Source organism: Lynx canadensis, chromosome A1, assembly GCF_007474595.2.
Source record: "Lynx canadensis isolate LIC74 chromosome A1, mLynCan4.pri.v2, whole genome shotgun sequence".
Classification (NCBI taxonomy): Eukaryota; Metazoa; Chordata; class Mammalia; order Carnivora; family Felidae; genus Lynx; species Lynx canadensis.
Genome location: NC_044303.2, coordinates 110,831,975 through 110,902,604, shown reverse-complemented (window position 1 = coordinate 110,902,604; position 70,630 = coordinate 110,831,975). Strand labels below are relative to the sequence as shown.

The 70,630-nt window shown below is 44.4% G+C and overlaps 2 protein-coding genes, 1 long non-coding RNA gene and 1 other non-coding gene across 4 annotated transcripts; 2 read left to right on the top strand and 2 right to left on the bottom strand.

Moving 5' to 3' along the window:
- Positions 1-14,755: 14,755 nt before the first annotated feature.
- Positions 14,756-42,555, top strand: VDAC1 (voltage dependent anion channel 1). Its single transcript, XM_030318126.2, has 9 exons — positions 14,756-14,844; positions 25,309-25,381; positions 25,876-25,925; positions 27,080-27,232; positions 27,317-27,369; positions 34,672-34,899; positions 38,625-38,775; positions 40,649-40,706; positions 41,632-42,555. The coding sequence occupies exons 2-9, from the start codon at positions 25,315-25,317 to the stop codon at positions 41,721-41,723; spliced, it is 852 nt and encodes a 283-aa protein (XP_030173986.1). The 5' UTR covers positions 14,756-14,844; positions 25,309-25,314; the 3' UTR covers positions 41,724-42,555.
- Positions 32,201-32,303, bottom strand: LOC115526528. The gene has a single exon (XR_003972620.1). It is a non-coding gene; the product is annotated as a U6 spliceosomal RNA (small nuclear RNA).
- On the bottom strand, positions 42,091-46,208 carry LOC116738018. The gene is made up of 2 exons (XR_004343514.1): positions 45,970-46,208; positions 42,091-43,062 (listed from the first exon to the last, which is right to left on the bottom strand). It is a non-coding gene; the product is annotated as an uncharacterized LOC116738018 (long non-coding RNA).
- Positions 46,209-46,681: 473 nt separating this feature from the next.
- CA1H5orf15 (chromosome A1 C5orf15 homolog) lies at positions 46,682-60,736 on the top strand. The gene is made up of 3 exons (XM_030318114.2): positions 46,682-46,878; positions 57,772-58,298; positions 59,237-60,736. The coding sequence occupies exons 1-3, from the start codon at positions 46,740-46,742 to the stop codon at positions 59,366-59,368; spliced, it is 798 nt and encodes a 265-aa protein (XP_030173974.1). The 5' UTR covers positions 46,682-46,739; the 3' UTR covers positions 59,369-60,736.
- The last annotated feature ends 9,894 nt before the right edge of the window (positions 60,737-70,630 follow it).

The following is a 70,630-nucleotide window of genomic DNA, read 5'->3' as shown; positions in this document are numbered from 1 at the left end:
AAATGCTGATTCATAGACAAATCACCCAGGAATGTGATGAAATAGAGTCCTGAGTATATTACTTACCTATTAGTACATAATAATAAACTATCCCTAAAGGTTGTGGCTTAAAACAACCTTTATGATGTTGCATATTTTCTATTGGTCAGGGTTCAAGAGTGATTCATCTGTGTTATTGAGTTCAGAGTCTCTCATGAAGTAGCAGTAAAGTGTTGGCTAGGGCAGGGGTGCCTGGGTGGCTCAGTTGGTTGTGTTGGACTCTTGATTTCATCTCAGGTCTTGATCCCAGGGTCATGGGATCAAGCCCCATGTCGGGCTCTGTGCTGAGCATGAAGCCTGCTGCAGATTTTCTCTCCCTCTGCCCCTCTGCTTCTCTCTCCCATTTGCATGCGTGCTGTCTCTCTCTAAAATAAAATAAAATAAAATAAAATAAAATAAAATAAAATAAAATAAAATAAAATATTGGCTAGGGCTGTAGTCATCTGAAGGCATGGCTGGGCTGGAGGAACGCCCCCTCCAAGGTGGTTCCTCACGTGGCTGGCAAATGAGTGCTGGCTGTTAGGGTTACCAGTTGTCTCCATTTACGCAGGACTAGACTAGGAGTTTGCCTGATTTGTGAGACTTGGCTGTGAAAAGTGGGACTGTCTGAGACAAATGGGAACAATTGTTGATGGGAGGACTCCCAATGTGGGCCTCTTACAGGGCTGTTCTAGTGGCCTGTCCTGTGACATGGCCGTCAGCTTCTCTCAGAGCCAGTAATCTTAGAGAGAACAAGGTAGAAGCTCCAGTGTCTTTTCAGACCTGCCTTGGAGGCCACACAGCATCACTTCTGCTGTGTTTTGTCATTAGAAGCAAGTCCCTGAAAACTCTGGTCCACATTGGAGGAGAGGGGGATTAGGATCCACCTTTTTAAAGGCAGGATTGTGAAGGGATAGGTGGACATATTGGAAACCCTCCACAATGGCCTACACCTGAGATCCTGGTGGGGCAAAGGGAGCAGGGCCTGGGAATCCGTACTTTATCAAGATTTCCTGATGACCCCTGGTGTGCCCATCACTGGCTTGCCTGGCCTCAAAGTCCCTTCCCACCATGAGATGGTGGTCATCTCATCTATTTCCGTAGACACTCACAGGAGGCAAGAGGAGGGAGGGTGACTCCAGGCCAGCAGAACCGGTGAACTGAGCATGATTCCTTAAGCTTTATTAGATTGTATGGATGTCCCATACTGTGGTGTAAATGAACAACAACCGGGAACCATTTAGAAAATCCTCACTGCACTGCATCATTGAACTGTGTTACAAACGATCATCCCCAAACCATATAGCAAAATGGGGGAAGATATGCTACTACACACACACACACACACACACACACTTGAGGAATGGCTGAAATGCTGTAGCAATACATGGACAAGGTCTGGAGATGCATTTATTATACAAAAAAGAACACAACTACAGTTATGGCAGGTGGGTCGGGACTGGACAGTGAATAATTTAAAGAAATGCATATTACTGTCTATTCTGTTGTCTTTTCAATAAAAGAGGGTCATTCCTCCCTCAGACCTTAGCTCACCTGTCACCTTTTTTGAGACCTTTCCAAATTTCTTGGCTAAAGCTGGTCTTCTCTGTACTGTTTTTTAAATTTATTTATTTATTTTGAGAGAGAGAGAGAGAGAGAGAGAGAGAGAGAGGGCTTGAAAGTGGGGGAGGGGCAAAGAGAGAGGAGAGAGAGAATCCCAAGCAGGTTCCTCTGTCAGTACAGAGCCAACGTGGGGCTCGATCTGATGAACTGTGAGATCATGACCTGAGCTGAAATCAAGAGTGGAACACAACCGACTGAGCCACGACTGAGCCACTCAGGCACTCCTGGTCTCCTCTGAATTATTTGGTATTTTTGTGCTTTGTTTGTGCCCATATAGCCCTTGTCACATTTGCAAATCTGTTTCTCCCTGCAGCTTGAGAGCTCCTTGAAGAGAGGAAGGGACTGTCTGCTTTTGTCCCCCATGGTCTCTCTAGGGCCTGCACAGTGCCTTGGATATGCTTGCTGCCCAGGAATTGTTAATTGAGGCCTGAGTGAGGTGAGATATGAAGGAAGGAGGAGAGAGATGCTGCAGGTGAAGGAGGCAAGGGGACATCTTGCAGCTGGTTGGGGGTGGGGAGGCTGGGATCAGCCTTGTTCAGTGGGCTCTGATCCAGGGATGTCTAAGTCTTCATGGGCCAGCACTTGAACATCTGATTACATCAGTGTTTCTCAGCCTTGGCACTGTTGATGTTTTGGGCTAGATATTTCTTTGTTGTGGGGGGTTGTCTTGTGTAAGATGTGTAGCACCATCCCAGGCCTCTGTCCAGTAGAGGCCAATACCACATCCTCCCCTGTTGTGACAATTAAAAATATCTCCGAAGGCTGCCAAATGCACCCTAGGGATTGCCCATGGAGTTGTGTCAGAAAACCTGTCCAGCATCCTAGTGGGCCTGAAATCTTTGCATGAAGATGAGCTGGGGATGTAAAAGAGGGACGCTAATGCCTGTCTTAGGTGGGAACTGCTCTCTGGAGAATTTGATTCAGAACCGGCTGGGTGACAGGCACAGCCTGTGCTGCCACCTATTGGTGGGTTGTTGGGAGTGCACCCACGACAACACAAACTTGCCTGGCAGGTGGGGGCAGTGGGGCTGGCCATCAAGGGACTCTCCTTAAGAATGGGCCAGGGAAGGGGCGCCTGGGTGGCTCAGTCGGTTGAGCGTCCGACTTCGGCTCAGGTCACGATCTCGCAGTGTGTGAGTTCGAGCCCCGCGTCGGGCTCTGTGCTGACTGCTCGGGGCCTGGGGCCTGTTTCGGATTCTGTGTCTCCCTCTCTCTCTGACCTTCCCCCGTTCATGCTCTGTCTCTCTCTGTCTCAAAAATAAATAAATGTTAAAAAAAAAAAATTAAAAAAAAAAAAAAAAAAAAAAGAATGGGCCAGGGAAGCCCCCAATAAGGCCAGCCAGGGTGTGCAGCAACCAGAATAGCCAGTGGGAACAGGACATTTTCCTATCATTTTGGTCAAATGTTTCATGATGTACTTGTCAAAAAAAAAAAAAAAAAATCAAGCCAACGTATTCTTTCTTTCTTCCTTTTTCCTTGAAGACACTATGATCCCTCCTCCTTTGAAATTCTCTGATTTGGGCCTGGCCCTCAAGGGTTTCAGTCAGGGCAGGGACACTTTGAGATGGAGTCATGCCCAGCTTCTTGCTCCTCAATCACTTCCCTTGGCCAGACTGCTGGTCATCCTAGAGATAGCCCATTCCCACAGGCTGCCCTTGTGGGGGTAGGAGGGACTGGGGGTGGGGATTAGGGGGGAGGGGTTTGTTGGGGGGAAGGCAGGAGTTTGGCATCTCCAATGGCCAAACCCAAACTTACCATCTTCTGCTACACCTGCCCCTTTCCTGTGCTCCCAGCTCAATAGGGACAGTACTAGCCCTAGTTACACAGCGAGAAACACCCCCTCCATCACTGACTCCTACAGGTTCTACTTCCACTATCAGTTTACTTCACCCACTCTCCTGCCTCCCCACTGTTGTTCTCGTCATTGTCTGAGCCCCGCTCATCCCAGTGCAGTGGCTCAGCTGGACTGTTGTAATGCATCTAGTGTTGTCTGAGGTCACACTTGTGGCTGCATTTAGCTGGAAGCTTGGCCACGGCTGGGATGTTCTAAATGGCTACACTCACATATCTGGTACCTGGGCCTGAGGGTGGGTGTGGGAAAGCAGGCCAGTCTCCCTCTCCTGCAGGGTAGTTGAACTTCTTATTTGGGGGACTGGGGCTACAAAAGACAGAGAAGGGAAGCTGCTTGACCTCTGAAGTCTGGGCCTGGAACTTGCATAGTGTTCCTTCTACAACATCTTGTTGGTCACAGCAGAGCCCGAAGGCCAGACAAGTTCTAATTTTTTTTTTTTTAAGTTTATTTATTTATTTTGAGAGAGACAGAGACAGAGTGAGCTGGGGAGGGGCAGAGGGAGAGAAGGAGAATGCTAAGCAGGCTCCACACTGTCAGTGCAGAGCCCCATGCTGGGCTTGAACCCACGAAATTGTGAGATCATGACCTAAGCTGAAACCAAGAGTTGGGTGTTTAACCGACTGAGCCACTTAGGTGCCCCCAAGTTTTAATTTTTAAATTATTATTATTTTTTATGGGGGGGGGAAGAGTACAAGCAGGGAGAGGGGCAGAGGGAGAGAGAGAGAGAATCTCAAGCAGGCTCCATGCTCAGCATAGAGCCAGATGTGGGGCTTGATCCCATGATCCTGGGATTGTGATCTGAGCCAAAATCAAGAGTTGGATGCTCAACGAACTGAGTCACCCAGGTGCCCCCAGCCAAGTTTAAAAAGGAGGAGAAGACTCTAGCTCTTGATGAGAGAAGTGGTTGGGAGGAATTGGCCACCATCTTTTCAGACAACCTACCAAGCCCACCTCCCTCAGGTCAGGTCAGCCTCTCCATTGAAGATTCACTTTCTCACTTCATTCATTTCTGTTTAAAAGTCACCTCCTTGGAGAGGCCTTCCCGGACTGTCCTGTGTGGACCCTCTCCCCATTGGTTTCTGTCCCTACACTGCCTTAATTTTCTACAGGACACTTTCCAGCACTTGACATTATAGTTCATCTTTATTGACTTTTAGTCTTGCCCACTTGACAATGAGCCCCAAGAGGGGAGGGATTGTGTCTGTTGAGTTCAGTTCTGAGCCCTCAACATCTAGAAGAATACCTGGCTCATTGTAGGAACTCAATACATGTTTGTCAGATGAATGAATGTTTCTTTTTATCTTTTTTTTTAATTTTTAAAAAAGTTTTTTAATATTTATTTTTGAGAGAGAGACAGAGACAGAGTACAAGTGGGGGAGGAGCAGAGAGGGAGGGAGACACAGAATCTGAAACAGGCTCCAGGCTCTGAGCTGTCAGCACAGAGCCTGATATGAGGCTGAAACTCACCTACAGCAAGATCATGACCTGAGCTGAAGTCAGACCCTTAATTGACTAAGCTGCCCACATGCCCCTGAATGAATGTTTCTAAGAAACTTTCTTCCATAGGAGTTACCAAAGTTCATCGTTGTGTGTTTATTTGTATAGAGATTTGAGCAAAGTCTGTCTTTTCCACAAAGAAAGGAACAGTGTATGTTTATATCCACCATTAGGTTAAATTGCCAGTTCTGGGGGCAGTGTCTGGAAACTAGCAACCTGCCATGAGGCTTGGCTGAATGAATGAACCCTGAGTGGAGGGGTAGGATTCAGGGCAAAAAGTGAAGTATCTTCCCATGGAGTCATTCCTCTTTACAGCACATGGACCCTGGATCTTGAAGAAGAAAATAAAAATGTTCTGACTTGGGGCGCCTGGGTGGCTTGGTGGTTAAGCATCTGACTTCAGCTCAGGTCATGACCTCGCGGTTCATGGGTTCAAGCCCTGCGACGAGCTCTGTACAGGCAGATTCTGTGTCTCCCTCTCTCTCTGCCCCCCCCCCCCCCATTCTCTGTCTCTCTCTCTGTCTCTCAAAAACAAACATTAAAAAATGTTCCGACTTGAGGGGCTCCTGGGTGGCTCAGTCCGTTAAGGGTCTGACTTCAGCTTGGGTCATGATCTCACGGCTTGTGGGTTTGAGCCCTGTGTCAGGCTCGGTGGTAACAGCTCAGAGCCTGGAGCCTGCTTCAGATTCTGTGTCTCCCTCTTTCTGTGCACCTCCCCTGCTCATGCTCTGTCTCTCTCTCTCAAAAATAAATAAACATTAAAAAAAAAAAAACATTAAAAAAAATGTTCTGACTTGATATTCTTTAACTCCCTCAGGGTGTTGGTGTTCAGAGCAGCCACACCTTGAATTTCTTTCTGTGAGGTTATGGAAGGTCACAGCATCTCTCTGATCCTTCTGTTCCAGGACCACTAGCGGTGCTTGGGAAAAATGCAGATGCTGGCCGCACCACAAAAATATTAATGGAGAACCCTGAGTGGGGGAGGCCCCACCACCTGCACGTACCAGCAGCCCTCCAGGTGATTCTCATGTGTACCGTGTTTTCAGAAATACTGCTTTCCATTTCTGTTTTCGATGTTTGGGCTTTTTGGGGAGCTGGGTTTTCTTGTAGACCACTTGTGTCTCTTGAGTCCTTGGTAGCTTTATTTATTTATTTCCCTCAGAAGGCTTTGTGAACAAGCAGTCTGTTCCCTAATCCCTGGAAAATGAGGCATGTTTGCTTACTTTTTGAGGAGGCTGATGCTTAGGGTCATGGAGAGGTCATATGGTCCAATCCCCTGTGGTTGGGCAGGATCATGCTTAAACCACAAGAAGCAGAAAGGAAGCTGAAAACTGGGTCTCTCCTTCTGTAGATTTACTCTGTGTGCTTAGAGAGAGAAGGGGTGGGGTCCTTGATGTGGGGAGGTCCTTGGCACAGTTAATGGGAAGCCAGCATTTCCCCAGGGGTGAGGAGGAACTGGGGAGAGAAAGGGAGGGATAAAGGGCCTAATCTTCTTATGTAAGAGTCATGAAGAACTTGTTTTGTAATCCCAGGGCAGCAGGGCTTCTAAGTTTAGATTTGAACCTGAAACTTCCAAACTTCGAGAGGCATCTGGGCTGCTGCTCCCTTGGACTGTGTTGGCCCTGGCCAGAAGGGCTGTCTCTGGCCCCATGGTCTCCACCTGGGCAGCTGGGGGAGATGGTGGGCATTAGAGGAAGGAGACACCTAACTAGTTTTAGGAAAGCTGTGGCATTTCCAGAGAATACCCTGATGGTCAGCCCAACCCCCACAATGTCTCCTCCAGCAAAGCCTTTAGTAGGCGGTGGGGTGGGGGTGGGGCATGAGAGGCTGGGGTGGGGACAATGGCAGGGGCACTTGGGGTCAGTAGCCCACCTGGTTTGTTGCCTGCCTACCTACCGGTCACTGCCCACATCATCAGGGAAGTCCCCCCCAGCAGCCCGGACACAGGGGGAAGCGCTGCTGGTGGGGCCAGGGAGGAAACAACTATTGTCCTGGAGCACCTGGAGGACGCCTTTGGGAATAAGAGCAGTAGGCAGTGTGGTCTCAGTTGGGGCAGATGCCTGGTCTGATAGCAGACCTAAGTCAGCCAGGAGAAACCAGGAGAAAGAAGCCAGTCCTCCTCCTTTAGAGTATATCTGTTTGTACGTGTTTGTGAGTGGGGTGGGGGGTGGCTTAAGGGACAAGCAACATGAGAGGGAGCACAGTCCCCCAAACCATCCCCACTGACACCAGTTGCAAGTTTCAGGGTTTCCAAGGTCACCTTTACATGTAACGATTTACTAGAAAGACTCATAGAACTCACCGAGGACCATTGTACTCACAACTACGGTTATGGAATATTGCCAAGCAGGAAAGTTCACTCGAGCTTTGGTGACCAGAAATTTATTGGGGGCTCCGTGGTCAACTGTCCACCGAGCTGACATCAGTTTCCAGTCCCTCTGGAGGTCCAGCTGATACTGTGTGACTCAAAGCCCCCACCCTAAATCACATTGTTACTTTATCTAGTAGCTGGTCCACACCCTAAATCACATTGTTACTTTATCCTGTGTGGCCAGCCCTCACCCTATCTGGCATGACGTTACAAGGGCTCAGAGATTATTTTCCAGAGGCTAAGGACAAGTTCCAGATCTCTCTTTGGATGAGGTGTGGTTCAATTATTTTTTCTTTCTTTTTTTTTTTTTTTACGTTTATTTATTTATTTTGAGAAAGAGAGATAAAGCACAAGTAGGGGAGGGGCAGGGAGAAAGGGAGAGAGAGAATCCCAAGCAGGGATCCAGGGCTCTAACCCATGAACTGTGAGATCATAACCTGCTTAACTGCCTGAGCCACCCAGGCACCCCTGGTTAAATTCTTTATTACAAAGGCAGACTAAACAGCCCCCAGCCCACACCAAGGCTGTCATCCCATTCTTCCTGGATGACTGACATCTCACAGGCACGATTCCTAGCTATCTGGACAGTAGGACTGAGAATAGCTGTCCCCGAAGTGTGCCCCCTGCATAGAGGTGAGAGTAAGCCACTTCAAGTCAGTTACCTCCTTTACGCTGTGTGCCACTCACCATCTATTTAGAAATTTGTTTACTCCCCATTTACTGAACACCTGCTACGTGAACAGCATTCTAAGGAGGGAGACACAGAATAAAGAGCAAACCCATGGTTAAATAATTTTAAAGTGTGCTCATGCTATAAAATAAACAAAGGACTGATCTCAGAATACAGACAGAGAGGAGAAAAGAATCTGCTTTTTAACTGCAAAGCAGGAAAAGGCAGCTTTGAGAAGGTCCCGTGTTAGCTGAGAATGAGAAAGGAACCAGCTGTGGGAAAAGCCAGCAGAAGGAGCATGTCTGGTGCAGGGCAGTGGGCCTCAGCTGCCAGCTGATGCCCCCACACAGATTGTGAAAGGCACCTGGAAGCAGAAACATAGTTGCTTCCTTGTGGCTGACAACAGTGTTGTCAGGACCCAGGGCTTCATGAGCTGTGTGGAGACAGGACCTCAGTCCCACACATCCCCTTGGCCTGTGCTGGTGCAGTGTGTAGGCCACATGACTCAACATGGCAGCCTTGGACAGACAACATCTGGAAGCAACACCCCTGGGCAGTCCTACCAGGTTGGTACCAGGTACAGGCCATTTTAATTCCATCTGACTTCGTCCACATTTCAAATAATATTTTGCCTGTTAGCAGAGGCCGTGGTGCAGAAATTGGGAAATTCTTCATCAAGTCCCAGATCCTTGAGCAGTGTGTGCGAGTTAAGGGCAAGAGGCATTTCTATTTCTGTCTTCAGGGCAAACTGCATGCATCCATTTACTGGTGGGCTCCAGAAAATGGGTTCCCTGTTCCTTGCAATAAAAGGGGATCCTACGTGATTTTTCTCCTGGCTTTCTTCATCTTTTGCGGGACCCAGTATACGCTGAGCACTGGGGAAACTCTTGCCTTCTTTTAGCTTAGCAGTCTCTGGTAGGATTCCAGCCCAAGTCAATTGTACTTAGCACCGTGAAACCCACCTACCCATACCCACACCCATGTGCACATGAGCACACATTGATGTCCCTTTCAGGGGTCTTTATAAGTACCAGAGTTGGACCTGGATTGAGGCCCAGGTTTGCCATACAATAATAGTAGATTCGGATTCCAAATCACAGGTAGTTTTGTATGGCAGGCAGGGTTCCCTGCCTGTTTTCATGATTGAGTTCAATTTGTTTACCACAGTGCTTAAAAGTCGGAACTTGGTGCCTGGGTGGCTCAGTCAGTTGAGCATCTGACTTCAGCTCAGGTCATGGTCTCGCAGTTGCTGAATTCGAGCCCCACATGGGACTCGCTGCTGTCAGTCTGTCAGCCTGTCAGCACGGAGCCTGCTGCAACTCTTCTGTCCCCATCTCTCTGCCCCTTCCCCCATATGTGCTCTTTCAAAAATACAAACATTTAAAAAGAAAACTATTTAAAAAAGATGGAACTCAGAGAAAATTAAAAAAAAAACAACAAAAAACAAACACCCACTGCTTAGAAACTTGCCATTTATTGTGGACTGCATGCTTGTGTCTTCCCCCAAATTCAAATGTTGAAATCGTACCCCGCCCCCCTCCAACAGGATGGTGTTAGGGGGCAGGGCCTTTGGGAGGTCATTAGGGTTAGATGGGGCCTCCATGTTGTGAATAATGCCCTTATAAAAGGAGGTGGGGTCTCCCTGCCTCTCCCTCTCTCTCTTTCCTCCTTCAAAGGAAGGCCACGTGAGGACATAGCCCGGAGGCGGGGCTCTCAGCAAGAGCCCAACCATGCTGGCACCCTGGTCTCAGACTTGTAGCCTCCAGATGGTGAGAAACTAATGCCTGTTGTTTAAGCCCCCCAGTCTGTGGTTTTCTGTTACAGCATTCTGAGCTAAGACACCTTTCTAACAAGTCATTTATAGTATCGTCTCCTGCAGGTTTGTGCACTAGTTTCCTCAGGTATTATAAAAACCATAGACTTAGTGGCTTAAAACAATTTAGATTTATTATTTTACAGTTCGGGAGGTCAGAAGTCCAAAATTAGTCTCACTGGGCAAAAGTTCAGGTGTCAGCAAGGACTGGTTCCTTCTAGAAGTTTTTGAGGGGAGAGTCTGTTTCCTTGTCTTTTTCAGCTTCTGGAGGCTTCTTGTATCACCGTAGCTCATGGCCCATTCTGCCGCCTTCAAAGTCAGGAGTGAAGCATCTTCCAATCTTTCTCTCCAGTCTCTGCTTCTGTTGTTATATCACCTTCTCTTGCTCTGAGTCTCTTGCCTTCCTTCATAACACCCTTGGGCCCACCTGGACAGTCTAGGTTAATGTCTCCATTTCAAGACCCTTGACATAATCACATCTGTTAAGTTCCTTCTGACAAGCAAGGTAACATATTTATAGGTTCAGGTGATTAGGATGTGGACATCTTTGGGGGGGGTCATTATTCTGATAATGAAATTCTGATAATGAAAAACAGTCTACCACTGTTTATCTCTACAGTTTTTTTTTTTCTTAATGTTTACTAATTTTTGAGAGAGAGAGAGGAAGTACCAGCTGGGGAGGGGTAGAGAGAGAGGGAGACACAGAATCTGAAGCAGGCTCTGGGCTCTGAGCTGTCAGCGCAGAGCCCAATGTAGGGCTCAAACCCACAAACCGTGAGATCATGACCTGAACTGAAGTGGGATGCTTAACTGACTGAGCCACCCAGGTGCCCCTCTACATTTTTAAAAAAATGTTTATTTATTTCTGAGAGAGTGCATTTGGGGGAGAGGCAGAGGGATCTGAAATGGGCTCTGTGATGACAGCAGCAAGCAGTCCGACGTGGGGCTCAAACCCATGAACCTCAAGATCACGACCTGCATTACCCAGGCTCTCCTGTCTCTGCAGTTTTTAATGTTGTGGTTGCAGTAATAGTAATACATGATTGCCTTCAATTAGCATTGTAACAGAAATATTTCCCCACAGGAAGTCTTTGTAACCTTCTTTCCTCAAGGCTGTGAATGATCCGTAGAGGGTATAAGCTTCAATTTGCTCAAGCTAGAAACCAGGCTGTATTCCATTCTGGGCTGCAACACATCTTTCTGAAGCTAGTATTCCCAATACTTGGGATTGCTTTAACATAGGTTCCCAGGAACAGATCAAAGGAGTGGGTTTATGATTCTTATTCCATATTGTCTAATTGCTTTCCAGGATTGTATCAGTTTATACTACCTCTCCTAATCAACCTCATTTGGCCTATTTTTAAAAAAAATTTTAATTTTATTTATTTTGAGAGAGAGAGAGAGAGAGAGAGAGCGCCAGGGAGGGGCAGAGAGAGACAGGGAGAGAGAGAGAATCCCAAGCAGGCTCTGCACTGTCAGCACTGAGTCTGATGCAGGGCTTGAACTCACGAACTGGGAGATCATGACCTGAGCTGAAATCAAGAGTTGGACACTTAACCAATTGAGCCACAAGGCACCCTGTTTTTTTTTTTTGTTTGTTTGTTTATTTATTTATTTTGAGAACAAGTGTGCAAGTGGGGGAGAGGCAGAGAGAGGAGAGAATCCCAAGCAGGCCCCTCGCTGACAGTGCGGAGTCTCATGAGGGTCTTGAACCCACGAGCCATGAGATCATGACCTGAGCCAAAACCAAGAGTTGGACGTTCAACCAATTAAGTCACCCAGGTGTCCTCTCATTTGGCTTTCTTATTTATTTATGAATTTACTTATTTATTTTTTTAATGCTTATTTTTGAGAAAAAGAGAGAGCAAGCGTGAGCGAGCAGAGGAGGGTCAGAGAAAGAAGGAGACACGGAATTCGAAGCAGGTTCCAGGCTCTGAGCTGTCAACACAGAGCCTGATGTGGGGCTCAAACCCACAAACTGTGAGATCATGACTTGAACCGAAGTCCACTTAACTGACTGAGCCACCCAGGCGTCCTCCCCTCATTTGACTTTCTTAAGAAAAAGTTATCTCATTTTATAGTAAAGGTGTTATATCTCATTACAGAATATGCGGGAAATACAGAAAGGGGCAAAGGAAAAAAAAAACACTCATAGTTCCATACAATGATTTTTTTAAAGTTTATTTATTTATTGTTAGTAATCTGTATACCCAACACAGGGCTTGAACTCACAACCCTGAGATCAAGTCACATAGTCCCATAAATTGAAACATAACTTTCACTAATGCTTAATAAATTTCTTTCCAATATTTCTCTCTCTGTGTACGTATATATAATTTTTAAAAACCATGGATATTATGTTGGAACATCTTGGAACTGTTTTAGATCTAGGTCACCTTATGTTTCTGGATATGCAGGAGAAAAAAATTTTTATTGGGATGTTCTCAGAATCTAGTCTATGTCTGTCTTTTGTGGGCTGGCTTCATTCTTAGGGCAGGTCTGCCTTTCAAAAGGCCCAGGAAGTCTGACCCGGGTCTTTGGTCCATCCCTATGAGTGCAGTGCTTTGATTGATCCAAGAAAGTCCCTGGAGTGGAGTCAGCTCCATCAAAGCTTATGGACTGACAGGAGGAGGGGAAAGTGGTTATTACCCCCAAAGAAAAACTGTTAGACCTGACCTGGGTGTATTTGTTCATAATTGCAAGAGAGGACCTGATTAGCCAATCAGTCTTGGGTCAGGTGCCCACCCCCAGCCCAAAGCCCTGGAAGACAGAGTGGAGGTGGGGCTGGGGGTGGGGGTGCCAAGCCTGGCATAACAGGCTGCCTTGTACAGCTCTTCTGTTGGGGCTATGGTGGGGAAGGCCTGATTCCATGTCCCACCAGATTCCTTCACTGTTTCCTGAGTGCTTACTCCTTTTGCCCCCCATTTTAGACTTGCCACAACTCTCTGAAGTTGCAGCTGAGCGGTTAGGTCTGTTGCCCAGAGTCACACAGCCAGTGACTCAAATGGCACTCAGGTGATTAATCTGAAAGCAGCCGGGAGGGGAGCCCCAGAAGGGGGCTGGGGGTTGAGGGTCCTGAAAGGGGGTTTGGCAAGGAGGTGCTGGAGGGGAGGGAGCACCTTGGACATTTGGGCCAAGCATCACATCTGGACTTCACTGACCCAGGGCAAGACTCCTAGCTCATGTGCGGTTTCTGGAGCCCCATCTTCCCGCAGAGCCATCTGGCCCTGCCTCCCTGAGGATCTGCCCTCCCAAACTCTGCTTTACCGCACTCATGGATGACTCACTGGCTTTCCTTGCCCCACCCTCTCCCGGAGTGTGCTGAGGCCTTTGTGTGCAAGAGTGGGAATGACCAGGTTGGAAAGCTCCGAGTTCCCAGTTGGCCATGGAGCAGCTCAGGGGGCCGGGGGAGAGTTCTAGCATCCGTCCTCCACGCTAAATGAGCTCAAGGGGTTTAGCTGTGCCTGCTCACGTTGCCAGTTAGACTAGGGACCTCTACAGAGCCCAGTGCGTCTTGTCTGCAACCCCCCCCCCCCCCCCCCCGCCCAAGCTCCCCTCTTCCTCAACATCCCGCCCCCACTGGAACAGGTGCCCTTTCCTATTTAAGCTGCCATCTCTTTCCAGCAGCCTGTCCTGACTGCCTCTGCCCACGCCCCAGTTGCCTACTCCTTGAATTTGTGCTACGTCTGATTGGGAGCGAGTGTCCCGATTTTGTAGCCCTGCGCCTCCTCCACGGGGCCCCTAGATGCCTCACGTCTGTTGGCTGCGGCGAAAGAGGTGCAGAAGCTTCATCCAGCCACGAATTGTTTAATACCTGGGGACACTCAGTGGTAATTCTTGGTGAAGGAAACCACCCACTTAAGGCCTAACGCGGAGACGACACACGCTTTCACCGAGCTCCGCGGGGAGGCAGGCCCCAGGTTCCCCCAGGGGCCCTCCACTGGCCGGAACCTGCGTAACGTCTGCGCGCTGTCAGACCCAGCAGGGGACATTCTGGCAAAACGCAATTTACTTTTTTCACTTCTCAAATGCTCCGAAAATGGCTACTAGCTGCTTCGCTGCAGGGGAAAACTGCTAATGTGGAGCGCAAACTCCGCGCACAGGGGAGTTTTCCCAGGGCTGCGCCCACGACGGCCGCAAGGTTCCGGCGAGCCTGGAGAGGCGCGAGGAAGTGTCGGGGGCGCGGGAAACACTGGGTTGGGAGCCCAGGGCCGGGAGCGGGGCGGGGGTGGGGTGGGGTGGGGGGGGTGGCGACAGTCGTGGCTGCTCCTCCGTATCCGCGGCGCCTCCAGCGCCCAGTCCCTCCCACCTTCCGCTCCAGGGACCGCCCCCGGGGGCTCGGAGCCCGATTTAACAACCCGCGCGGGCTTTGCCGAGGTGGGGGTTCCGGGGATCAACTAGTCGAACCGGGCTAGGTCCTGGTCCGGCACCGCACGCCACATCATCACTTGGGGGTGGGCCGTTGTCTCTCAGCCCCGAGAACCGGTTGGGGGCCCAGGATCCCGTGCGTCTTCCATTAGCGCAGGAGGCCCCGGGCCACGGCTAAGAGAACCGGAAGCCCCCCTCCCCCCCCAACGCGGGCTTCAACCTGGCGCGTTTCCAGCCAAAACTGGCTCCCGTGGGCGGCTGGCACGCGTGTCCCCGCGCACGCACACATCTTGTACACGTCAGCCCCACGCCTCCTCGGCCCCGTGTCCGGGCGCACGCAGCACCCACGCGTGCCCGCACACGCCCGCGGGCACACGCGTCCGCGGTGGGCACTGAGGTCGCAGGAAGGTAATGGTTCTGGCCGGGAGCTGGTTGGGGACCCGGGCCCAGGCCTGGGCGGTGTCCGGGGCGGGCCCAGGGGCGGAGCTCGCCAGGCCAGGCGCGCAGGGTCGGGGCGGGTCCGCGCCGCCGCCGTCCGCGCTGTCCCGCCCTCGGCCCCGCCGCTGCTCTCCGTTCCTCGCGCTGCAGCCCCCGCGGTAGCAGCCGCCGAGCCCGCCGCCACCGCCCCCGAGGTAGGCGCTGCGGACATGGGCCCGCGATCTGCCGGCGCCTGGGGTCGCGGGCCCTGCCCTGGGGAGCTGAGCAGGAGGTGGGGGGAGGAGCGGTCGTGGGCGAGGGGTTGAGGACCGGGCCCCAGGGGCCGAGCGGGAGCTCCCCGCGCAGAGCAGGCCGCACAGGCTGGCGGCAAGCGGGCCGGGGCGCGGGAGCGGGAGGCCGGACATCCGGGGGCGCCTGCGGCTGGGACTCGATCCTTCGGGGACCTGCGGGCGGAAGGGCACGGGCCGCCGCGTGAAGGCCTGGCCGGCTGCAGGTCTAGGTGACCTTTCCCGGCGGCGCCCTCTGGCCCTCGATCCCGCCAGCGCGGGTCGGGCGGGGAACCGCCTGCCCCCACACTCACCGGGCTGGGCGCACGGATCTGTGCGGGCCACGCTGTCGCCGCCGGCATGAGTTCCTGTGACGACCGCGGTCCCTCGCTCCCAGCCCCACACGCCCTGTCCGGCCTGTCTGGTCCACGCCCGGAGAAGCTGGCGCCCGGCGCTGTTCCGCGCGTGCCAGCTCCCTACCGGGCGGAACGAGAAGCTGAGAGTCGACTTAGGCCGCAGGAGCCTGTGCAGTAGGCTCGGCCTTGGGAAAGGACGCCCTGCAGGGAGCGGATGTGGCCTCCTTGGCCTTAGGAGAGATCCTGGTTCGGTTGCTCATTCATTCACCGAGTGCGTCTGTGCCTTCACGAAACTGGTTGGAGCCCTTGGATTTCAGGGCTGCAATCCTAGTGACTTGCCCAAGGTCACACAGCCGGGGCGATACGAAGCCTAAGTTTTCTCATCTGTACAGTAGGAGCAATTGTAGCTCTCCTTGTAGCGGCCATTCATCTTTGGGAAGAATGATATGAGTTGATTAACGCCAAACCTTCAGTAGAAACCTTGACACTTGAGGCTTTTGGGGAGGATTTAGCCCATCCTCTGTAGACCATTCTACTCCACTTGGTGTTCTGGAAAACGTTTAATAAATACAGCCCCTGTTATTTTAAACGTTATTACTAAACACTTGTGTGCCAGGCATTGAGTAACTTCCATGATCATTAATGAAAAATTCTTTAAGTTTATGGACAAGGTCAGGTTGAAGTAGGAAGTGCATGCAGACCTGAGGGAAGGTTTCACCTGAGGTCTCCATCACCCTGACCAGCCTTACCTCCGCAGAGGAGGTAGAGAATGGGCCCCTACTTTGCCTAATGTGCTGTTGGCAAGGCCAGGGCAGGCTGCCCAGGGCTTGCCTTGTTTCTCCACCCCAGCTCTGGAATGAGTTCTACAGGGTTAGGCTTAAGCCCTTTGCAGCTTTGTTTTCATTGCCTGGGGTGGTGCCATTTGGCACACAGTAGGTACTTGAGAAGGGTCTGTGGGGGTAAATGTGCTCTTCCTTTTTATCTAAGAGTCAACTTACCCTTACTGATAGGAGGATAGTTGTGGTTTTTGTTTTTTTGTTTTTTGTTTTTTGTTTTTTTACCATTGCAGCATATGTCTTCTAGTAGTTGCTCATTACGTATTTGTGAAGTTATTGAATGGGCGTATGTAGTGGCTGCAGCCCCGGACCATATTCTCTTGATCTTGGACATCCTTTCTGAGGGACACACACATCTATCTCACTCACTTCCAGAAAATAGTCTTGCTTAGCAGAGGGTCACGTCTGTTTAAAGAGCTCCTGCGGAAAGTACAGCCCTAGAGCGCTGAGACGCAAAACTGTTTCCCAATTTGACATAACTGCTTTAAACGTGCTATCTTCATTCTGTGACTTTCCAGGTCCTGTGGGAAAGTTGTAGAACTGGTGTTTCTGGGCCTGCAGGGGAGGGCGACCAGGGTGAATGGGATTCTCCTAAGTGCTTTTCCCTTCTCTGATGGTGGGTGGTGGGTGGGTCGATAACTTCTGCTGGAGTTGTTCTGAATAAAATGCTTGACCTTGGGGAGGGGGGTACTGCTCTCAGTTGATTGCTTAGTTTTATTTCTATATTTTTATTCTGTTGGGTAGAGGCAAGGGCTGTCTGTAGACACAAACACAGGGGCTCCGGGAGACCATATAGTGAGGAGTTGCCTGTGGGCTGCCGGTCCTGCTGGACCCTGGGCAGATGTGGACAGTAACCTTCAAGCTGGTGGTAATGAGGGACATTGACCCCCCCCCCCCCATCTTTACTGATGAGATGCTCCCAAGGCACTGCAGTTCACTTTGCCCTTGATGGAATTTTAATGGTCTGACATCGTTGGTGGTGGTGACTGGGGGAGATGTGTGTGTGTGTGTGTGTGTGTGTGTGAGAGAGAGAGAGAGAGCCAGCCCAAACCTGCAGACAGCCCCTCAGGGAACTCAGAGAGTCTGTGGCCTTGGGCTCCTCACAGACTCCTCTGGTATCCACTGAGGAAAAGTGAGCAATGGGGTCCTCTGCTGGGCCTGGGCACAATCCTCCATTTTACTGCTTGCTGTCAGGGAGGTGAGGGTGAGTGGGCTTCTAAGCCCTTTATCCAGAACTGTCCTGGAAACAGTCCTGGGGAGCAGATTGAGCTCACAACACAGCTCTGACAAGAGCCACAGGATTGAGTACAGGTCAACTCACTGTCTTGTTCCTCAGTGTCTCCTTTATAAAAGTGTGACCATCATCATCATCATCGTCACAGTCAGTCTTCATTGAGGGCCTGCTCAGCACCCTTCTGCGGGGGCTTAACGTATGTGTGACGTTGAATCTACCATCCTGCAAACCCTGGGAGAGAGGCACTCTTGTTCATGGGTCGGGAGGCTGGAGCCCAGAGTTGGGATTCGGGACCTGGTCTGGCTAGTTCTAGTGCTGGTGATTCCACACTGAAGTTGCCACGGCAAGGGGCCATTGCCACCAGCTAATAGATGTGGACGCATTTGAAAGGTCGAATTTGCTGTTCAGAGGGGAACTGTTCTCCTTTCACGCTGAGCAGAGTGAACGTGTGTATGGCTGTGTGTAGGCTGCCTGGCAGTGGATTGTAATCAGTGGAGTCACTCCTCCTTGTTGCAAGGACAGTGACACTGGGTGTCTATCAGGAGAAAGGTCAGTTTTTACTGGGATGAGGTAGGAGACATTCTTCCAGGACTTACCTGGACAATATTCAGCTCAAGAGTACCTCATGTGGTCAGGGAGGACTCTGGACCTTGTGGTTGAGGGTGGCCTTTTGATAACCTGCACAGCAGCGGTAATTATACTAAGAAATCTATAAAATGTAAACCTGTAATAAAATCCTCTCTCTGGTCATTGTGTACTTACCACGTACCAGTCACTGTATTAAGTATTTCATATTAGCAGTCCTCACGGTGATGCTGAGACAGATACTCTTTCCCCATATTTGAGCTGAAGAAACGTGAGATGCATATACATTGTGACTTGCCCTGGGTCCCATATCTGGAGAGTCGTGGAGTGGTATTGGAACTCAGGGCTGCTTGACTCTCAAATCTACTTGCCCAAGCACTGTCTATTTAAACCCCACTGGGTCAAGCCAGGCAGCGAGTTTCCAGGAAATGTGAGGTGTCTGAGGTCAGACAGGAGCCCTGGGTGCACCTGGGACCCAGACCTTGCCATGCTGCCTGCCAGCCCAGGCTTTTCTTCCCTTGATGGGTGGGTGGGCCTGCAGGCTGCCCCCAAGTCAGTTACATTCCCTTGCGGCTTCTTATGGAAGGCTGTGCTGGTGGTGGCCTAGCTCCCAGAGTGTTTTAAAATAGAAGCAATGCCTAGGAAGCCGGGCTCCCCGGTGTGAGCCTCTCGTGGAGTAGGAGGGGAGGGCAGCTGTACTGGGAGCACAGACTTGCTTCAGAGCACAGGTCACCGGCTTTGCCAGCATCCGGTAGACATAACCAGGGGCTGCCTTTTCCGTGAGATAGGGATAGGGGTGTGAGGAGGCTTCGGATGGTGTTGGCTTGATATATTGGTTTTCAGAGCTGGGCTAACCTCCTGCTGGGGAAGTTGCTTTTCCTGGTCCCCAGAGTTAGGGGGAGGTGCTTTTGTTCTAATCCCTGGCTGGTCTGGTGCTCCTCCTATGTGCTGGCCCAGTTCTGCTCAGACAAACCACCTCAAATGATGTTAGAGAAACAGCAGAACCAAAGGCTTTCCTACAATTTTCCCTTTCTAAGGGAAATCCAGGATGGTCATGGTGATGGTGATGGTGGTGAAGGTGACTGCCCTCTTGGTCAGGGGCCTTGCACGAATCAGTTGCACACTTACATGGGGTGATAAAAGAAAGCATAATGAAGGGGCCATTTGCAAAGGTGTGAGCAGAGTGTGGAGCTCCTTGGCAGGAGCTGTGGCCTTGGAAAGCAGTCACTGCCCACCTGAGGCCCAGCAGGGAGGGAGCTTGGGAAATGAGTACTCCAGCCTCTCTCTCCCATCTTCTGCTGGTGCCTCCTGTTGGCCAAAACCAACGATACATAGCCTTTGATAGCAGTCCATAGTGATCAGCTCTTGGGTCACAGAGCAGGATGGAGGAGAAAAATGGATCTGAAGGGACAGAGAATATCCAGAATAATGGACTGTGATTAGCACTGCCATTTATGGAGCCCTCACCGTGTGCCAGATACTCCTACGTGCTCTGCCTACCTAACTTACTTAATCTTTGCAGTAGTTCTGGTAGAAAGGCACTAGTGTTAGCCCCATTTTATAGGTGAGCAAAATGAGACCCTGGGAGTGTAAGTTATCAGTGGCTTGTCCAAAGTTACACAGCTAGTAAAGGCTGGTGCTGGCAAATCCTCTGCCAGGCTCGTAGCTCCTTCTCATAGTCACTGTGCCTTGCTGCCTGGGCACCCAGTTGGGCTGTGACATGCCGTGGCAGGGTGGTTCCTGGTGTTTGCGTCCTAGTGCTGTTGTACCCTTGCCCTTGAAGATGGTGTCTCTTAATCCATTAGGTGTCACCTTGCTCACAAGACTGAGTCTTGGGAACTTAAGGCCACCCTGCTCCCTGTGTCCCCCACTGCAGTGGTTGTTAGCTCTTTGAGGGTACCACGGCTCCTGTGCCAGGATTCTACCTCTGCCGCCAGAAGTGCTTTCCTGCCTGTTTCTGAGGCTGCGAAAGGCTAAGAGGGGGGGAAGGAGGCTTTTGAACAAGTGCTTCAGGCCGTTCTCATGCACATTAAAGTTAGGGAGCCCTGCCCTACTCCTGCCTCCTGGGCAGGGTGGCCAGAGCCACAAGTGGTCATCTGGGAGTAGAATGTTCCCCCTGCAGGCCCTGCCTGTTACCCCTGCCATCTCAGTGTAGTTGGACTCTGTTCTTGGAACCCGGATAGATACTTCCCACGTGGCCTTTTCCTTCTGGCACCTCTATTGCAGCAGTCTGTTAGAATGTGGCTTATTGTGGCATCGGGAAGGCAGCGTAGCTCAGTTTCAGACACGTTGGTTGGGTTTTTAAATTTTATGTCCTTAAAAAAGTTGTCAGTATGTACAAACAACTTTAATAAAGTGGAATAAGAAATGAAAATCCTATTTTAACTCTGCTCCTTTCCTAAACCCCCCTCGTTTCCAGAAGCAGCTCCCAGTCAGCCACAATGTACAGATGGGCTTGTAGCCTTCCTACATGCTTTCCCATCATTCACAAATGTGTGAGCGCATAAACATGTATGTGAAAGGGTTTTCCTCTAATAATGCAGAATTATACATTTTCTGTGACTTGCTTTGTGCATTGAACTACAGTTGGCCCTTGAGCACTGTGGGGGTTAGGGGTGCTTACTCCTCATGCAGTTGAAAATCCTTCTCTAATTTTTGACTCCCTCCCAATTTGACTACTACTGTTCACCTCAAGTTTTATTGATATTATACAGTCAATTAACACATATTTTGTATGTTATATATACATATATATTATATATTGTATTCTTACAATAGAGTAAGCTAGGTAAAAATATTACTACTTTTGAAAAGAACTCTTAAAAAAATTTTTTTTAATGTTTATTTATTTTTGAGAGACAGAGAGAGCATGAGCAGGGGAGAGGCAGAAAGGAGAGAGACACAGAATCCGAAGCAGGCTCCAGGCTGCGAGCTGTCAGCCCAGAGCTTGATGCGGGACTTGAACTCACAAACTGCAAGATCATGACCTGAGCTGAACCTGGACGCTTAACTGACTGAGTCACCCAGGTGCCCCTAGAGAAAATATACTATTAACGAAATCATAAGGAAGAGAAAATACATTTACAGTATTGTATTTATTGAAAAAGATCCAACATATAAGTAGACTTGCAAAGTTCAAATCTGTGTTTTTCAAGGGTCAGCCATGTGTCAAAGATAGCTTTCTATGGCACCTTGCATAAATCTACCTCATTCTTTTTGATTACCACATGGTGCTCTTTAGTTTTTGTAAGTACCTTAATTTTCATTCATTTCCCCATTGGTGGACATTTAGATTTCTTCTGGCCTGTGTTACAGAACTAATGCTGCAGTGAGCATCCTCGTGTGCTCCTCTCTGGGGACCTTGGCTGGGTTCCTAGCAGTCGAATTGTCTCTAGGTTAATGCATGCCCACTTACGCATTGGCCAGTAGTTGTCTCCAAAGGGGCTGTCCTATGCTGGCATGAACAGGGGTGACCATTTTCCACACCAACAGTGGATATTTTCATTTGCATTTTTGCTGATTTGTTTGTTGAGTGAGCCTTTCAAACACAGGTGTGTCATTCACTCTACAGTGGCTCCCTGAGGCCCTTAAAGTCCACACCTTGTTCTGAAGTAGTAAGTGGCCCTGCTCCCTTCTGAAGCCCGCTGGTCTCCTCAGCCTGAGTTGAGTTCTCCTTAGGCCAAGGCGGGTGGAGAGGGTACTAGTTGTGGCTGTCTCCACCCCCCCATTCCTGGCGGTGCTGCAGCCTCCCTGTAGAGGGCGCTCCTGCTGCTTGGTTACATCGCCGTTTGCTTAGATTCTTGTCAGATACTAAGTTTCTATTTTTTTCCTTCTACTATAAACATACTTTCATGCTCCTTGCACATTTTCTCATTAAACAGACCTTTATATTGAATACCTGCTACTTGCCAGGGCTTGTCATCTTTGACACATAGCTTTTTACATATTTTGGATAAATTTATGCATGACAGGCTCCGGGCTGCTTTGAGTTCAAGGGTGTGAGTTGGGGGTAGGTGTGCACTTGTGGGTGTGGTGGGGGCGCTGGAAGCAGAGCAGCTGTCACTGACAGGCAACTGATGAGTCAAGGAAGATATGTCCCCCCAAGGTGGAGGTTATGTAAGTGTTATGCAGACTGTTCTGGGCGATATACTATCTCTCCGCTCTGAGTTTCCACTATGGGCTGGATTTTCGTTCCTCGGCTGGAGTGGAGCTTGCATAATCCGTTCAAGGTCAGCCAGCGAATGGTTGGGTAGGTAGGCGAACAGGCAGTGGAGGGAAACAAGGGACTCCTGTCTCCCACTGTGACTTACTGATCCTTGTCAAAGTCATCAGTGACTGTGGGAAGGTCTGCTCAGTCCAGTCCTGTCCGTCCCTCATGTTCCACTTATCCTTGGGAACCATGCTCGCAGGCTCTGCATTGAAGCCTTCACCCAGGCCGGCTTCTGATTCCCATCTGTCCAGGGCTGGCTGCTTTCCTGTGTCAAAGTGCCCCGCCTCACGCTCGGACTCTAGAGGCTGGGCTTCTGAAGGCACATGGGGTGGATGCCACCAAGACAGATGGTGAGCGATTTGGAGCGATTTGGAGCTGATCTAGGCGGAGGTAGGGGCCAGGGGGTCAGGGTTCAGCCTTAGAATCAGCACATGCAGCGTATTAAATGAGAAAGCAGGATGCTGAGGTCTCTTTCACACCCCCTGGTCCCGGCCTGAGAAAACATGAATGGAAATCATTTCTACAAGAAGATGATTTTTGCAGCGGGTGCTGAGAACTGTGTAAAAATGGGCATTTTCTAGGCGCTGTTGGCAGTTGTAAGAAAGCGGAGCTTTTCAGAGGCACACTGCCTCAGGCCTTGCCACAGTCCAGTCAGATAAATGCAGGAGGCGACTGGGTGGGGAAAGAGAAGACTGCAGCAAAAGCCTAGGGGAAGCTACAGTTGCACAGCAGGTGTGGGCCTGTGATGAAGGGAGCGTCTTGGCTTCTGGGTGGGTGTTTCCTCAGGTCCAGGAGTGGGTTTGGCTCCGCTCAGCTGGGGGATCCTGTGCATCTTCCCTGCCAGGTGCCGAGCTGGAGCCACAAGGAGAGCCTGGCCTCATCCAAGCTCCCTCTGCCCTCCCAGCTCCCTTGTGTTTGGATGGTAATCTCCTTAGTGGCCATGTACTTTAGGGTGATGTTTGTCGGTGGTGGAGTGTTTTTTGACAGGTGGTTTTGCTGGTTCTTTTTTTGGGGGATTAGTGATGAGTGAGAGCATTTGGGGAACATTAAATGATGAGTGATCTGCTTTTCCCTGATGCGAAAGCTGTTCGTGTCTGGTGAGGTGGGTCCTAGAGCCACAGAGGGTACTTTTTGGAACGCCCTGGCCCCTGAGGTACAGGGAGGTCTTGGCTGACCCAGAGAGGTTGCCACTGTACTGCTCTTTCCTCACCCTGGGGCTGAGTTTGCAGTCCAGCTGGGGAAGGGCAGCGCTGAAGAGGGGTGCTCAGTCCACTGATACCTGTTGGCACTGGTGGCCGTAGAGAATGTTCTGGATCTTTTGCTGAGATATTCTGCAAGTTTCCTTGGGGCTCCATCACCTCAGCCTTTGACGCAGGTTTGCGGAGGGGCCAGGGCCATCTGTGGTTGAGACATATCCACGCCTTAGGCTGGGGGTATTCTGCATGACCTGGTGAATGGTTTCTTTGGGTGTCCCTGGGGTGGATGTGCCTGTGAGGTTCGCTTGGGGTGGAAGGGGGACAAGTCGGGGGGGGGTCCCCAGACTTGAAACAGCCAATGGGGACAGCCTGAAATGGATCTTCCCCCATGCTCTTTGTGCCCTGATCCTAATGTGGACTGAGCTGTCCATGGTTCCAGCCTGATCACGTGCAAGAGATAACAAGAGCAACAAAGAGGATCGTAAACAGCTCGCTGGGCTGCTCCACTCTGCTCTGACAAAAAAGTGAATGGAGGCGGAATTAGCAGAACCTCTGAAAAAAGTACCATAGGACCTGGACCACAATTTTATTACTTCAAGTGGTGGAAGTTTGTCGTTGTTTGTTTTATAGCGTACTCATTGCTTCTGTGGGCTCCTTGCAGCATCTAGGATGTTAAAGCTTATGTCAGGAATGCAGCTTCCTGTGGTGATGCTGTTCGCCTGGGACCGATTGAACTATTTTTCTTAACCGACGGAGCCATCCAGGTGCCCTGATTGAGACATTTTTCATTGGGTTCCCACTTACCAGGAACATGCCTTGCAGGTGTTTGCTTGTGTGAGTGCATATGTTGGTGACCTCAGGTGGGATATATGCAGGCTCAGTTTGGAAATTTAGGTATACTATATTTTAAAAATTAATGGAACCATCCTTGGGTTAATTGGATTCCTGCTAATTAGGGCTGATAATTTGGGAAATGGAGAAGATGCAGATCATGGTGCTTTCTCATGACTCCTTTCCTCCTGGATGGAGCACACTGTGTGTGTGTGTGTGTGTGTGTGCGCGCGCGTGTGTGCTCGCGCTGTCCTGGATTAGGATTTTAATTCTGTGTATGTAATGCGTCAGAATACAGCCTCTCAGGGACACAGTGTGGCCTTAGGGAAAGGACTCTGAATTACTTGCCTTCCTTGAACCCTGAGGTGTTTAATAAATGCTTGTTGACTTAGTGATATGCAACAATTTCAAGTAGTACTTTAAAAAACAAAGTCACATTGTAGCTCAATAAATGTTTGTTTGAATTATTTTTTTTTGGCAGGGCGAGAGGATGTGGTTATATCTCCTTCCATGTGAAGAGTTGCCTAATTGTTAGGTTTTACTGTATTCTCTGTGAGGAATCTGATACTCAGAAAAATGGGGTCCCCTGAAATATAAAGTTTTTTGAAAAGTTGCATTTATTCTGGCACATAGTAGGTACTCTGTAAGTATTTTGTTGGAATGGATGAAATCAGAGCCATATGGAAAATAAGATGGCCTGAAAAGCTCTGATTTCTGTTCAGTACACTGAATGCCATAGCAGCCGACATTTTGTAAGAAGATATGTTTTATTGGCAAGAGTCCTGCGATTCAGTAAAGTAGCTGGCTCGTGGGAATTTGTCTTTGACAGTTAATTCATTCAGCAAATGTTTACCGACTGCTGCTATATTCTGCACTTGTGCTCAGTCCTGGGGGTGCTAAGGAAGAAGAGGCCTAAAGGCAGGCTGGTCTGCTGTTGACAGAACTTACCTGGGTGTCTCCACCTCTCAACATGAGGAGGCACGAGAGAGCAAGGCTTCTCTGTGCACACCTGGGAGAATAAAGTGCCTGGGACTCTGTGCTGATGATTTTTATTGGTGGTTAATTATAGCTAATAATTTTTATTGATGGAAAACTAATTTCCCTAATTACTGATGTGTGTCTTCTGGTGATTCTTTTATTGTAGCAGAAGATGGCTGTGCCTCCCACGTATGCTGATCTTGGCAAATGTGCCAGGGATGTCTTCACCAAGGGTTATGGTGAGTGTTTCGGAGCTAATGGGCTGGGTTGGCATGTTTGGGATTTTACCCATCACAGTTCGGGAGACCTGGGTGGGTCAACTCTCAGAACTTTGATGTCGGGGGGAAAAAAGACAAGCCTACTATGCCTAATAAAGCAGTGTTGGTTTGTACACCTGGTAAGGGCAGGCTTACGAATCGCTGCAGACAAGTGGACGCCCTGGTTTCTTCTCCCAAAGGTGGGAGCAGCTCTGTGTGTGCCGTGGTCATGGAGTGCAATTTCTAAGTGTTGCCCATCCTTAGGCCTGTGCTCACACTGTCCCGTACCTTTCCCTGTCATTCTGCTGGGAGCGCACAGCCACTGTTCGGTAGCCAAAGTTCCACATGTAGGCAGGCAGCAGTGGAGACAGGCACCCTGCACACTCACGGCATCTTGAAACAGGAGAAGGGAGGCAGAGATGCTGCTCTCGAGCTAGTTATTTAGCCTATTAACAGTTCCCATGTTCTTTCTTTAGGATTTGGCTTAATCAAACTCGATTTGAAGACAAAATCTGAGAATGGACTGGTGAGTTGTCTGACCGACACGGAGCGTGGGGGTTTATCGTAGATCAGTGGAGAGGATGACTACCGTGTCCTGGGTGGCAGAGTCCAATGAAAGGACCTTTTCTTTTTATAAATTAAAATTTTTTATTTTTTTGAGAGAGAGAGAGAGTGCGCACATAAGTCGGGAAGGGGCAGAGGGAGAGAGAAGGAGAGAATGTTAAACAGGCTCTATGCTCAGCAAGGAGCCTGATATGGGGCTCAATGTCACGGCCATGAGATCATGACCTGAGCTCAAATCAAGAGTTGGACGCTTAACTGACTGAGCCCCCCAGGTGCCCTGAAAGGACCTTTTTGATTGTGGCAGTTTGTGGTTGTCACATTCATCGCATCCTGTATGGGATGGGTGGTCCAGGGGCATGCTGCTGATAGGTCCCTAGTTTAGCAGCTGTTAATACTCACTGAGTTAATAAACTCTGTTTTATTTTTCCTTGTTTCTTTTTAAATTTTTTTTTTTTTAACATTTATTCATTTTTGAGACAGAGAGAGACAGAGCATGAACGGGAGAGGGGCAGAGAGAGAGAGGGAGACACAGAATCAGAAGCAGGCTCCAGGCTCTGAGCCATCAACCCAGAGCCCAACGCGGGGCTCATACCCACGGACCGTGAGATCGTGACCTGAGCTGAAGTTGGACGCTCAACCAACTGAGCCACCCAGGCGCCCCTCCTTGTTTCTTTTTAAAATTGAGCTGTTTTCAATGCCACCTGATTATCAAAAAAAAAAAAAAAAAAATTAGTAATCCCTTTTAGACTGTGTGTGTGAGGATTGTTGGAAGGAGGACGTTTTGGGGTTGATGTACTCCAGTGTCATCTTGAGCTCAGCGGTTTTGGTCTGTATTTGGCTGGAAGTATTGTGGAAGCGGGATTGTCTTCCTGTCCAGACTGATGTATTACCAGGGCGGAAGGAAGCTGTCTCTTGACAGAGAATTCCCCATAAGAGTCTTTTAACTAACAGGGCTCTTTAATCCCATCTGTATTTAAATATTGAATTGAATTATAGAAGTAGCCTTTGCCTCCACACATTCAGGTCTCACCTCTTGCATAGAGGAAAGTCCGTTCCATTTAGGATGCTTCAGTGGAGCCCTGGGGAACAGGCCGTGACTCTCTCTCTGCTTTACAGGAATTTACGAGCTCAGGTTCTGCCAACACTGAGACCACCAAAGTGACGGGCAGTCTGGAAACCAAGTACAGATGGACTGAATACGGTCTGACATTTACGGAGAAATGGAACACTGACAACACATTAGGCACAGAGATTACTGTGGAGGATCAGGTAATGGTGGTCACTGCGAAGAGACATGGTTTTATTCTGCTGCCCTGCCTTTGACTAAACCTGGCACGTTTCTTTTCTGTTCAGCTTGCACGTGGACTGAAGCTGACCTTTGATTCATCCTTCTCACCAAACACAGGGTAAGAATGTCACGTGTTTTCTTAGCAAGGACGTTTAACAGTGTTTTTTCTGTTTGTTTTTAAAAATTTTTTTAAATGTTTTATTTATTTTTGAGACAGGGAGAGACAGAGCATGAACAGGGGAGGGTCAGAGAGAGAGGGAGACACAGAATCTGAAACAGGCTCCAGGCTCTGAGCGGTCAGCACAGACCCCGACGTGGGGCTCGAACCCACGGACCGAGAGATCATGACCTGAGCCGAAGTCGGATGCTCAACCGACTGAGCCACCCAGGCGCCCCTTAAATTTTTTTTAATGTTTATTTTTGAGAGAGAGAGAGAGAGAGAGAGGGAGTGAGCGCACATGAGCATGGGAGGGGCAGAGAGAGAGGGAGACACAGAATCCAAATCAGGCTCCAGGCTCTGAGCAGCACAGAGCCTGACGTGGGGCTCAAACTCATGAACTGTGAGATCATGACCTGAGCCAAAGCTGGACGCTTAACCGACTGAGCCACCCAGGCACACCCCTAACAGTGTTTTATAGTGAGATTCTGTGCTGTGTGTTGTGGCCATCCTGGCTTCATCTGTGGAGGGCTACAGGATTTGTGTGGTCCAGCAATGCTGTGTTTCATGTGAGTGAGGCTGCTGGGAATGTAAGCGGCCAAGGCTGTAGGCAGCCGGCGGTGTTGGGAAGCAGTGTCTGAGCGATCATTGTTGCCAGCCCCAGTTTTCAGGCTGGCAGGGCCCTTTCCCCAGTTTTCTACATAGGAGCACTGAGAGAGGATGGGTTTTAAGTGCAACGTGGCTCCTGAGGCTGCACTTTTTGCCCCATGTCCCCCAGCCACAAACCAATTATGCTTCACTGTTATTGGGCTCATCAGGAGGCAAGACCGTGTGTTGGTTGCCTCAGCCCCTGGTGCTTTTCAGAGTGACTAGATGGGACACATGTTGCACAAATAGCATGTCGGGTTCCCTTACATCCTACACCCAGCTTCTCCTAATGTTAACATCTTACATAACTATGATGTAATTATCAGAACCAGGAAATTTATATGGCTGTCATACAGTTAACTAATCTGTTGTCCTACTGATGTCTTAGTTCTGGCCCATGACCCATTTCAGGATACTAGATTGCATTTAGTCCTCAAATCTCTTTGGTCTCCTCTAATCTAGAACGTAGTCTTTCTTTGTCTTTCATGACCTGGACACTGTTAAATAGGATTGATGAATTATTTTGTAGAATCCTTCAGTTTGGATTTGTCTGATGTTTCCTCATGGTCAAACTCAGGTTATGCATTTTTATTATATTATGTTATATTATTGTTATATTATTTATTTTATTATCTTATAACACTTCTGTTATACAGCCACAGAAGTGATGTTGGGTCTGTCTTGTGCGTGATATCAGGATGTATATGTCAGTATTCTTTACTGGTGATATTAACTTTGATCGCTTGATTAAAGTGGTCTTTGCCAGGTTTCTCTATGAAGTTACTTTTCTCTTTGTAAATGGGTATGTCGGGAGATACTGTGAGACTATGTAAATATTCTGTTTCTTTTTGAAAAACAAAATTAGTATCCATAGTGATTCTTGCCTGCAACTAGTATGTTTGGTAAAGATTTTCTCTTCCCATCATGCCTTCTGCATTTATTAATTGGGATTCTACTCTAAGGAGGAGCTCTTCCTTCTCCATTTATTTATTGAATCATTTATTTATATTGATATGGATCCACAGACATTTATTTTATTCTGTGGGTTATAACCTATTAGCACAATATATTTGATTACTCATATGTTTCAGATATGGCCATTGGGCGTGTCTCCAAGTGTGCTTTTGATAATCCCCTGTCACTTCTTTTGAGCTCTACTTCGGAAGATATAGCAGGCTCATCTTCTGCTCTAGTCCTGCCATCAGGCATTTCTGCAAGGAGCTTCAGTTCCTTTTATTGAAGAATGGCATATAGAAACCAAGATTGTGGGCACAGTGTGTCCGCATTGCTCCTGGGTATTTGAGGCAGGTTTTGATGGTTTATGGAGATTGGAAGTGAAAGCTGGCTTTCCAAACCTACTGAGGCGGATAGCCTGGGAAAGCATCGTGGCTTCTGAAGGAGCTGAGCTTAGACCACATAAGGATGAGGCTGCAAACTCCTCTAGGGACCAGCCCCCACATTGAGTACCTACCACAGAAAAACCAGATCGTTAACTGGATATCAGAGTCATGCCTCTCTCAGGTGCTTGTCAAGTTAGTGCTATTGTTTAAGTAGCTTAAAAAAAAAATCCCAGTAATACTTGAAAGAGGGAAAACTCCAAAGACGTGGAGTGTTGCATTAGAGCAGAAGCCTGGAGAGAAACCTGAGTCACTGCCCGAGCACTGCCTATTCTCTGGGGACTTTGTGCTCCTGGCCAGAATTCATTGAGACAGGGTAAGGAGGCACCATGTAAATGGTCTGGGATGGCTGGTCCACACCACTGGTCAGAGGCCCTGACACAAGCAGCACGCTTTGGTCAGCAGCAGCTTTTTACCCAGTGGTTATAAGATGCCTGATTTTTACAGTGCTGGTCTCCCTCCCTTCCTAAATGTCAGCCTCCGAGCAGCTGCCTTTCATCAATCACCCCACTAGCATGGTGCCAGTTGGATAAGCCAAAACCCAGGTTGCTTCCTCCAAAGGGTAGGCAGACCAGAAGAGGTTTATTTTATTTTGAGAGAAAGAGAGAGAGAGAGCACGCATGAGCAGAGGAGGGGCAGGGAGAGACAGGGAGAGAGAGAATCCCAAGCAGGCTCTGTACTGTCAGCTTGGAGCTCTACACAGGGCTTGATCTGACGAACCATGAGATCATGACACCAGGTGCCCCTATTTTGAGTTTTTCTTATTGACAGATAATTTGTTTGGTTGTTATTCCTTTCCTTCAAAGCTTGTGAAAATGTACCAAAGCAACTTGAACAAAAGTTGTAAGCATCATTGTCACTTGTGAAGGGTGTTGGCTTTATTTTCAACCATGACCTCGGAAAGTCTCATCTCCTTGATGACTTGGAATGTTTAACCTTAAATTTTTTGTTATAGAAAATTTCAAACATACTAAAGACTAGTATATTAAACACTCATCAGGGGGGCGCCTGGGTAGCTCAGTTAAGCCTCCGACTTCAGTTCAGGTCATGATCTCGCGGTCCTTGGGTTCAAGTGCTGCCTTGAGCTCTGTGCTGACAGCTCAGAGCGCGGAGCCTGGTTTGAACTCTGTGTCTCCCTCTCTCTCTGCCTCTCCCCTGTTTGCTCTCTGTCTCTCTCTCTGTCTCTCAAAAATAAACATTAAAAAAAAAAAAATAAACCTTCATTATGTTACCATCACCCAGCTTTAATAATTATCAACCCATAGCTAATTATGTTTTATTTATGCACTCACAATCAGTATCTTCCACCCTCAGATTATTTTGAATAACAGTTATTGCATAATTTCATCTGTAAATGTTTTAATATATATCTTTAAAAAATTTTTTTTTTTTTAATTTTTTTTTTTCAACGTTTATTTATTTTTGGGACAGAGAGAGACAGAGCATGAACGGGGGAGGGGCAGAGAGAGAGGGAGACACAGAATCGGAAACAGGCTCCGGGCTCTGAGCCATCAGCCCAGAGCCTGACGCGGGGCTCGAACTCACGGACCGCGAGATCGTGACCTGGCTGAAGTCGGACGCTTAACCGACTGCGCCACCCAGGCGCCCCTAAAAATTTTTTTTTTTTAAAAATTTTTTTTTTCAACGTTTATTTATTTTTGGGACAGAGAGAGACAGAGCATGAACGGGGGAGGGTCAGAGAGAGAGGGAGACACAGAATCGGAAACAGGTTCCAGGCTCTGAGCCATCAGCCCAGAGCCCGACGCGGGGCTCGAACTCACGGACCGCGAGATCGTGACCTGGCTGAAGTCGGACGCTTAACCGACTGCGCCACCCAGGCGCCCCTAAAAATTTTTTTTTAAAGTTTTTTTTTTTTTTTCAACGTTTATTTATTTTTGGGACAGAGAGAGACAGAGCATGAACGGGGGAGGGGCAGAGAGAGAGGGAGACACAGAATCGGAAACAGGCTCCAGGCTCTGAGCCATCAGCCCAGAGCCCGACGCGGGGCTCGAACTCCCGGACCGCGAGATCGTGACCTGGCTGAAGTCGGACGCTTAACCGACTGCGCCACCCAGGCGCCCCTAAAAATTTTTTTTTAATGTTTATTTATTATTGAGAGACAGAGAGAGAGACAGAGCATGAGCATGGGAGGGGCAGAGACAGGAGAAGACACAGAATCCAAAGCAGGCTCCAGGCTCTGAGCTGTCAGCACAGAGCCCAACATGGGGCTCGAACTCACAAACTGTGAGATCATGATCTGAGCTGAAGTCGGACACTTAACTGACTGAGCCACCCAGGCGCCCCAATATGTATCTTTAAATGATGATTTTTTTTTTTTTTTTTTTTTTTAGTTTATTCTGAGAGTACAAGTGGGGTAGGGGCAGAGAGAGAGGGAGAGAGAATTCTAAGCAGGCTCTGAGCCATCAGTGCAGAGCTTGACATGGGGCTTGAACCCGTGAACTGTGATTTCATGCCCTGAGCCGAGATCAAGAGTCAGATGAACTGACTGAGCCACCCAGCTGCCACTTGTTTTTATTTTAATTCTGGTAGTTATAGTCTTGTGTATTAGTTTCAGGTGTACAATATAGTGATTCAACAATTCCATACATTACCTGGTGCTGATCATGACAAGTGCACTCCTTAAGCCCATCACCTATTTCACCCAACCCCTGGCCCCCTCCCATCTGGTAGCTGTCAGCTTGTTCTCTGTAGTTAAAGATTTGCAACGTTTCACGAATTTGTATGTTGCCCTTCTGCAACGTTTCACGAATTTGTATGTTGCCCTTCTGCAGGGGCCATGTTAATCTTCCCTGTATCGTTTCAGTTTTAATACATGTGCTGCTGAGGCACACATTTTTTAAAAAAAGTTTAGTCACAATATGATTACATTGTAAAAAATTAATCATCTTTCTTTAATATTGTTAAATCTCTAGTCCGATCAAATTTACATAATTTCATAAAAAAAACTTTTTTTCATGTTTATTTCTGAGAGAGAGAGAGAGAGAGCACAAGTGGAGGAGGGACAGGGAGAGAGGGAGACACAGAATCTGAAGTAGGTTCCAGGCTCTGAGCTATCAGCACAGAGCCTGATGTGGGACTCAAACTCCTGAGCTGTGAGATCATGACCTGAGCTGAAGTCAGACACTTAACCGACGGAGTCACCCAGGTGCTCCTACATGATTTCATTTTTAATTTACAGAATCAAAAATTGTCCGTGCAAAATTGTGAAAATTGGGTCATTTGCCTCCTTAAATCTCTTTAATTTTTAGATTCTCCTCTGCCTTTTTTCCCCCCCTTCTAACTTATTTGTTGAAAGTAGGTCATTTGTCCCATAAGATTACACATAGACTAAACTATGCTGTGTGTATCTCTATGGTCATTAAAAAATTTTTTTTTTAATGTTTTTATATATTTTTGAGACAGAGAGAGACAGAGCATCAGCAGGGGAGGGGCAGAAAGAGAGGGAGACACAGAATCTGAAGCAGGCTCCAGGCTCTGAGCTCTTAGCACAGAGCCCAATGCGGGGCTCAAACTCACAGACTGTGAGATCATGACTTGAGCTGAAGTCAGACACTTAACCGACTGAGCCACCCAGGCGCCCCTCTCTATGGTCATTTACCTTGTTACCCTGTCCCTCATATTTACTGTGAATTGGTAAGTCTACAGGCTTCATTGCATTTAGATTCCATTGGGGAGGGGAGAGGGTAGAATAAAAGTGGTGACATGCTTCCATTGGATGTGCATAGAAGGCTGGGTTTTTTCTTTGTACGTTAGTGCTATTCACAGTTCACTCAGGGGTTACAGACTGGTGATAATTCCACTTTAATCATTCATTCTTCATTTGTTAGGTAGAATATTTCGATAAAAAGAAACTTCTTTTTTTTTCAATATATGAATTTTATTGTCAAATTGGTTTCCATACAACACCCAGTGCTCATCCCAAAAGGTGCCCTCCTCAATACCCATCACCCACCCTCCCCTCCCTCCCCCCCCATCAACCCTCAGTTTGTTCTCAGTTTTTAAGAGTCTCTTATGATAAAAAGAAACTTCTAAACTATTGGTTACTCTGAGATAGTGTAGGAAAGGTGGAATAAACATTTGCTTCCTTTTTATTTACTGTTTCAAAGTAACACATTGGTTCTCTAGTCTCTAAAGATGCCCAGTGTCTGTGTTTTAAGTGTCAGTATGAATGAATTCATAGATTTAAACATATTTGATATGTTTCAATCCATTGCCAGTATTTTTTTTTCCAAATTTTGTAATGTTTATTCATTTTTGAGAGACAGAGACAGAATTCGAGCAGGGGCGGGGGCAGAGAGAGAGAGAGGGAGACACAATCTGAAGTAGGCTCCACGCTCTGAGGTTTCCCAGCCCCCATGACTGCAGGGTCCCGGGTTCTACATCTGTACCCAGGTCTCTGAAATACATGCTCATTGGGATCTCATGAATACCGAGTTAAAAGCTATCTGTCATATTTACTTAGGAGGGATGTACCTAGTATTTGTTTATTTACTAAGTGAACCACAAAGTAAGAAAGCAACCATCTCCTTAAAAGCTGCTGTTTAGGAGCCCTTGGGTGGCTCAGTTGGTTAAGCGTCCGACTCTTGGTTTCGGCTCAGGTCCTGATCTCAGGGTGTTGGGAGTTCAAGCCCCACATCGGGCTCCATGCTGACAGTGTGGAGCCTGCTTGGGATTTTCAGTCTCTCTCTCTCTCTCTCTCTCTCTCTGCCCCTCCCCCACTTATGCTCTCTCTGTATCTTTTGAAATAAAAGCTTGAAAAAAAAAGCTTCTGTTTAGATAGATGCCTTCATGACAGATACACTGTGTCTTTTTCATAGACTTGAAGAATAGCAAAGATATATCTGTTTCATAATTACATGAGCGCTCTACCTAATAAATGCCTGTGTAGGCCATTACATTAGGCATAGGGAGAGGTTAGTAAAGGAAAATTACTTAGTGCCCCCCTTGCCTGTGTTCTCACTTGATTATTGTGGCATTTCTACAGATGGGTTTGTGGTTGAAGAGAGGTTGTGGTCTTCCATTGGGGCACAGCAGCTGCTTAAGGGAGATCTGGGGTGTGCTGACTTTGCCCTCCATCCCTGTATATAACCTGAGCTTTAAAACTTTTTTTTTTTTTTTTTTTTTTTTTGCCTTCTTTTGGTATGGTTGTCACAAGGTGAGTAAGCTTATGACTTTAATACAATTTCTTTTCCTTCAGGAAAAAAAATGCTAAAATCAAGACAGGGTATAAGCGGGAGCACATCAACCTGGGCTGTGACGTGGATTTCGACATCGCCGGCCCTTCGATCCGGGGCGCTCTGGTGCTGGGCTATGAGGGCTGGCTGGCTGGCTACCAGATGAATTTTGAGACTGCAAAGTCTCGAGTGACCCAGAGCAACTTTGCAGTTGGCTACAAGACTGACGAATTCCAGCTCCACACTAATGTGTAAGTGTACGTGAGTGTCGTGTGTAAGTGTGTGCAGGAGGGGGATTGCTTTTCAAGCTCACATTTTAATCACTTTAAAGTGAGTGTTTTGACATCACATGAGCCACATGGCCTGCTGGTCTTTTTCTGTTTCCCACCTGTCCAATTCTGGAAGTGGTTTAGGCTCTTTGTGTTCTAGAGACGGTCGGAGCTGTCACTGGTACACACAGAATGACTGATCAGTTACAGCAAGGGCATGACGTCAGTCCAGTGGAGTGTCCCTTCCCTTTGTGGACATTGGAACTCCTTTCATTGTTAGTAACAAAATAGTGGGGAAAGGTGTGGCTGTCCCTCTTTCTCTGTAGGAAGCCTGAGGTCAGCTTGCCATGCTTAATGAAACATAGATCTGAGACACCAGGTTAGGGGATGATGATCTCAGTTCCATACAGTGTCTTCTCATGGCAGAGCATGCAAAAGTTGACTAACTACCAGATAGTACAGTGAAGGGAAGAGAAAAGTGCAGACTGGCTTAGAGAGCCCCTTGTAGTTAAGCTTGGGAATTGGAGTGCAGTGGAGTGCTGATGTAGGTGAAGGGAAACGGATGTTTCATCTCTAAAATCCCAATGCCACAATTGGGGGACAACTTTTTCGGATTTCTTTCTTTCCACTAGAGGTCACTAAAGGAGTGACTTCTAAAGTTAAGTGGTACATGTATAGTATTTAATAACATTTCCACTTACAAAGTTTTTTGAAAAATTTTTATACAGTAGTTCCCCTGTAACTGCCATTTCACTTTTTGCGATGTCACTTACCCATAGTCAACCACGGTCCAGAAGTGGATGATCCCCCTTCTGATGTATTTTTGGAAGGTCAGCGGTAGTCCAATGTACGTCACAGGCCTGTGTCACTCACCTCACTTCATCTCATCATGTAGGCATTTTATCATCTCACATCATCATAACAAGGCCATACATAGTACAATAAGGTATTTTGAGACAGAGAGCACATTCATATAACTTATATTACAGTATGTTGTTATAATTGTTCTATTAAAATCATAAAAGTTATTGTTGCTGATCTCTTACTGCATCTACTCTATAAATTTTGTCATAGGTATGGATGTGTAGGAGAAAATGTAGCATATATGTAGGGCTCGGTACCGTCTGTGGTTTCAGGCATCCCCTGGGGGTCTTGGAACGGATCCCCTACAGATAAGGAAGGGCTACTATAATTAGTATAATTAACATAACAGAATTAATATAACATCTATTATTTTGAGTTTTGAGTTTATTTATATTTATTTATTTTAACATAACAATTAATATAACAGATCTATTTTAAGTTTTGAGTTTATTTATGTTAACATAACAGAATTAATATGATATAACAGATCTATTATTATAATAAGTTTTGAGTTTATTTTTTCAATGTTTATTTATTTTTGAGAGGGAGAGAGCAGCGTGAGTGGGGGAGGGGCAGAGAGAGAGGGAGACACAGAATCTGAAGCAGGCTCCAGGCTCTGAGCTGAGCCGTCAGCACAGAGCCTGATGCGGGGCTTGAACCCATGAACCGCAAGAGCCGAAGTCAGAAGCTTAACTGACTCAGCCTCCCAGGCACCCCTATTTATTTATTCATTTTTAAAGTTTATTTTTGAGAGGGGGGGAGGGGCAGAAAGAGAGGGGGGGTGGGGACAGAGGATCCAAAGCAGGCTTAGGTGACAGCAGCGAGATCATGACCTGAGCCGAAGTAGAAAGCTGGACGCCCAACCAACTAAGCAACCCAGGCACCCCAGTTTTGAGTTTTTTGAAGCTAAAAAGTCATAGGAAAACCAGAGTGATGGACAGTCCAGTGGTTTCTGGAGTGGGAGTGGGGGAAAGTGTGACTGCCCAGGGGTGGTGTGAGGAGATTTGGGGGTGGTGGAGCTGTTCTGTATCCTGATTGTGGTGGTGGTCACACAAATCTTGTACACGTGTTAAAATTCATAGAAATGTACACCCCCCCAAAAAAAGTCAAAAAAGGTATATAAATTCAAAAAAAGCAACATACAAAAATGTCACAGGAAAAAGGGCACAAGCAATAGAAGTGTTTTTTAAGTTAGAGTTATGACTGAAATGGAAAGTCCTTCCTTGGTGTCGAATTGGAAATTGGCACCAATTCTAGGAATAACAATGGCCGTTACTGTTTTCCCCACATACCTGAGCCTCACATACCTGATTTTATTAAGTGGACACGGTTTATTTTTAGCTGGTGTGGAAACTGCCGACACAGCCATCTGGGTTGTCCTAGGGCTTGCAGAGGTCCAAGTGTCATAGTTGTGCTCTGTGCTTCATGTAGATGAATTTGAACAATGACTTCCCTCTGTTTATGGTTTTGAGAGCTCCCAACAGGAAGGCAGTGTTGCTGGTTTTAGAATATAATGAAAAATCTGACATTTTTTAGATACACATGTGAGCCCAAGAAAATTTCCCGATTTCAGTTATACTAAAGTTAATCAAAAACTTTAGTTTTGTCTGTGGCAAGCTGCTATTCTGTGGACTTTCTGGTTCCCTGCAAATCAGGGGGTGCCTGTCCTGGCCTTGTACTTTCTGGAAGTACAAGGTCTGTATCACTGAATTTCAGGGGAAAACTTGAGCATTTAGAATGTATTTAATGAGCATCTACTTTAGGGAGAGTATATTAGTGAGGAGCGGAGTTTGCAGTGAATCAGCAGTTTGTCCCTGGATTAGTGAGTTCTAGGCTCTTTGCTGAATTCCGGAGTACGTGGGCTCTGCCTTACTAGTTTCTGATGACATTTCTACTTGAAGCACCCAAAATGACGAGGCAGAACTTTGACATTGTTTTGTGTTAAAAATGGAAAGGAGGGGAAAGGGATATTTCCAAAGGCTGGAGTCACTGTGGTGTGTTTGAAAGAGATGAAGGAGTTTGTCCAGTTCGGTTTCAGTCCATTTTTGAAAGACGGGAACATTTTGTAATGCACCAAGTGTCTCCTTTTCATCCCATCAGAACTGTAGAGATTTTGCAGTTTGGGCCAAGAGTATTGCACAGGTGGAAAAGTCTGAATTGCAGGTCAAGTTCTTCTGTAATTGCTGCCCCTCCAGGGGGCTAGGTGGGTTTTGGCTGTGCCCGCCCAGCAGTGGCTGCAGCTGGTGGTGCTAAGGGCTGTAACCTGCCTTCTGAAGAACACGGGTGGCCCAGCCTTTCTTACCATTTCTGGTTGTGTTCTCTTCTCATTTGCTTCTACTCCCTTACCACTGTTATGATAGATGCATTGACAAAAGAGTTAATATTAGCAGCAGCAGCAAAAAAAAAAAAAAAAAAAAAAAAAAAAAAAAAATCACCCAGAATTCCATTTTCTTAGTTGCTGCTTCTATTTTATTTTATTTATTTATTTTTTTTTTAATTTTTTTTTTATTTTTTATATATATGAAATTTATTGACAACTTGGTTTCCATATAACTGCTTCTATTTTAAAGAATATTTTGGAAGCAGATTTCAAATTCCATGCAGCCTCAGCTTCCTGCCTTTGGGTGTTCCCAATGGTGGTTGAAAACTAGCCTCTCCCTTTGAACCTTCCCAAAGCTGGTGTCTGTTCCATTCCTATCAGGCTTTTCCCTACTTTGGTACTCGTTTTGTGATCATTTTGGTCCATTTACAGCAGCCCTGCCCTCTGTCAGACTTGGACCACTGTGCCCAGCTCCAGCCTGCCTTCAGGGGTGGATGGGCACCTGTGCTCTGATTGTTTGCAGAAACGATGGGACAGAGTTTGGTGGCTCCATTTATCAGAAGGTGAACAAGAAGTTAGAGACCGCTGTTAATCTGGCCTGGACAGCAGGAAATAGTAACACTCGCTTTGGAATAGCGGCCAAGTATCAGATCGATCCTGACGCCTGCTTCTCGGTGAGTACCTGTGGAATCACGCATCACCCAGGCTCCACCTGAAGCTTAGGATGGAATCCTTCTGGATTGCAGGAGTTCCATGCTGGAGCTAGAGATTTTTTTTCTCTATGCAAAGAGTTTGACATGAGGAAAGTGATAATAATAGCTCTTACTGTAGATGCCAGCCACTGTGCGGAGCCCATTATGTGTGGGTTACTGTCTTTAATTCTTACACAACCTATTTGAGGCAGGTGCCTTTAAAAAAAAAGAAATATCATTCCAACCCTGTTTGCACAAATGAGGAACTGGAAATTCAGAGAGGCTGAGGGCAGATGGGGCAGACATCTGGTAAGTGCTGGGGTGCTGGGCCTGGACTTGACCCACACTGGTTTGCTCTGGAGCCTGCTCTTATCAGCCCATGTTCCATGCTGCAGACTCTAAAGGGGGGTCACCTTGAATCCTAAGGTTTTATTTTTTTTATTTTTATTGTTTTAATGTCTATTTTCGAGAGATAGGGCAGTCAGGGGAGGGGCAGAGAGCGAGGGAGACAGAGAATCCGAAGCAGGCTCCGCGCTGACAGGGGAGAGCCTGGTGTGGGCTCGAACTCATGAACTGTGAGGTCATAACCTGTGCTAAAGTTGGCTGTTTAACTGACTGGCCACCAAGGCATCTCCCCCCTGGCTTAAAAAAATTATTACTATTATTATTTTTTTTGAGAGAGAGAGGACCCTCAGGATTCATGTTCATTTAATGCTTCTCATTTTTCATCCTCTTGCCAGCTCTTGTATTGGATATTAAGAAACCAGACCCTGGCACTTAGTAGTTGGCATCTAATCTTGCAGACTCGGTGGCATTGCTCGCGGTTGAGTTGCTGCACGATTTTTGCATTAAATCCTGTTGAACTCATCTCTGTTGTCACAGGGCACTGCTGGCTGCTTCCCTTTGGGGTGGAATGCGGAAGTCTCATGTTGCAGGATGGTTATTGTGTAATTTACAAACAGCCCATTTGAAACAGGAACTGAATTTGGCTCCCTTAAAGTTACGCAGTTAACAACAAAGGAAGAGGGGCCTTATTAATTAGATGGTATAAGCAAAAAGGAACAGCCAGATGGGGCCCTTACTGCCAGGAAATCTTTCCCCCTGCTTTGTTCTTTCTTATGGAAGTTGTCCGGTCTGAAAACAGCATTCAAGCAGGAAAATGTACCTTGGCAGCCTTAGCTTTTGCCAGGACTTGGTGTTCTCATGACGTGAGCCTTCTCTGCTCCTGACCTCTCCTTGTTTCACTAGAAAGGGGGTCAGGGGGAGGCCCAGATTTTCCTACAACTCAGGCAGAGGAATGAGGGTAACATTGACTCAACTTCTTTATTGAACTTAATTATTAATTAGCATTCACAAAATGCTGAAATTTAAGTGACTGTCTAGGTCATTCTTTTGCTCCAGTATGATTTTATTTTATTTTAATGTTTTATTTATTTTTGAGAGACAGAGTATGAGCGGGGAAGGGGCAGAGAGAGAGGGAGACACAGAATCTGAAGCAGGCTCTAGGCTCTGAGCTATCAGCACAGAGCTTGATGGAGAGCTTGAACCCATGAACTGTGAGATCATGACCTGAGCTGAAGTGAGACTCTTAACTGACTGAGCCACCCGGGCACCCCATAACTTTCCTTTAACTGACAGTTGTGTTGGCTCTTTGAGTTTCTTTTCTGAGACTTTGCTCTCAAATTTGATATATTTCATGTTGAATTTAATGAATCTCATAATCAAAGTGGTCATGAAAAAAGAGAATTTGATTCTGAAGGCCTGAGTTGGTTGGTTCCAAAGCTCTTACTCATTTTGGAGATGAAAACATAAAGTACTTAACAATTTCACTCTGTCTTATCTTTTCCTTGACTAGGCTAAAGTGAACAACTCCAGCCTGATAGGTTTAGGATACACTCAGACCCTAAAGCCAGGTAAGTGTTGCTTTGAAAGTTAGTGAAATTGTTTCTTTGCCTTAAAGAAAAATTGTGCTGGTTTGCTGCTTTATGTTACTGCTTATATAATGCCTGAATAGTACATTATAAACGAGTGGAGAGAAAGTTTTATAATTAAATGTTTATAAAAGTGTGCAGAATTGTTATAAAACATTTGGAGCATAGAAGTAGTAAGTAGGAGAGAAAAAGGCCAAGGCTAGAGTGTTACACTTTTGGTTATTTTCTTCTATCTGTTTTTCCATTGTGTACGTAGTGTCTGATACTTATTTCTAGCAGATTCTTAAAACTAGTCCATAAGTCATCCTCATTGTAAAACCGTTGTGCCGATTTCCTCTGCACAGGTGGCTAGTCCGGTCCATGGTATGTTAGAACTACGGGAGATAATACCACTTTGGGATTGGTTTCGTCAAGTTGGGTCTTTGAACTCTACAAATCTGAGATTACATGATGAAAGGATCAAACTTTTATAGGGAAAATACCAATTAGTCGCGTGCACGTGTGTGTGTTTGTGTCCATGCCGAGAGTGAGATCTCAGAGTCTGATTTATGGTTGGACTTCCTTTCAAGGCACTTTTGCTGAAGAAGCTTACTGCATGGTGCCACTAGAAGAGAGATGATTGTAGCAGGGGGCAATGACAGGACAAAGGAAAGTGGACTCCCTAAAGTGGATGTGGAAAGCCTGTGGAATTAATCAGATGGGTGTTCAGTAACAGGGACTGATGGGCCGTGTGGTTTTTTTGCCTGCTGATCACACACAGCTGAAGCAGGTTTTGCATCTGGTGTTGTCTTGCCATTGTGCTTAGGTACTCCTCCTTGTGTTAACCTTTCTGCTCTGTGTTGACCTTTCTTTTTGTTTCTCTCCTCCATCCCTCCCCTTTCCTTGTCCCTGGTTATTCCCCTTGCAGGTATCAAACTGACGCTCTCAGCTTTGCTGGATGGCAAGAATGTCAATGCTGGTGGCCACAAGCTTGGTCTAGGACTGGAATTTCAGGCATAAACAAATACTGTACAATCGTTTAATTTTAAACTATTTTGAGCATAGCTACCTTCAGAATTTAGTGTACCTTTTAATGTTGTATGTCTGGGATGCGAGTATTGCTAAATATCATGTTAGACCTCCAGGTTAAAGATGATTCAGCTTTAAGGTGTTACCCTTTCAGAGGTACAGAAGAAACCCAATTCCAAGAAAAGTCCTTTCAGCTGTAGACTTTGGGGGACCTTGGTGGCCCTCTAGAATTGTCAGGTTTCTTTTTTATCTAGAAATGGCTGCAAGTGGAAGCTGAGACTTCGTAGGCACTTTGTAAACTGGTATTGAGTAAATGGATGAAATTATGACTTCCTGAGAATTAACTTTGGTTTCCTACCCTAATGAAGGAGAGACTCACTGATGGTGTGTACAAACTCATCTGGAAGAGACTTTTTTAGACAGATTTTCGTGACCTGTTTCCACCCCAGTCCATCACCTCTTTTACACCAAAAGTAGTCTGCAGGGCGTGGTAGCTGTTTCTTTTGTGCCATTTGGGGTGGAGAAGGTGGATGTGATGAAGCCAATAATTCAGGACTTAATTCCCTCTCATGTTGTGTTTTTTTTGCCCTTGCACCAGAGTATGAAATAGCTTCTAAGAGTCCCAGCTGCAAGCTGGGAAGAGTCTCTGTGACTGTAATCACATGGTGACAACATTTGGAATCTAAATTGGACTTCTGTTATATTCTCACCACTCAGTTTATTTTTTAGCAGTTTAATGGGTACATTTTAGAGTCTTCCATTTTGTGTGGAATTAGATCCTCCCCTTCAAATGCTGTAATTAACATCACTTAAAGTAAAACTTGAATAAAATATTGAAACCTCATCCTTCTGTTGTTTTTATTATATTAATAAAAGTGTGAATAAACAGGGCATTTGGCATTTGTGTTTGCACTGTATGTGTGTATGTTGTGTGTGTATGAGAGGGGGATTTTTAGTTTTCTGTTGTTGCATAACTAATGACCCAAATACAGTTGCTTAGAACAACACTCAGTATTTATTTCCCAGGTCTCTAGGTCAGAATTCCAGCATGGTATGGCTGGATTTTCTGTTAAAATTCTCATAATGCTGAAATTAGGATGTCTGCCAGACTGTGTTCCCGTCTGGAGCTTGAGGTCCCCTTCCGGAGCTTGAGGTCCCCTTCCGGAGCTTGAGGTCCCCTTCCTAGGTCACATGGTTGTGGCAGAATTCAGCTCCTTTCAGTTGTAGGATAGTGGCCCCTATTTCCTTGCTGGCCATCAGCTAGGGGCTCCTCTCAGCAAATAGAGACCACCTGCCTTCCTTGCTGCATGGCCCCCTCCCATATTCACAGCTGGAATGGAGTAATTCCATTACTGTCAGATCCCTCTCACAGTTGAAATCTCCTCCAGGAAGAGCCCCAGCTATACTTTTCCCCTTTTAAAAGTTTTAATTTTATTTACTGAGTTACAATTGACATAAAAAATTGTATTAGATGCCCAACATGGTTCAATATTTGTATATATTATGAAATGATCACTACAATAAGGCTAGTTAGCATCCGTCACCACACAGTTACAATGTCTTTTTCCTTGTGATAAGAACTTTTTTTTTAATTTTTTTAATTTTTTTATTTTTTATTTATTTTTTTCTTTATTTTATTTTATTTTTTTCAATATATGAAATTTGTTGTCAAATTGGTTTCCATGTGATAAGAACTTTTAAGATCTACTCTCTTAGCAGCTTTCAAATATACAATACACAGTATTATTAACTCTAGTTACCATGCTGTACATGACATCCCCAGCACTTACTCATTTTATAAGTGTCCCAATCCATTTAAGGACTCAACTGATGAGGTCGGGCCCTCTGAGGAAAATCTCCCATTCTTGTTTTTTTTTTTAATTTATTTTTTAATGTTTATTTATTTGACAGAGAGAGAGCGAGCGAGCAGGGGAGGGGCAGAGGGAGGGAGACACAGACTCAGAAGTAGGCTCTAGGCTCTGAGCTGTCGGCTCAGAGCCTGACACAGGGCTCAAACTCACAAATCTCAAGATTATGACCTGAGCCGAAGTTGGACGCTCAACCGACTGAGCTACCCAGGTGCCCTGAAAAAAATCTGTTTTTTTTTTTTTTTTCAACGTTTATTTATTTTTGGGACAGAGGGAGACAGGGCATGAACGGGGGAGGGGCAGAGAGAGAAGGAGACACAGAATTGGAAACAGGCTCCAGGTTCTGAGCCATCAGCCCAGAGCCTGACGCGGGGCTCGAACTCACGGACCGCGAGATCATGACCTGGCTGAAGTCGGACGCTTAACCGACTGCGCCACCCAGGCGCCCCGAAAAAAATCTGTTCTTAAAGTCAACTGTGCCATTTAATAACGTAACCACAGCAGTGGCAGCCCATCATTTTTACAGGTTCCTCCCACACTCAAGGGCAGGGGATCATACAATGGCACGGATCATTGGGGTTTGTTCTAGAATTCTGCAATATGTTTAGTTTTTAAAAATGACAATGTGTCAATTTCAAACATTTACAAAGTAGAAGAGTAAACTCTGTTACATTATCAAGCTTCAATAAATGAACATTTTTCTATTCAATAATACACATTTTTTTTAATGTTTATTTTTGAGAGAGTGACTGGGGTGGGGGGCAGAGAGAGAGAGAAGGGGAAACACAGAATCTGAAACAGGCTCCAGGTTCTGAACTGTCAGCACAGAGCCCAATGTGGGGCTTGAACTCGGGAACAGCGAGACCATAACCTGAGCTGAAGTTGGATCCCAAATGACTGAGCCATCCAAGTGTCCCAATAATATGTATGTTTTTAGGCAGAGTTCCTTTTTTTTTTTTTTTTTTTTTTTTTAGGTAGGCTCCATGCCCAACGTGGGGCATGAATTTATGACTCCAAGATTAAGAGTCGCATGCTCTTCCGACTGAACCAGCCAGATGTCCCAAGGTAGAATTCCTTTTTATGTATGTTTGGAAGCGACCATGCCAAACAAGTATCACATTTACTTGAATATTTTGTGTAACTGATTACCCAAAACTTGCTTGCCTCAGCATTTGTCATACTGTCTTCATCAGGTTTATGAGGATCTGTATGTTTCAAAGTGAACTTTTGAATTTGTCCAGAGACTTTGGCACATAATGGTTGTTAGGTACATCCAGTCAGATGCCAGATACATACTGCTATTTTGAAATGTACACAGGGCCCTCTGAATATTGAGGGTATATTTCCCTCCTCACATATTATCTGCCTATACAGCATGTCAGAATATTGTGCAACTGCCTTAGGTTCATGATATCTCACCAGTAAGAGGACTGAAACACTCTGGTGTGAGGACAAAGGAAGAAAGGGAACAAAGAAGAGAGGATTGAAGGTGTGTTTATTACAGAAAAAAGGCCTATGCCTGGATCTCCCAACAAGCAGAAGCTAGAATCGAGAGGCTTATTCATTAAACTGAGTGATGGTTTCTGTACTCACAGAAGGGAAAGCTCCAAGGGAATTTGGGAAGACTTTGTATCCTGGATACCCTGGGAGGTTTGCAATAAGGGCACCATTCAGTCTCTCTGGGCTTGTGGTGGGCTTAGGCAAATGGACATGAATGACCTCTTAGTTTTCTTAACAACACAGAGTTTGTGTGTTTCTGAGCTGTCACTGGGGCCAGATGAATGTTAAGGGAAATAAGATTCAGGAGAACAGGGGCCCTTCTCTCTTTAGGGGGGCAGCTCAGCTTTGTCTCTGGAAGATAGCAGCAATCTTCTGTGGGAATCATGGAGATCAGAGTGGTGAAACTGTGGGTACAACAAATATCTTGCTTCATGCCACAATGATTTTCCTGGAAATCAATCAAGTGGAAGGAACTTCCATGGTTTTAAGCCTACTGACATTTATTTAAGAAACATTTGCAGAACATACAGACCAAAGCATGTGCCAAGGCCATAAGGGAACTTCCTAAATCTGCATTTTCATATGCTGGGGGTTTTAAAGATTAAATTTAAAAAGTAACAGAAGCTTATTGTAGGAAATCTGGAAGCTGTTTGCACCCTACTTCCTACCCCGCTTTCCTGCTTTTTCTCCATAACACCTTTCCCATTGTATAGTGTATATCTTACACTATCCTCTTCTTCACAAGAAAATACACTCCACAAAGGTATATGGTTTGTATTGTTAACAGCTGTACAATGAAATATGAAAGGGTGCTAAGTATTTGTTGAAGGAATAAATGGTTAGGAAAAAGATAAAAAGTAAAACATTACCTATAATTCCACCACCCAGATACGGCAAATGTGAACATCTGTATTTCCGTTGCCTTTGGGAGAGCGAAGGCGGTTACTTCCTCTTCCAGACCAGTCTATTACCCAGTTGGATCTTCCTTTTAACAATATTTTAGGGGCCTCTGATTGGCTCAGTGTGTAGACCACGCAACTCTTAATCTCAGGGTTGTGAGTTCGAGCCCCACTTTGGGTGTAGAGATTACTTAAAAAATAAAAATTAAAAAAAAGTTTATTTTTGTGAGAGACGGGGTGGGGGTAGGGAGTGGCAGAGAGAAAAGTAGACAGAGGATCCAAAGTGGGCTCTGTGCTGACAGCAGACAGCCAGATGGAGGGCTGGAACTCACGACCTCTGAGATCATGGCTCCCTTGGAAGTCGGAGGCTGAACCGACTGAGCCCCCCAGGAGCCCCCCAAATAAAATAAATCTCTAAAAAACAAACAAAACAAAAACCCCTCAATGTTTTAAAATACTTTCATGAGCTGTAATAGTATCCCATCACGTGGCAGGCAGAGAGAGGCTCACTCTGAACCTCTCTACATCTTTCACTTTACAACCTCGACCCGAAAGGGGCTGGGGCAAGACCTACCCTTCGCTGAAACTCCCACTACCCTTCCTCTTTAACCCGGTTTCCGGAGCGCCCCTCTGGGCTGCGACGTCATCACGTTGGGACGTACGTGCTGTGGTGCCTTACGCAGTGTCTGATGTCATGACGTAGAGCCTAGCAACAACGCAGGCTCCCGGCGGAGTCCGTTATGGCCGCTGCTGTCTTGAGGAGGATGAGGGGAACCGTGCAAGCGAAACTGCGGTACTCGCCCGGCCTCCAGGTCCCGGGAGAGTTGGCGCAGCCGCTTGTCCTGGCGCTCCTGCTTGCGTCCGCCACCTTGTCCAGTGGTAAAGTGGGCGCGGCGGCAGGGCGGGCGCGGGAGGGCCGCGCGGGCGGAGAGACAGGCCCGGCCAGGGAAAGGGCGCTTCCGAGTGTCCTGAGCAGATGGCGATGTCCAGATGGGGCAGGGTCTCTAGGCGCCAAGGAGGGAGGGTAGGCTGTCTGATGGAGTCTAAGGAGGTGGGGTTTCTGAGAGGCCCGAGATGCGGGGTTGAGAGATGTGGGAATCCGGGCAGCAGAGTATGGAGATGGGCGTGAGGGAGGAGTGGTGGTGTTATCTACAGTGTCTTGAAGAATGCGTTGCACAGGGAGTGGCGGTGGTGGGGGGTCTCCAAAATTGCTTGGAGGGAGGAGTTATGAGGAGGCAGAGGGAACAGATGCTGAGGAGATGGCCATGGTTAGGAGGTGTGGTGTCTAGAGACGTTCCCTAGGTGGGGGGAGGTACCCAGCGGTCTGGCAGGGCCAGGGGAGTGTGGGGGTTTTCCAGAACGGGCGGGTAAGTGGTAGAGATCGAGGTGGGCAGGGGCAGGGACCAAACTGAGCTGATGGAATATTTCGGAGAGCAAAAGTGAAGGGGAAAACGCTATCTTAAGGTAGTGCTTCATCTCTCAGATCTGGGAGGTTCTGGTGCTTGGTAAAGAGCCAGAATACTGGGGCTTTGGGCTCCTGAGGGGTTTACGAGGACGAGAGGGAGAATGCAACAAGGGAGATTCTTTGTAAACATGGTTCCCTGTGTCCTGGGTTAGCTGGGCAAGACTGCTTCGTTTTTAATAGAGTCGTAGGATTTGATTATTTCATTTAAAACATTTAAAAACTTCTATTTAAAATAAAAAAAAGATTTAAAATTAAAATTTTTTTATTTGAAAGTTTTTATTTATTGAGGTATGATTGGCATATTACGTTATGTTAGTCCTAGGTGTACAGCATAATGGTTCAGTATTTGTATACACTGGGAACTGATCATCACCGCAGCTCTACCATTCACCATACAGAGTTACAGATTTTTTTTTCTTGTAATGAGAGCTGTTAAGATTTACTCTTTTAGCCACTTCCAAATATGCATTACTGTAGTATTGACTGTAGTCACCAAGCTTTATATTACATCGTCATGACTTACTTATTTTGTAACTGGAAGTTTGTACCTTTTGATGCTCTTCATCCATTTCGCCAACCTCTTATCTACTCCCCTCTGGCAACCACCCGTCTCTTCTTTATATCTATGAGTATGGCTTGTTTGTTTGCTTGTTTGTTTTGTTTTGATTTTTTCTGGACTCCACATATAAGTGAAATCATATGATATTTGTCTTTCTCTGACTTATTTCACTTAGCATAATGCCTTCAAGGTCCATCCACGTTGTCACAAAATTTCATTTTGGGTGTGTGTGGCTGAGTAATATTCTCTTGTATATATATATACACACCACATATTCTTTATGTGTTCATCTATCCATGGGCATTTAGGTTGTTTCCATATCTTGGCTATGATTATTTTTAGAGAGAGAGAGAGAGAGCATGAGTGGGGCAGAGGGGAAGAGGGAGAGAGAGAATCTTAAGCTGGCTTCATGCTCAGTGTAGAGCTCAATGTGGGACTCTAGCCCATGACCCTGGGATCATGACCTGACTTGAAATCAAGGGTTGGATGCTCATCCGACTGACCCATCCAGGAGTCCCCATATCTTGGCTTTTGTAAATAATGCTGCATGATTAAATATTTCTTTTCTTAGAAATGTTACATTGTGAATGAAGATATTGAAGCCTTTATCAGGAAATAAATCTGTAAACTAGGGCTTGAGACTTCAGGGGAACAAATCTATTAATAAGAATTTGTAATGATTAAGCAATATTTTATTTAGTAATCTCTTTTTTCTTTCAGGCCAAGACACGGTCCTGCTTTTTTCCGTAAATCTTTTTTGAGTTTTCAGATGAAAAACATGGTGAATGGGATAGCAATTTTCTTATTTGCCAACAGGGGCTGTCTAGCTACACGTTCTCTGCTATAGTGCTCTGGTTACTTCCTTAGGTTTCCTCAGCAGCACTGAGGGTGGGGCATCCCCTGTCCCAGAAGCATTTGTAAGTCTGTGGGGAAGAACTGAGGTCCATTTTTCCAAAGCTCTTTAATAATGACTAAAATATAACTAGGATTTCTCTGATCGATGCAGATATTCCTGTTCCTAAAGTACTTATATAGCATAATTGTTTTGGTTATTTAATCATTTAAGAAAACAACTAACATTTAAACATTTATATTTCTTACTGAAATGCTAAAGACATACAGCCTGAGGGATATGTAGCTGGTAACTGTAGTTGCAGGAAGAACTTTTCCCTTTAAGAGATGGTTGGAAATCTTGTGGAGAGGGGCAAGTGAGGGGGTAGTTTGGAGTATTAAGGTGTCTTCTTGTCTTTGTTTTTACTTATTAGACCCTCATAAATATTGCTCCAACCATACTGGGACATTTTAGGTAATCTTTTTCTTTTTTTATTAAGTCTTTATGTCAATTTCAAATTCATATTATTCCCTACTGAAAATAATTTAAATGTAAACTAATATATATGCTTCTAAGGGGGAAGCAGCTACATTTAAGTACAGCATAGCATTTGTAAAGGTTTGGGTAGTGTAAATGTTTTTTGTAAGCATGCCTTGGAGTAGTGTGATTTCAAAGTTAATTACTCTTGTAATATGAAACTTATAGTCTAGATAGGAGATGTTGAGTCCCAAACTTCAAATAAGCATAGAAAGTTAGGAAGTTACTCCATTAGATGTATTTAAACTTGTTCCATATTAGGTTTCTTAAAATTTCAGTTCTCAGGTATATTCCTGGCAATCTGAAAGGATTTTAAGGTTCTACATTTTTATTTTGACAAAATCTAAAAAAATTAATATAAGCATTATTTTGGATCACTGGATGATCACCTTCTGATTAAGTCTTGCCAGGCCATTAAGACAGTTTTTTAAAGGGACCCATAGAAGAGAATTAAATGTAGAAAGTTATTTTTAAAATGTTTTAATGAGGGAGGTAATATCAAACAGGAAAGGACAGAAATGGAACATTTAGAAGTCTAAAGTACTGTATATGATTGTAGAAGCTCAACAATTAAATCCATAAAGTCAGAGTTCTCACTTTGTTCTGCATACCCTTCATTTCTGACTAGATCATATTCTCTGATTTGAAGGAGTGGAGGTCTAGGAGGTTGATCTAATTTGCATCAAATGTTTCAGATGGATTTTTCATTTGTTTTCTGTGTATTACTTCCAAGTTTTTACTCTTTGAACAATACTTACTAATTCTGCTCCTACTTGGTGCTAGGTTTTGGAGTTACAACAACAAATGGGTTAACATTGACGATACCCTTAGAAGAATGAGTGGGTTTTTCCTGGCTGAAACTATGGGAAAGGCTTTTCAGAGGGTGTGATAGGTGCAAAGATCCTACTTGAGAAGTGGTGTAGGGTTTGTGGTGAGAATTGGGTCAAAAGCATATTCTATAAACATTGATTGCTATCTGTTAAGTAGGCAACAGGGATAGAGGAGTTTGGGAGATAAGTAAGAGATAAGATTGAGGCTCCAGATCCTGTAGGATCTTGTAGGCTATTACAAAGACTTGGAATTTCACTTTTGAGAGATGGAGAGCTCTCAGAGGGTTTTAAGCAGAAGAGCAACATCAAACTTAATCACATTGAACTTATATCACATTCTCAAATGTGATGATGACTCGAGCTGTTGTGTTGAGAGTGGACAGTAGGAGTTAGGGTAGAAGCAGGCAGATTAGTTAGAAGGCTACCGTAATACACCAGGTAAGATGATAGTGGCTTGGACTAGGCAGTACCAGTTACAAGGTGAAAAGTCTTTAAATTTTAATACACTTTGAAGGTAGGGTAACAGATTTGTTGTGGGATATTAAGAACATAATGATTACAGGGTTTTTTCTTCAGTAACTAGAAAAAAGGAATTGCCACTAACTGAAATATGGACTGGAGGTAGAGCAAGTTTTTTTTTTTTTTCTTTTTGTGTGGGAAGTAAAATTCATTTCTTAAAACTCTTTATTTTGAAATAATTGTAGATTTACTTGCAATTGTAAGAAATAATACAGATCCTGTATACCCTTTACTCATTTTCCCTAGTGGTTACATCTTAAGAAACTGTAGTACATTATCATAGTCAGGACACTGACATTGCTAGTCAAGATAAAGAGCATTTCCATCAACCTCTCATGTTGCCCTTTTATAGTCACTCCCATGTCCTTCCTTTCCCTACTCCCTCCTGAAATTCTGGCAACCACTAATCTGTTATTTATTTCTTTAATTTTGTCATTTTGAGAATGTGATATAAATGAAATCATATGGTATATAACTTTTTGGACTTGGCTTTTTTTACCTAGCATAATTCTCTGGAGATTCATCAAGTTGTTTCATGTGTCAATAGTTTTTTTTTTTTTTTTTTAATTGCTGAGTAATATTCCATTATCATGTAGCCACACTACACTTTGTTTAACCATTCATCCTTTGAAGGATGTCTAGGTTGTTTCCAGTTTTTGAGTGTTATGATTAATATGAAGTAAACATTGATGTACAGATTTTTTGTGTGATCCTAAGATTTCATTTCTTTGGGATAAATGTTCAGGCGTGCAATTGCTGGGTCATGTGGTAGTTAGATACTTAGTTTTTTTTTTTTTTTTTTTTTTTAAATTTTTTTTTTTTTCAACGTTTATTTATTTTTGGGACAGAGAGAGACAGAGCATGAACGGGGGAGGGGCAGAGAGAGAGGGAGACACAGAATCGGAAACAGGCTCCAGGCTCTGAGCCATCAGCCCAGAGCCCGACGCTGGGCTCGAACTCACGGACCGCGAGATCGTGACCTGGCTGAAGTCGGACGCTTAACCGACTGCGCCACCCAGGCGCCCCGATACTTAGTTTTTTAAGAAAATGTCAAACTGGGACACCTGGGTGGCTCAGTCAGTTGAGTGTCCGACTTCGGCTCAGGTCATGATCTCACAGTCCATGAGTTCGAGCCCCGCGTCGGGCTCTGTGCTGACAGCTCAGAGCCTGGAGCCTGCTTTGGATTTTGTGTTTCCCTCTCTCTCTGCCCCTCCCCTGCTCATGCTCTGTCTCTGTCTCAAAAATAAATAAAACATTAAAAAAAAAAGAAACTGCCAACGTGTTTTCTGGCATAGTTGTCCTGTTTTGTGTTACCACCAGCAACATAGAAATGATCTAGCTTCCCTGCATCTTTGCCAATATTTGGTGTTGTCATTACTTTTTATTTTACTGTCATTCTGATAGTTGTGTAGTGATATCTTTATTGTGGTTTTAATTTGTGTTTCCTTAGTGGCTAATACCTTTTCATGTGCTTATTTGCCATCTGTATATTCTCTTCATTGAAATGTGCCTTTGTCTCTGTTGCCTGTTTTCTAATTGGATTGTTTCCTTTTTCATTTTTGAGCTCTCAGATTTCTTTTTTTTTTAATTTTTTAATGTTTATTTTTGAGAGAGAGAGAATGAGAGAGACAGAGTGGGAGCAAGGGAGGGGCAGAGAGAGAGGGAGACACAGAATCCGAAACAAGCTCCAGGCTCTGAGCTGTCAGCACAGAGCCCGAGACGGGGCTGGAACTCATGAACTGGGAGATTATGACCTGAGCTGAAGTTGGACACTTAACCAACTGAGCCACCCAGGCACCTCGAGTTTTCAGATTTCTTTATGTGTTCTGGATACTCTTCCTTTGTTGGGTTGGGCCTTACAAATATTTCTCCCATGTGTAGCTTATCTTTTCATCCTCCCATGAAAGTCTTTCCATGGAGCAAAAGTTTTTCATTTTGATAGAATCCAATTTATGGGTTTTTTTTCTTTTATGTATTGTGTTTTTGGTGTCAGGTCTACAAATTTGTGCTTAGTCCTGGATTCCATAGATATTTTCCTTTGTCTTTTTCTATAAGTTTTATAGTTTTGCATTTTACATTTAAATTTGTGATCTACTTTTATTTTTATTTATTTAGTAATTATTACTATTATTATTTTTTAAGTAATCTGTACACCCACTGTGGGGCTTGAACATATGACCCCGACTTCAAGAGTCACATGCTTCATTGACTGAGCCACCAGGTTCCCCCATGTTCCATTTTTAGTTAAGTTTTGTAGAAGATATGAGACTTACATGAAGGTTCATTTAGCTTAATATGGTGGACTGCATTGATTGATTTTTGAATATTGAATCAGTTTTGCATTGCTGGAATAACCCTCACTGTTCATGGAATATCATTCTTTTTATGTATTACTGGTTTCTATTTGCTAATATTTTCCTAAGGACTTTTGCAGCTATTTTCATGAAAAATACCAGTCTGTAGTTTTCTTTTTCTGTAGGGTTTTTGGTTTTGGTATCAGGATAATAATACTAGCTTCATAAAATGAATTGAACAATGTTCCCTCCTATTCTCTGGAGGAGATTCTGTAGAATTGGTGAGAATTCTTCTTTAAACATTTGGTAGGATTCACAATGAAACCATCTGAGCCTGGAGATTAATTTTTTGGGAATTTTAAAATTAAGGATTCAGTTTCCTTAATGATAATAGGGGTATTCAAATGATGTATTTCATACTGAGTGAGTTGTAGTAGTTTGTATTTGAAGACTCTGGTCTTACTTAAACTTTCTCTTTTGGTTAGCTTTTTATGACATAACTCTGGCAGGGGAGGAGGGAATTACTGCACATTATTGTCAGGTAGAGGTAGGAATCTGGAGTCTCCATTTGATCGCTGTTGTCACCCAAAGAGTGGTAGTCTTCTTGTTACTTCTAGATAAGAATGGGAGTTCTGTCTCCACTGATGGCCTGTACTTACATAGTGGTGGGAGTGGCCTCATTACTATTGGGTGATAGTTAAAGTCTTGACTCTCCATTAGGCCTCTTCTGACAACATTATTGTGGAGGGCAAGAGGCACCTTATTACAGCCTGCTGAGGGTGGAAATCTAGGCTTTCTACTTGGCCTTTGTTGGTGTGGATGTGAGCAGGGCCACAGTTTTTTTGTTTTTTGTTTTTTGTTTTTTTGTGGGTGTTTGCCTCGAGTAGAGCAGTCATTGTCTAGAAGTTTTCTTTCTTACGAGGCTGCGTCTCTCCTGATCTTTTAGAGAGAGAGCTTTTTTGGGGGGAGGGGATGGCATGTTTTTGTCCATACTCCTTGCCGTTTCCAGGTTGCTGTCTTCTTCAGGTACAAGTCTAGAATATATGAGGCAAAAAGAAAATCCAGGAAAGTCACTACTGGGTTGTTTCTCAAATCTTGAGGTCTCTAACCATTCTGCTGTGTTCTCTCCACCTTTCAGTCTTCTTAAGCTATTTTACATATAATATCCAGAGTTAGTTTTTTCACTGGAGAAATAGGGAAAAGTTTTCTACTCCATCTTCCTAGAAGCCAAAGTAAGAATTCATTTTGAGTATGTTAATTTGAATGTCAGACATCAAGAGGAGATGTCAAGTAGCAGTGGATTTATGAGTCTAGAGTTCTGGTAATTCATGGAAGTTCTCTTCTCATGGCTTCCTTTTTCTCTGAGAAGTTAGGAAGTGATGCCAGTGAAAACGAGGACAACAGAGAAGGTGTTGGGAGAACAGAGGAACTTGTGAATGGTCTCCTAAGGGAGCAAGAGGGTGAATGGACTAGAAAAATACAGTATAATTGCCAGTAGCATTACACATACACTTGAATTTTTGGCATTGAATTTAAAATGAAATAAAAATGGTGACATGGTTTTGTATTTATTTCCAGCCAAGTTCAGCCAGTTGGTGCAACAGGGAGTGGTCACAGACTTTGATTTTACTTGGGATGTAGCCTTGCCAAGTGAGTGGAACAAAGTGAGCAAGGGGATGGGGATTGGAGGTGTATGTAAGGGATGCATAATGCTGACTATAAAATTGAATCTGGGTAAAGAGGGAGGGCAAAAATATTGGGCAAGGGTGGGATGGTGGCCATGAGGGACTGAAAAGATGGTAGAATCAGAACTGTAGGTCCTGATAGATTCAGGATACCAGGGAATGAATTAGAAGGATAGGTGGTTATGTCAGCAAGTAGGAGGATGCATGAAATTGAGATTATGGAAGAGTTGTGATGATAGTGACCATGGTGTGACAGGTTAAGGTAAGGGGGAGGGCTGGTCATCAGAAGTGGGGGCAAGGATTTGAAATCAAGACAGGAGCACCTGGGTAGCATGAACTCTAGAGCCAGAAGAATAGGAACTGTGACCGGGAGTTGGTGGACAAAGGTTAGTGGGTGATAGCTGATGATAGGAGAATCAAGGCTGGTGCATTTAGGGAGGGGAAAGGGAGAATAGTCTGGAAGGTTCCCCCGCCCCCACACACCCCATGCCCCACCCCAGAACAGTTTCCCCCCTTTTCCAAACTCAGTGGTACAAGGATGTGGGTGAAAAAACAGCTATTAATTAAAAGGGCTTCAGGGAAAGTGTATCTTTATTTTTTTTTTTATTTTTTTATTTTTTTTTTTAAATTTTAACGTTTTATTTATTTTTGAGACAGAGAGAGACAGAGCATGAACGGGGGAGGGGCAGAGAGAGGGGGAGACACAGAATCGGAAACAGGCTCCAGGCTCTGAGCTGTCAGCACAGAGCCCGACGTGGGGCTCGAACTCACGGACCGCGAGATCGTGACCTGGCTGAAGTCGGACGCTTAACCGACTGAGCCACCCAGACGCCCCGGAAAGTGTATCTTTAAGGGAGAGCCAGGTTTCAGTTATCACAACAAAGTGAAGGATAAAGGAGGGGATTTGCTGATACTTGACTGAATTCTAGAGTGCACAGTGGATGGGTTTCTAGACGTGGAGATGGGTAGGAGGTGGGGAGAATTATAATCACTGCCACCCTTATCAGGTTGTGTCCTTTAGATATACATGATAATTCTATATTAGTATATGTGCTGCCGAAGCGAGCACTATACATGATTATTCTAAAAAGGGGCGCCTGGGTGGCTCAGTCGGTTAAGCGGCTGACTTCGGCTCGGGTCATGATCTTGCGGTCTGTGAGTTCGAGTTTGAGCCCCGCGTCGGGCTCTGTGCTGACAGCTCAGAGCCTGGAGCCCATTTTGGATTCTGTGTCTCCCTCTCTCTGACCCTTCCCCATTCATGCTCTGTCTCTCTCTGTCTCAAAAATAAATAAACATTAAAAAAAATTTTTTTAAAAGTGATGTATAGAAAAATGATTTTTTAAAAAAAGTCAAGGTTAGTTAGTTCGCTCCCAACTTAAAAAAATTATATTTTAAATCATATTTTCACCAACTTTGGCAGGAAAGTTAAATATACCAGAGAAATAATAATTTGTAAATGTCTGAATCATAACATTTGAAGTGACAAATGTAAAAATTATTTTAACAAATTCCTGTTAATAATTTTCTGAATAATGTACTCACTTATAGGCCCTGTTTCTTTCTTCTAATGGAAAGTTTCAAGGAATCAATTGTTGAAAATATTTAAGAGAGTGTTACTAATTTACTAATTTTTTTTACCAATTTATTAAATTATTTTTTCTAAGAGATTCCATTCAGTCCAGTTGACACTAGCTATTTATTTTTTCTATACAAAATAGGTGTCATCTATGATACACAAACCAGAGTGTATTCATGTATTCAGGTATTACATGTTCGAACAGAGTGGTCTGTTAGATTCTTAATTTATGTGCATGCACATGTTTGTGAAAGCCCAGGAATTATTTGGTTTAATTTTACCCCTATAAAATATTTTACTATAATTTGATAGATGTTAAAATAGTATCTGTGTATTTTTAGATCTCACGTGACCATTTTTTTTTTTTAATTTTTTTAACATTTATTTTATTACTGAGAGATAGAGACAGAGTATGAGCATGGGAGGGGCAGAGACAGGAGGAGACACACAATCTGAAACAGGCTCCAGGCTCTGAGCTGTCAGTACAGAGCCTGATGCAGGGCTCGAATTCACAAACCACCAGACGGTGACCTGAGCTGAAGTTGTACACTTAACCGACTGAGCCACCCAGGCGCCACCCCCCCCCCCCCCCATTTTTTTCTTTTTTACAAGTATAATGGATATTCTTGAAGTTCTTCAACAGATATTACATTAGCTTATAAATTAGAGACACTGTTAAATTTCAGCAGGGATTCTTCTAAACTTTTGCTGTGTAGAGTTACTTCTCTAAATAATTTAAACTACTTAAGTAAACCACACTGAGTGGGTAGGAGTACAGGGAAATAAGAGCTTGTATGTATTTGGTGTTATTCCCATACCTGGATTGCCTTCCCCAATCGTGAAAAGTCTAGTTCACACTTAGTTTTCAAGTTTCCAATTTCCATTTCTTCCCTTTTAGGAGTTTTCCCTTAGTCCTTCCTAAGAATACTTAAAAAAAAAAAAATTGGGAGAGGAAGTGTTCTGGTTCTAGTATCATTTAGAAATGCTACCTACAGCTTGCTTATAGCTTCTCTTAAATTTGTTGTATTGGAAATATTTAGGCTCACATTCCACATCTGGTTTGTGACCTACTTGAGCTAGGATCAGCCACCGATCTTTCTGTTCTGGGGATGAGGTGCAGTCTAGGCAAGGATTACTGAAGTCCAACCTCTTTGTGAAATGAAAATGGGATGCATAACAACTTTGTGTGTATTTCACCATTGTGACCTAAAGTCATCCCTCTCTATTCTTTTTCTTTCTGTGACAGGCTGTGTAATGTAGTTGTTACTTTCTGGCTAAGGAGTTATTATCTGATGAATGATTGACTAAGAAGAAATGTGACTGATGGCTGGCTGTTGAGACTTATTAACAAATTCTCAAGAGAAAGAGGGATTTGGCAAAAAAATGCTTAGCAAAAAATTTAGGCAAATATGCTTCTAGCTTGATGGAGATAAAGTTGGAGATTTCAGTTTAATGTTTTTTATTCACCATTTTAGCTGTACCACAGACTGATTTGCTGAGCCAAACTATACTCCAGCCAGATGTCTCTGCTCCAAATATGAGTGTTTTAACACATGAAAACCAAACCAAACTTTCTGTCTCCCAAATCAGCGCCACTCTCCGTCCCACAACTAGTACAGAGAAAGGTGGAGGGGCATCTGTGGCCCCTCATCCCTCACCTACTACTTCCCTGTCTCAAGAGGAGGCAGATAACAATGAAGATCCCAGCATAGAGGAGGAGGATCTTCTTACGCTCAATAGTTCTCCATCTACCGCCAAAGACACTCTGGACAATGGAGACTATGGAGAACCAGACTATGACTGGACCACCAGCCCCAGGGACGATGAGTCCAGTGAAGCTCTGGAAGAAAACAGGAACTACATGGAAATTGAACAGTCAGTGAGATCTTTTAAGACCCCATCCTCAAATATTGAAGAGGAAGATAGCCATTTCTTTTTTCATCTTATTATTTTTGCTTTTTGTATTGCTGTTGTTTACATTACATATCACAACAAAAGGAAGGTAAGTTTGGGGTTTTCGTCCCCTCTATTTGTCCTTTATTATCTCCGTTGTATTTCTTATGAATATTTTTGATGATTCAGAATTTTTTTCTTTTTTAGTCAAGTTTAAATTGATGGTAAAATATCAAGATGTCTAATCAATATAAATCTCTGGTGTATTTTTACAAATTAGAATGCTTTACCTTGTATGCTTCTGAAAAAGAAGTCAAATTGTTTTTTAATGAACAAATCCAAAGCCCAGTGGTTTTTTAAAAAAAAAACCACTTAGGTCTTAAGTTAGCATTGCTACTTCAGTGGGAGTACATGTGGAGAAAGATTGTTAATTTAATACTTTTAATTAAGCATTGAACTTAATGATATTTTAATAACTTTGTCCTTGTTATAAAGGTATTACATGTTTATTTTATTATTATCATTTTTAAAATATTTGTTTATTGTTGAGAGAGAGAGAGCAAGTGGGAGATGGGCAGAGAGTGAGGGAGACAGAATCCGAAGCAGGCTCCAGGCTCTGAGCTGTCAGCACAGAGCCCGATGTGGGGCTTGAACCCGTGAACTGTGAGATCATGACTTGAGCCAAAGTCAGAGGCTTAACTGACTGAGCCACCCAGGCACCCCTACATGTTTATTTTGAGTGCCAGTGATACTCTAACCCAGTGTTGAATGTTGGGCCAACAAGTGGGCTCCTGGGCTCCACTGTGATCTACTAACTCATCTCTGCAGATAGAACCCAGGAATCAGTCTTCAGCAAGCACTCTGTACATAAAATTTGAGAAGCACTGTTTAACTTTGTTTACAAGATGAAAAATACAGTCCTTTTGTTGTTATTTTATTTTCCATAGTTAGGAAACTAGGAGAGAGGGAGAGTGCACTTGTTATACATATTTTTACATATCCTCCACTTTGTTTTTTCCACATCTAATTTATTTTGTTCTTTTCCAGATTTTCCTTCTGGTTCAGAGTAGGAAATGGCGTGATGGTCTTTGTTCCAAAACAGTGGAATATCATCGTCTAGACCAGAATGTTAATGAGGCAATGCCTTCGCTGAAGATTACCAATGATTATATTTTTTAAAGCACTGTGATTTGAGTTTGCTTATTATGTAATTTTATTTGCTTGACTTTTTTATATAATATTGTGCAGATGTTTGCCATAGGCAGTTGGTACTTAAATGAGAGGTGGGTCTCTCTTTATTTTGCCTTGGTGCTTTCGAAATGAAATGTCACAAACAAGGAGTATATAATTTTTTATCTACACATTTAGAGGTAAATTCAACAGGTGTCCAGAATGTGGAGCTAAGCATTATTATTAGTTTTGTTTTAGATTTCTTTATTGTTCTTCTTCTGGAAGTGTTAGTAATACTAGTTTTACAAGATCCCAACCTTGTAACTAAATCCTAACATATCTGGTACTGCTGGCTCCGATTCTCTTTCTGCCATCCAAATACTGTTTTATAAGCACACATTTTGTGATCCCAAACTGTTAATGTACAAGGATGCGTATAATAGCGCTTGGCATATAAGTAACATTTTTTCTTCCAGGAAAATCGCTTTGGATATTTTTGGATGATTTAAACATAACTTAAGATAATGATAATGTTCAATCTGACCACAGTTTTAGGTAACATATTAATAAATGTCTCTAGAAATTCTGGCAATAGAGAGACTCTGCAGTTTGCAGTGGATATAGATGAAATGTTATAGAGATACCATATTTTGGCTTAAATTACTGAATTAAATTTAGAGGTAGAAATTGTGGCAAAATATTAAATACACATACAGTTGCTTTCAGTCAGCAATTGATTGTAGCACGGGTTCCTCCAAGCTTCCAAGCAAGGAGCAGAGTTTAAAATTCTATCAGATTTTTTCATGTTGTCTATTACTTTATAGTAAGTTTGAATAAATTTTAGGGGTCATTATCACTTAAGTAATTCTGTATCTAGGCCTTTCAAATTAAAATTATACCTGAATGAAGTTGTTTGTATACATAGAGGGTATATGTGTGCACTGACTTTTTCTCCCCCTGTACTTGTTTTATTTTCTTCTGTTTTGTTTTTCACAGCAACTGGAAATTATTTACTGTAATTTGTTTTACCCTGTCTTTCTATAATAAAGAATTGATCAATATGTACATATGTGATTTGAACCATGGTTGACTTACAAGTGTCACTGCAACTTTGTAGAAAACATAACCCCTAATATATGTTAAACACCCACTCAGAAAGTCCAGGTGAGGCAGTGGGCATGAGCTTTGTGTAAAGAAGGAAGAAGCGGGGCAGTCCGCCATTTCTTTCAGGTGGACAATTTACTGTCCTGATAAGGAAGGGCAGCACAATGGAAATATACCTGAACTGTTTTATGGCAGTAATTTTTCATATCTGAAATTGTATTATTTAATATTTTGAATAAGATTTTAAAAATAAATGGCAAAAATATAAATCTATGATTTTATAAGTGTGTTTCATTTTAGTGATGGCATGATGGAGCCCTTCATATGGGTGGTGACAGAGGGGTAGTGCTTTGTTTGGGAGGAAGCTAGCTTGGTTTTGTTCCTTTTAGTAGTAGTACTCTATGAATTCCCCTTAGATTTCTAAATCCTACTTTAGGCCCAATATTCTGCTGAGTAGTGAAGATTATTGAAAATGTGGTAAAGTAGGATTGCAAAGAAAAGTAAAGCAGCTAAATCAGTGTGTACTTTCTGGCATCCTGGCCTTCCTGTTTCCCTGTCGAAGGCTCCCCTATCAGGAGGCTCATCCTCCCTTAGTGGATCTAGCGTTCTTGTGCTCTTCCTCTTAGCACAGTCTCTGCGTTCTAAGCCCCAGTGTGCTGCAGTCAAGTAGTCTTTGATGTTTGGAGCGTCGAATCATACATCGATCAAAAATGCTGCCAGTAGGATGCCTGGCGGGTTCAGCTGGTAGAGCACCCGACTCTTGATCTTAGGGTTGTGAATTTGAGTCCCACGTGAAGATTACTTTAAAAACATAAAAAATCTTAAAAAAAGAAAATGCTGTCCAAGTCTTGGCACCTGAGCTGCTGGGCTATAAATATGTATATAATTCAGACATACAGGTGTATGTTACAACTTTTAAGTGAATTTGATCTCCTCTAGGGTTTTGTGTCTTGCTCGTTACCTAACAAATGAACATTTTTCATATCATTAATATTCTTTAAAAACCTCTAGTAGCTATATAATTTAGTTAGCTCTTTTCCTGTTTCGATGGTTTCCAATTTTTGATTCAGAAATAATGTGATGAACTTTTCTGTATTGGAATCAATTTGTTGGATTATATGAGGCAAAGGAGGCACAAATAGAACTGGATGGTGCAAACAAGACCCACATGTGAGTCTGAAAGCACCAGAATAGCCTACTTACGTGTGCTGTCTGCTCTCTTCTCTCCACATCCCAGTGTGGGCAGACTAGGTGCTCTGCACCGAATGTTGGAAATAATAGCATAATAGGTTACCCTTTAGCTTCTGTTTCTGTGTCTTACCTGAAAAGGAATGTTTTGAAATTTGTGAGACAGATGGAAACAGACCAGACATTTTGAATTTGTGCAGGCAGGCAGGCAGGCATGTCGTAACTGGGATTTTGATTTTTTAAAATTTTATCATTTTTTAAATATTTATTTTGAGAGAGAGAGCATGAGCTGGGGAAGGTCACAGGGAGGGAGGGAGAGAGAATCCCAAGCAGGCTCCACACTGTCGGTGCAGAGCCTGACATGGGGCCTGGTTCCACAAACCATGAGCTTGTGGCCTGAACTGAAATCAAGAGCTGGATGGATGCTTAACCGACTGAGCCACCCAAGGCACCCTGGGGATTTGATTTTAGATGTGATGTCACGTGGGTGAGTGCAGTCTCTTGTAGAAAGTGTGCAGAGGTGGCTCTCTCTATAGTTTACCCCAGAATGGAAGCTTGAAAACAGAGGACTGGCTGTTACTCATCTCTGGCTGCATATTCAGCACTGCCTGTCTCCTACTAGGCCCCTGGAAATTGTACAGTGACGTCTTTGTGAAATTAGATCAAGAGAAAATCCAGTCGAATCAGGCTCAGCTCTGGCGCATGTAGTTGGCATATGGGCTAATATTGACATCCGAGACCCAGAACTCCATGCAGTGGGGGAGAACCAAGATGTAGTGTGTCCACTTTGTTGGACCGGCCACATTTCTACTTGGAGCTAAAGTCCACATTAATTGTGTGAGATCTCAGCCCTCCCTGCAAATCCCAGGTTCTGATCAGAGTAGGCTGCCCATGGAAGCAAAGGGGAGGGAGAAGGTTACTGGGATAGTGCAGTTGCCCACAGTGTCCAGGTCTTTCTCTCTCTCTGGCTGACTTTGCCCTTTGCCCTCTCAACCTGGTCTGCTGGTGCAACAGTTTGCCTCCCTTCTGGGCCCAGCAGTGAGCAGTTCCATCCTTTCCAGCAGAAGTACAAGAGGTTGGAAGGATTCTGAGGGCTAGGTGTCTTCCAAGGGAATGGAAAAGGAGGCTGTCCCAAGGTGTGAAGTCCAGTCTGTGAACAGGATTCTGTTCACCTGTGGGTTTATAGTTACTTTTTTAAAATTTAAATTCAAGTTAGTTAACCAAGAGTGTAGTATTGGTTTCAGGAGTGGAACCCAGGGATTCATCACTTCTATGTAACACCCAGTGCTCATGGTCTCCTGGGTTTTTAATTTCGACGTGAGGAAGTTGCCGGGATAGATTCTGGAAATGGACCTGGGGTCATTTTTGACCTCCACCCCCCATCTCAATAGCCCTGAGGTAGTGACCTGCTGTCTGGATGATGTGTCTCAGGGAGCCTGATTCTGGAGTAGTAGGCAGCACTTCTACCCTGTAAGCTCCAAGTCCACCTTTCTTCCAGCTCCCTCCTAAAGAGCCCCAGACCCCTCTGCCACTATTGATGAAGCTCCAGGTTTAAAATTCCTGCTCCTTAGGTGGCATTTCTCCACCTGACACCCTAATATCTTTGCTTTAAAACCCTATGCTTCTTTTTCTCACAGCCCCCAAGCTGCTTCATTTCTCTGCTGGGTGATGACGGCATGTTCTGGGAATCCTTTACTTCCTGCATATTCTTCTCATAGGGTCCTTTGTGCTTTTGTGCCAGGCCGCCCTTTGGCATATGGGTTGGACAGCACTCCCATGTGGGACCCTTCTAAAGGGTCTATCCCTGGTGGGCCCTGGAGTCAGACTGGTCTGGGTTGAATTAACAGTCTGGGCCTGACCTCTCTGCTGTGTCCTCCCTATTTTGTAGCCTCGAGGGAGACGCCAAACACATTTCTTGATACATTTGGATGTGAGAAACGGTGTGGGGTCTTGAGGGCTAAGTTGAATGCCCTAGGCTTTGCTGGGGCTAAGATGTCCTGGCCCATGTTGCACCTACCTGCCTTTCTAGGAGGACCTAGGGAGAAATGGAAGAAGGGAAAGAGGAGTGTAGGATGAGGTCAAGTCTAGATGACCTTGGTCTGAGCTCTTTGTGTTTGTATCAACCTCCTACCTTGTAAAATAGACAGTTGAGTAGCTCACAGGTTTGTCAGGAAGAGAAAATGGATTTATGTTTGAGAAAGGACTTTGTGTAGAGGGAGGAGTTTCCAACATGTCAACCCCAAAAGAGCCAGTTCAAGGCTTGGGCCCATCAAGGAACAAGAGCTTGATGGAGCTGCTCAGGAGTTGCCCACAGTCCTGGGACTGCCTTCCCAGCTTCCTTGAGGCATGCAGCTTATCAGAGCTGGGTATACCCCAAATCATCCAGGCATGTTCAGTTTGCTAGGTGACATTTGGTGCTTCCTTGGAGTTTCCCAACCCCATTCCGTGTTCCCTATCCTCATCCTTTTCCTGAATCAAGGCCAAAGGGTCCTTCTCACCATGCTCTGGCTGTTCCCAAGAACTTTTGCTTAGAGGCAGTGGGGCCCAGGACCCCGGAGAGAACTACTCTTAGGCCAGTTAGTATGCCTGAGCTAAGGGGGCTTGATCCTCCCCCGGGGGAGCAAGGACAGAGGCAGGGCTTGGGTGCCAAGGTTTGCTGTCAGGCGTCCACATAATGCCATTACCAGAGCATTGTGTTAAAAGCAAAATACCTGGGCTCTTCTCACGGGGTCCCTGTGCTGCCCCCTGGGGATGGCAGTAGGTCTAGACAGACACCATCTCTATACCCATGGTGCTCGCTGTCAGAGAAGAGAAGAATTAAGAAATTGCAGTAAAGTATTACACACCAAAAACTGGATTTCACTTGTGTTTCTTCACTTTAGACTTAGCACTGTAATAGCAGCCTGGTGGGCCAGGCACTCTTCGTTCTGTGTGTGCACACCAGCCCAATAAGGTACTTACTGTTATTACCCCCATTTCACAGATAAGGAAACAGAAACCTACAGAGTTAAGTGACTTGCCTGAAGTCCTGTAGCTGATAAGGGAGAGCTGGGATTTGAATTTAGATAAAGTCACACTCCAGACTCCTTGTTCTTTATCACTAATTTGCCTGTTGTTAGAGAAAAACAGCTACAGAGAAGTAAGAAGAAAAAGTATCCAGAGTTTCTGTCCCCTTAGGCCCTAAACATTTAGGTGTATTCTCTTTTTCTTTCATTTAAAATTGCTTTTATTATGAATATAACAGAATATACCACAGGAAAATGCATCAGGCAGATGTGCAGCTTAACCAATTATTACAAAGCAAATGCTTGTGTAGCTAATCGCCCAGACAGAGAAATAAACCTTTGCCAGCTCCCACGCTCCCTTCCTCATAACTATCCTTTTCCTGTCCCCATAGGGAACTATTATTTTGACCTTTGTGGCAATCACTACCTTGCTTTTCTTTTTGGATTCATCACCTAAGTACATATGCCTTAAGACCATAATTTAGGCAGTTTTGGATTTTTATATAATTGGAATCCCGTAGCATACATTGTATATATTCTTTTGGACTGATTTCTTTCATTCTGTGTTCTGATGGTGAGACTGATCATGTTAGTTCATTCATTTTCATTGCTGCATGGTATTCTATTGTGAAGTATACTGCAATATATTTTTCTAGTCTACTGTCGATGGATGGTTGAGTTATTTCCACTTTCAGACTGTTACAGATGACACCGTTAGCCATGTTCTTGTACATATATGTGTCTTTTGTTGCTTGCAGCAGTGTGTGCATTTCTGATGGGGATATACCGAGGAGTTGACTTGCTAGATGCACACTTTCAACATGAACAGCTAATGCCAAACAATTTTCTCGAGTGATTGAACCAATTTATACTCCTCCTAGCAGTGCGTGAGGCTTCCTGTTGCTCTACATCCTTGCTAGCACTTGGCGTTGTTAGTGTCCTTAATTTAAACTATTCTGTGGATATGTGTAGTGGTATCGCATTGTGGTTTGACTTTGGATTTTTCTAATGATTAGTCTTATTAATAATTTTTTCATGTGTTTATTGGAATGTTCTTTTTTTTTTTTTTTAATGTTTATTTTTGAGAGCAGGCTCCAGGCTCCAAGCTGTCAGCACAGAGCCCAACGCGGGGCTCGAACTCACAAACGGTGAGATCATGACCTGAGCCGAAGTTGGACACTTAACCGAGTCACTCAGGTGCCCCTGGAATGTTATGTTTTATGAAGTGCTTATTCAAGTCTCTTCTTTCTCATTAAAAAAAAAAAAGTTTATTTTGAGGGAGGGAGAGAGGGAGAGAGAGCTCGAGAGGGGGCAGTGGGACAGAGAGAAAGAGAGAGAGAGAAAGAGAAGCGCAAGCAGGCTCTGTACTGTCAGCGCAGAGCCTGACACGGGGCTTCATCTCAAGAACCATGAGATCAAGACCTGAGCCAAAATCAAGAGTCGGGCGCCTAAGTGACTGAGCTACCCAGGCACCCCTCTTACTTATTTTTCTATTGGAGTATCTGTCTTTTTTCCTGTTTTGTGGGAATTCTCTATTCTGGATATGAGCCCTTAGTTGGTTATTCAAATCCATTTTCTTACTCTATGTCTGGCTTGCCTTGGCAGTCTCTTAAGGGTGTCTTTTGATGAACAGAAGTTCTTAAAGTTTTTTGAGGAAATTATAGCTGTTTTATTTGTATACTTTACATACATAAATTCACAGATTTTAAATGTTCAGTTTAATCATTTGGCGATTGTGTATATATGAGTAACTGCCACCCCAAATAACATATACGGTATTTCCATCACCCCAGAAAGTGCTCTAGTGCCTCTTTCCATACCCTGCTTTACCCATTTAATAGAGCTAACCACATTCTGATTTTGATCGCCACAGAATGGTTCTGCTTGTTCTAGAATTTCATATAGGTGGAAAAGAAGTATGCATTGTCTTGTGTCTGACTTCTTTGGGGCAACATAATGCTTTTTTTGTATCTTGAGATCCACCCCTATTGTGGCATTATCAGCAGTCCATTGCTTTTTATTGCTGAGTAGTATTTGTTGAATGACTAGGTCACAATTTGTTCATTCATTCTCTTACTGATGGACATTTGTATTGTTTCTAGATATATACCCATATATCTGTGTCTGGATTTAATATATATTCTACAGATATTAAATATATGAATGATGTATTTTAATAACTTACTGATACTCAATAATTAATATATTAAATATACAATGTAAATATATATAATGCTAAACTTTAAGTTTTGAGATAATTGTAGATTAATATGCATGTAAGAAGTAATATAGAGATCCTGTGTTTCCTTTACCTAATTTCCCTTGATAACATTGTTTTTTTGAGAGAGGGAGAGAGAGTGAGCATGAATGTGAGCCAAGCTCATATTCTGTGTATCCTTTACTCAATTTCCCTCGATAACATACATACATACATACATTTATTTATTTATTTATTTATTTATTTATTTACTGTTTTGAGAGAAAGCACAAGTGTGAGCCAAGCACAGCATGGAGCCCAACACAGGGCTCAATTTCACAACCGTGGAATCATGACCTGAGTCTAAATCAAGAGTCAGATGCTCAACTGACCGAGCCTCCCAGGCGCCCCTGTAGTAATATCTTATTATGGTTTTAATTAGTATTTACTTAATAGATAATAATGTTGAACACCTTTTCATGTACTTGTCATCTGTATATCCTTTTAGGTGAAATGCCTACATTCTGTACAGTCTTTTGCCTATATTATAATTGGATTATTTACTTTTTGCTCTCATTTTTTTGACAAACTTTTTAACTATGGCAAAATAGAAAATTTATCATTTTAGCCATTAAGGATACAATTCAGTGGCATTAATTACATTCACACTGTTGTGCAACCATCACCACTAATTGTTTCCCAAACTTTTTCATCATCCCAACAGAAACTCTGCCATCATTAAGCGATAACTGCTCCCCACTACCCCTGATTATCTCTAATCTACTTTATGTCTCAATGAGTTTGCCTACTTAGATATTTCAGACAAACGGAACCATACAATATTTATTCTTTCGTGTCTAGCTTATTTCACTTAGCATAATGTTTTCATGTTGTAGCATGTCTCAGAACTTCATTCTTATTTATAGATGAGTAATATTCCACTGTATGTATATACCACGTTTTGTGTACCCATTCATTTGTTGGCGGACACTTAGCTTGATATCACCTTATAGCTCTTTTGAATATTGCTGCAATTAACATTGGCGTACAAATATCTATTTGGGTCCTTGTTTTCAGTTCTTTTCGGTATATACCTAGGAGTGAAATTGCTGTGTCATATGGTAATGTTATATTTAGCATTTTGAAGAACTGCCAAACTACCATAACAGCTGCCCCATTTTTCCACAGCCAGTGTATGAGGGTCCCAACTCCACATCTTTGTGAACATTTGTTTTGTTGGTTTGTTTATTTATTTATTTTGGTGTTACATAGTTTTATTTTAAAATGATTTGTCCAGAGTTAAATTTGAAACTTTTAAAAACATTGAATAGGGGCGCCTGGGTGGCGCAGTTGGTTAAGCGTCCGACTTCAGCCAGGTCACGATCTCGCGGTCCGGGAGTTCGAGCCCCGCGTCGGGCTCTGGGCTGATGGCTCGGAGCCCGGAGCCTGTTTCTGATTCTGTGTCTCCCTCTCTCTCTGCCCCTCCCCCGTTCATGCTCTGTCTCTCTCTGTCCCAAAAATAAATAAACGTTGAAAAAAAAATAAAAAAAAAATAAAAACATTGAATAAAAAATGTTAGTTCCCACCCCCCTCCTGGATTTAGGGGTAGAATGTGTATCAGAGGAATGAATTTTTGAATTTAGTCATTTATTTTATTTTTCTGATAAGGATGATCTTAACAGAATAAAAGAGATTTAGCAGACATATTGACAATCATATCTATCTATCTAATTGTATTTATATTGTATACATATTGTGGGTGTCTTAATATATTTAGTTCAGCTAGTTTATTCCTAATAAATACAAAGCCATGGGTTTGACTCAGGTAAACGTGTTGCTTTTTGTTTGTGGTTATTTAGAAAGAGTATTTAAAAAAAAAAGACTCTGCTGTCACAATTAGGGAAAAAGAAAAAAATATACAAAAACCTCAAATGAGTCAAATAGCGCGTTTTATAAATAGAGATGCTTGTTTTATTTATAGTAAAGCTATGGAGTGATAGAATATCCATTCAATTGATACCTGTCTATTAATGTATGATAGAAGCAACTTTTATGAATAAAAGAATAAAAAGTAATTTTGTCATGGCAAAGTAATAAGGAATTTCAGATCTTTACAGTTTAGTAAACATACTCAACCATCTGAGTATGGCGCATTCCACATACACGCATACTGCGTCCAGTGGTTACAAGGTCATCTCTGTGCCCACAATAAATGAGCCAATTTTGCCATTTAAACTTGGCGTATGGTCTCAGAGGTGTTGATTATTCAAAATACCTGTTTGCCCCAAGTCTATTGAGCTTAAAAACTACATTTTAATAGTCGTAAGTAAGTAACTAAGTAAGTAAATACAGTTGCTTTAAATTTTTATTTAAATTCTAGTTAGTTAACATATAGTGTAATCTTGGCTTCAGGAGTAGAATTTTGTGATTCATCACTTACATATAATACCCACTGCTCATCATAATAAGTGTCCTCCTTAATACTCATCACCCTTTTAGCCCACCCCCAACCACCCTCCATCACCCCTCAGTTTGTTCTCTATAGTTAAGAGTCTCTTATGGTTTACTTCCCTGTCTCTTTTTTCCTTCTGCTATGTTCATCTGTTTTGTTTGTTAAATTCCACATATGAGTGAAATCATATGGTATTTGTCTTTCTCTGACTGACTTATTTCACTTAGCATAATGTACTCTAGCTCCATCCATGTCTTTGCAGATGGCAAGGTTTCATTCTTTTTAATGGAAGAGTAATATTCCAGTGTGGATATATACCATATCTTCTTTATCCATTCATCAGTTGATGGACATTTAGGCTCTTTCCATAGTTTGGCTATTATTGATAGTGCTGCTATAAACATCGGGGTGCATGTACCCCTTGGAGTCTGTGTTTTTGTATGTAAGTACCAAGTAGTACAATTACTGGGTAGTAGGGTAGTTCTATTTTTAACTTTTTTTTTTTTTTTTGAGAGAGAGGGCACAAATGAGCCAGGGGCAGAAAGAGAGGGAATCCCATGAGGGGGAGAGGGGTGGGAGGAGGGGAGTGGTGGGGGGAGAGAGAGAGAGAAAGAGAGAGAGAAGTGGGGCTCACCTAAAGTAGGGCTTGTGTTCACCTGAACTGGGGCTTATGCTCATCCAAAGCAGGGCTCAAGCTCACCCAATGCAGGACTCGAACTCACCAGCTGTGAGATCATGACCTGAGCTGAAGTCAGATGCTTAACCGACTGAGCCATCCAGGTGCTCTCTATTTTTAACTTTTTGAGAAACCTCCATACTGTTTTGCAGAGTGGCTGCACTCGTTTGTATTGCCACCAAAAGTGCAAGAGAATTCCCCTTTCTCTGCATCTTCGCCAACATCTGTTTTTTCCTGTATTGTTAATTGTAGCCATTCTGACAGGTATGAGGTGATATCCCATTGTGGGTTTTTTTTTTTTTTTGACGTTTATTTATTTTTGAGACAGAGAGAAGCAGAGCATGAACAGGGGAGGGGCAGAGAGAGAGGGAGACACAGAATCTGAAACAGGCTCCAGGCTCTGAGCTGTCAGCACAGAGCCTGACGCAGGGCTCAAACTCACGGACCATGAGATCATGACCTGAGCCGAAGTCAGACGCTTAACTGACCAAGCCATCCAGGCACCCCTCCATTGTGGTTTTGATTTGTATTTCCTTGATGATGAGTGATGTTGGGCATCTTTTCATATGTCTGTTAGCCATCTGGATGTCTTCTTTGGAAAGATGTCTATTCATGTCTTCTGCCCATTTCTTTACTGGATGATTTTTTT

What these genes read in the sequence shown, in the direction of transcription:
- VDAC1 (XM_030318126.2), top strand. Translation starts at nt 25,315, where the DNA reads ATGGCTGTGCCTCCCACGTATGCTGATCTTGGCAAATGTGCCAGGGAT. An exon ending in TGTCTTCACCAAGGGTTATG is followed by an intron (nt 25,382 to 25,875) that starts GTGAGTGTTTCG and finishes TTCTTTCTTTAG; the next exon opens with GATTTGGCTTAATCAAACTC. An exon ending in CAAAATCTGAGAATGGACTG is followed by an intron (nt 25,926 to 27,079) that starts GTGAGTTGTCTG and finishes TCTGCTTTACAG; the next exon opens with GAATTTACGAGCTCAGGTTC.
- CA1H5orf15 (XM_030318114.2), top strand. Translation starts at nt 46,740, where the DNA reads ATGGCCGCTGCTGTCTTGAGGAGGATGAGGGGAACCGTGCAAGCGAAA. An exon ending in GTCCGCCACCTTGTCCAGTG is followed by an intron (nt 46,879 to 57,771) that starts GTAAAGTGGGCG and finishes TCACCATTTTAG; the next exon opens with CTGTACCACAGACTGATTTG. An exon ending in CATATCACAACAAAAGGAAG is followed by an intron (nt 58,299 to 59,236) that starts GTAAGTTTGGGG and finishes GTTCTTTTCCAG; the next exon opens with ATTTTCCTTCTGGTTCAGAG.